This window comes from Haliotis cracherodii, unplaced genomic scaffold (assembly GCF_022045235.1).
Source record: "Haliotis cracherodii isolate W230 unplaced genomic scaffold, xgHalCrac1.p SCAF_2, whole genome shotgun sequence".
In the NCBI taxonomy this organism is placed as follows: Eukaryota; Metazoa; Mollusca; class Gastropoda; order Lepetellida; family Haliotidae; genus Haliotis; species Haliotis cracherodii.
The window spans coordinates 20,401,551-20,464,295 of NW_027266275.1; the positions used below are offsets into that span (position 1 = coordinate 20,401,551).

A 62,745-nucleotide genomic window follows, 5' to 3' on the forward strand; every position below is an offset into this window, starting at 1 on the left:
GCGTATCAAAGGTTTGTATGCCTTTTTACAAGTAAGTGTAAAAATGTGAATAAAACAGACTTGTGAAAACAGGGCATTACCAGGTGTAAGTAGATCAAGGTGAATGTCCATGACCTATGACACCTTGACGACAGGTGAGAACAGGTGCATAATGCCTATAGTCTGTCTCTGCTATGTCAATTTGGACTTGGTTTTATTTTTGAATGTTGAAAGTGAGGACAAATTACCTCCTGTAAAGTACATTTTGTATTGTTCACAGATCAAACTAGCAAATCCAGACTAGTACTTTTCGAGTTTTGTTATTTTGTATTGACAGCGACGTAACACTTTGTATCAATTTTTAAATTGAGAAAAACGGTTTTTCATTTCCGTGAGTACTTAAGTATAACAAGACAAATACACATACGGTATGCTACCAGGACTGGTCCTTCTCTTCATCTGTCCGGCCCTACAAAAGTAGTTAGAATCTTGACCATAACATGCGAACTAATATGCGCGCTCCTCCCACACCCCCTATAATAGATACATTGTATACATTTGTTTGTTATGAAGAGAATAATACATTTATGCCAATAGGATTCGGCCTAGGGTCCAGCCTTGCCTCTGAAAAACTTAGATCATGGATCATAAAATGGAAGCGGTTCAGATCTTTTATGCAACATTTGTATCTAGAGAAGTACACTTTCATATGCCAGATTTGCCATCCACCCCTAAAAAGGCCCGTTTAAAAGCTGACAGTCAAAATTACGAACTATTTGCAGTGTTATATACATTTACAATGCAAATGTAAATTTTGTCATGATTGCGTAAGTATCAAGGTGAGCGATACAGGTCCTATGGGCCTCTTGTTAGAGTTATGGCCCTTGCCTCGTGTTTTTCAACTTAGTGCATGTGTATGCAATGGGGACAAGTTTTCTCAAACTACTGAAGTTACACGCCGCTTTTAACGTTATTACAGTTATATCACGGCTTAATGTGGGAGGAAAGCCCGAAGTGATGCAGGTCTCAGACGTTGACCACTTCGGTGAAACTATCGTAGTGATCAATATGTTAGAAATATGAATCAATTGTTGTACATTGATATAACTGCTGTATATAAATGGTGTTGACAAACTGTAAATGAAGATAAATATTGTATAGTGTAACGAAGTAGGGAGCGTAGAATCAAGAACTTAGTGCATGTGCACGGGTAGATGACATAATATATTATTAATTATGTAATTGCTATGGAGCTAGCTGGAGTCCCGGAATGACCGGCCGACGACCCGACAAAGTCAGCGGCCAGGGATATCCAGCCAGCTCAGTCCGGCGGAATAAAGTAGAGAAAATACATCCCCTGTGTTATCGTAGTTCCAACCGTACGATAAAACCCACGAGCACGGTTTTGCTGCTGACAAATCTAGAAACAATCGGGGCGAACCGGGATTCGAACACTCAATCATAGGTTTCTGGCGTGCCAAAGGGACGCAACTCTGCACAGCGAATTGCGGCACCTTAGACGACTGGGCCACCCGTGTCCCCGTAAGTAATTGGACCTGGTCCATACAGGTATATGGTTCTTGGCATACGGAACAGTCCAGTGTACAGACACGAGAGCGCAGTAGTCATAAGATGTTGATAATGAGTGGGGCCCTGTTCCACAAGGCGAGTACAGGGTTATACCTGCTGTAAGTCTGTTCAACTATGGGAGTTACGATCGTCATTTTGTATAGGTTGTTTGAACCCTTAATGCTGCTGCATCCCGAGGTAAACGCTGTGGGGATTTGTTAGAATTGTCTTCTAAACCCATGCTTGTTGTAAGAGGCGAATGGAGGCCAGACTGCCTGACTTGGTCGATGCATGTCATCATATCCCAATTGCATAGATTGATGCTCATGTCAATCACTCGATTGTTTGGTCCAGATTCAATTATTTACAGACGGCCATCATATGGCTGGGATATTGCGGAGTTCAACAAACATTGATTCACTGAAAAGCAACTTAAATTGATCAGGTGGTCAGACTATCAGTTGATAGATTGCCTGTGACTGGGATATTTCATCACATTTGTCTATTTACGGTCTAACACAAATGCGACAAACTTCAGGGGATCCGTATTTATTCTGATGCAAAATGCCCTTGAAAGATACACAACACCGATTATTGGCACTTAAAGTAGTTTATTTGAAAATTATGCAAAACAATATGGAAAAGAGTTACCGTATTCAACGTAATAAGCGCCCAGGGCGTTCTCAAAATTAGAAATAGGGGGCGCTTATTAGAATATTATTTTGAGTTGAAAGATCGTAAATTTCGTGGTTTATGCTAACAGCCTGAAATGTTTACATGCGACGGATATATTTTTCAAGAATTTAATTGCCCATAATTAAGGGTGATATAACACACGAGTGCGTATTATACACGGATTAAAAAGTCTTGTGTACATTGATCAATCGGAAGGGGTGCTGATTGGGTTTGTTCACTAGCCAATATATTAGCAAATATCGCCTTGGGCGCTTATTAGAGCGGGGCGCTTATTACGTCGAATACGGTATATGTAGATATTAGAGAAAAGGAGATTCATAAAGTGAAACATGAAATTATCAGGCAGTAACAACAAAGGTCAATTGAAATTGAACACTTCTTGAAAAGTTTCAAGATCTTTGTGCGGGTGAATGGGGCTTTATCTGTACACATGAGTCTGTGTAAGAATAAGAGTATTGAAATACTGACCTTACAGTAAGATTTACAGTGCAACAGTAAGTTGGCATTTTTATATTGATTTGAAATAAGTGAGAAAACAATACAGCGCAGCTACTACTAAGTAGATGTAAACAGTGTTTAATACAAAACCTTGTGAATATAGATAATGATCTTGGAAACATGCCAGTACACGAACATGGTGATAATATCTACATTGCCAGAAGGGAAACAAAAACTGTCAGGCAAACATACATTTTCATTTGAAAGTGTCAAGATGACCAATTGTTTTCAATTTCTTAAATTTGCAATAACTGCTCCACAGATTACTTTAATGGTGAACAAAAAATTATATATTTTTTAACAATCTTGTACAAGCATTGTGATATGAAAAGATGACGTGAAAGAGCAATGTCTGAAATGGTAAGTTATTGGGTTACTTCCCCTCCAATTCTAGCCGACTTGAATGGTTACAGAATGTTTGAAAGTTGATTTAAAGTTAGTGAAATTCCAAAATCAAGTATGAAGGAAATATACTTTAGCTGCCAAAGTTCCTATTTTTTTATAACCTCAAAGGATGTGACCGAAAAAACCCATTGATAAACCCTTAATATCGTCATGGATAAATCATTGTTTTGCGCAAGGATTCCTATGAATATCAACAAACATTTTTCGAAAATTATGTTCTTGAGGAAATTGTTTTTGAAAACAAAACAAAAAGTTAAACAGCGCCTCTTTTGACAATAAAAATCCAATGAACAAATTATTTTTGTTGTTGAGCCATAAATGCCATTACAAAACACATTTGGGTACGAAATATTAACTTTTGTATACCAATCTGGAAACCAGTATTTCCTGAGACAAGCGATGGTATTATTTCCCATATCAACAACCTTCAGCTGGAACGTTAAAACTGACGGGAAGGTAATCTTGCGACATGACCCAAAGGCAATGTAGCTGACCCCTTCATTGGTGACCTGTCTATACGGCCCCCATCTCCACCTGCACTTGTTTGGGGCTGGCCTTTTTCCCCTGCGCATAGAATCTGGAAGAGAATGGGATGAGTGAGTGAGTGAGTTTGGTTTTACGCCGCTTTTAGCAATATTCCAGCAATATCACGGCGGGGGACACCAGAAATGGGCTTCACACATTGTACCCATGTCGGGAATCGAACCCGGGTCTTCGGCGTGACGAGCGAACGCTTTAACCACTAGGCTACCCGACCGCCCCAGAGAATGGGATGAGTGATAGGAAGCAACATGGTATTAGCTCGTGCCAAGTTGTCAGTTTAAATGTCACAACCATGATTACCCAGCCTACTGTCAACCAGGTAACTCACATCCAGACCCAACTTCTCTGACTCGCACAACCAGGTAACTCACATCCAGACCCAACTTCTCTGACTCGCACAACCAGGTAATTCACATCCAGACCCAACTCCTCTGACTCGCACAACCAGGTAATTCACATCCAGACCCAACTCCACTGACTCGCACAGCCAGGTAATTCACATCCAAAACCAACTCCACTGACTCGCACAACCAGGTAATTCACATCCAGACCCAACTCCTCTGACTCGCACAACCATGCAGGTAATTCACATCCAGACCCAACTCCTCTGACTCGCACAGCCAGGTAATTCACATCCAGACCCAACTCCTCTGACTCGCAAAGCCAGGTAATTCACATCCAGACCCAACTCCTCTGACTCGCACAACAATGCAGGTAATTCACATCCAGACCCAACTCCTCTGACTCGCACAGCCAGGTAATTCACATCCAGACCCAACTCCCCTGACTCGCACAACCATGCAGGTAATTCACATCCAGACCCAACTCCTCTGACTCGCACAGCCAGGTAATTCACATCCAGACCCAACTCCACTGACTCGCACAACCAGGTAATTCACATCCAGACCCAACTCCTCTGACTCGCACAGCCAGGTAATTCACATCCAGACCCAACTCCACTGACTCGCACAACCAGGTAATTCACATCCAGACCCAACTCCTCTGACTCGCACAACCATGCAGGTAATTCACATCCAGACCCAACTCCTCTGACTCGCACAGCCAGGTAATTCACATCCAGACCCAACTCCTCTGACTCGCACAACCATGCAGGTAATTCACATCCAGACCCAACTCCTCTGACTCGCACAGCCAGGTAATTCACATCCAGACCCAACTCCCCTGACTCGCACAACAATGCAGGTAATTCACATCCAGACCCAACTCCACTGACTCGCACAACCAGGTAATTCACATCCAGACCCAACTCCTCTGACTCGCACAGCCAGGTAATTCACATCCAGACCCAACTCCACTGACTCGCACAACCAGGTATCTGACAACCAGATGATTCACATGACTGCTTTCACAACCAGGTAATTCTAGACTAAAATCTAGTCTCTGAAATGAACATATCGTACATAAAAAAAACAGTTGTTCAGTTATCTTAATAAAAATATCATAAAAAGGAGCCCAGTGACTCTATTCATTTTCAGATACTGCAGTGATCTAGACTTGCCAAACATTATAGACTTACATGGGCTGTATTTGATATATATTTGTATCAGGGTCTGTAAGACAGACTAAAAAGAGGGTAATTCACCCGACTCTCACAACCAGGAAGTTCACCTGACTCTCTTGACGTAACTCATGTGACGGGCACAACCAGGTTAGTCATCTGACTGGCACAACCAGGTAAGTCATCTGACTGGCACAACCAGGTAATTCACCCGACTCTCACAACCAGGTAACTCACCCGACTCTCACAACCAGGTAACTCACCCGACTGGCACAACCAGGTAACTCACCCGACTCTCACAACCAGGTAACTCACCCGACTCTCACAACCAGGTAACTCACCCGACTGGCACAACCAGGTAACTCACCCGACTCTCACAACCAGGTAACTCACCCGACTGGCACAACCAGGTAACTCACCCGACTCTCACAACCAGGTAACTCACCCGACTCTCACAACTATGTAACTCACCCGACTCTCACAACCAGGTAACTCACCTGCCTGGCACAACCAGGTAACTCACCCGACTGGCAAAACCAGGTAACTCACCTGACAGCCTCGGCGTTCTCGTACGCCTCCTCCTCGCTGCTGTTTTCGTGTTGTGGAGGTGGGGGTGGAGGACGCTTGGTCTTACGCCTGTTCTTTTGGAACCTCTGAGTGAAGGTCCTCTCACTTCGCATCTTGGGAGCCGGTATGTCGAACTGTAACAGGAAAATGTAAACGTGTTTCAAAATCGGTATCTGGATCCTAGCCCACACACCTATCAAACCTCATGGAGGTCTAATACCTTCCACACTGTTGACTTAATATACTACTCAAAACAGGTTAAGGACCATGTTGTAGTTGGGTCAATAGTGTACGATACCTATTAACATAAGGTCATGTATAAAATGTAAAACATGGATGTGGTAACTATACAATGACACGCATCAATAAACCTACCTAGCTGCTTCACTCCCCATCGCTCGCTGACTTGGTTGAAGCATGTCATCGTATCCCAAATGCGCGGATCGATGCTCATGATATCAATCACTGGATTGTCTGGTCCAGACTCGGTTATTTACAGACCGATGTCATATAGCTGGAATATTGCTGAGCGCGGCGTAAACAAACCAACCAACCAACCAACTAAAAGACCATGACAGATTAACTATAGTGATATGGAAGAATCGAGTGGTCCTTCAATTCCTTTGACTAGTATATACGCTGGATATTGCCAACTGCTGGGTTAAACGGCATTCGCTTAATCACCTCACTGTCTAAACTCTCTACCTGAGCAGCCAACCCACCGCATGAGCTACTGTGAAATCTTACCCGCACATCATAGATGTCGTCTTCGTTTGACGTTTCTGGTCGGGGAGCGTTGCTCGCGCCGTTATTCCTCTTCTCCACATCCTCGTCCTCGTCCTCATCATTCTCGTCCTTCACTTCAGCCGCGGCGGCATTTACCTCTGCAACACAGTGATTAAGTGTGTGGGTGAGGCGAGTTTTGACCTTCATTATGCAGTATTCCGTCTATATTACGGCTTCAAGCATTGAAACCATGTGCCGAATCGACACTGCGATGTCCAGGCGTGACGAGAGAAGGGTATATTTACACGGCTCTACCGTGTTTGGCCTGACCGGTATCCTCTCAAACTTTTATTCTGCTGTTTCGTTTCCTTCAATACGGACAAGCCTATCTAATATCACAGCTGAATCAGTAGACTAACATCTAGTCTCTGAAATGAACATATCGTACAGAAACAAAACAGTTGTTAAATTATCTTAATAAAAATATAATAAAAAAGGAGCCCAGGGACTCTTTATTTTCAGATACTGCAGGAATCTAGACTTGCCAAACATTATAGACTTGCATGGGCTGTATTTGGTATATTTGTATCAGGGTCTGTGAGACAGACTAGTTAAAAAGGTAACAGTCATGTTCTCTCGTGCATTCTCCCCATGGACGTGTACATTTTTTTCAGGCCCCTCCGAAAAGACAAAATGCAAAAGCACTTATTATATTATATTAGAAAATGTTCATTTTCTCATGCCAAATATCCTGGGACGGTATTTCATTCATTCATTCTCCCGAGCACGGGTATGAAACGAGATTCAAGCTTAATAGCATATCTATTGAAATCTACATCAAAAGTCACATAGGCGATATCAAAGCAAAGCGAAGAACATATGACAAACCACGGTGTACCAGTGTGGATGTTCGTAACCGTTAGCCAAGACTATGTAGACTTCACAAATGGGCCTCTAAGGCCGAGACACAGAGAAGAATGCTATTCAGTTATTTTGTGTTATTCAAAACGAAGTTAGGGAAACTATAGTGTTCGGTCATGACAACTCGATTATTTTCGATAGTTGCAGTACTTAGATCATGTTTTGTGCAGACGGACCCAGGACAATAATTTGTGGATTTATAGTATAGATAGATCCATTGTCTACTTGCCCTTAAACCAGTGGCATATTCCAGTACGTACATTTATGAAGGTGACACGTTTACGCCACTGCATTGTTGCGCAACTATCAGGCGCGGACACACAGACGAGAGTAGAGACAGTGTTACAATGACGAAGCTAAACACACCCTCGATTATCCAGTGTACTAGATCTCCATTCTATTGCCATTCTATATACCCTATACCTATTCGCCACAACAGCGAAATCAGTTCACTTCTTATACACAGTACGAAGTCTCCCCCTTGAGATTGAAATCAACAACCAATCAGCATGCCTGTTCTGAACGCAAGTTCGGCATAGATATACATTCGAAATGGCGGCCTCGCCCGTGCGAAACCATCGATATATTTAATCGAAACAGAAACTAATAAGTGAACCTTTAGCCGGAAATGTGTCTAAAACAAGGAAAGGGGACCCTTTTGCCACAAGACATTGCATTGTTGTATTTGAAAGGTAAGCAAAATTTGAATCGAGTACTGGCGATGTTGCCGCTACTGAAATTTGATTGGACAGCTATCTCTAGCGTCGCGCCGTTCGAACCAGATTGAAACAACGCGGTATGGTGGCGAGATGTGTCCGGGGTAGGAGATATAATAACACTAGCCAATCGAGGATGATCATACAGCATAGGGATACCTTCATCTTTAGATTCTTTTTCTGAAAAAGCGAGTTATGCAGTTAAAATAGTAGCTTCAGCCATGTTTCAGTTCTATATAGCGACGATTTGCTGGAAGAGATTACGTGTTACCTGTCTGTTGTAGACTTAATGAAGCATCATATTTTGAAGAATCCTTTTGTGTAGAGTCAGCACATACAGCACATGTATCATACAAATGTCTGTAGAAGGCCTAATAGTACATGTATCCTTTGGTTACACTAGCGTTTATAGAAGACTAAATGATAATTGTATCCTATGGTTACACTCGTGTCTGTAGGAGACTATATGATACATGTATCCCATGGTTACACTCGTGTCTGTAAGAGACTATATGATACATGTATCCCATGGTTACACTCATGTCTGTAGGAGACTAAATGATACATGTATCCCATGGTTACACTCATGTCTGTAGGAGACTAAATGATACATGTATCCCATGGTTACACGTGTCTGTAGGAGACTAAATGATACATGTATCCCATGGTTACACTCGTGTCTGTAGGAGACTATATGATACATGTATCCCATGGTTACACTCGTGTCTGTAGGAGACTAAATGATACATGTATCCCATGGTTACACTCGTGTCTGTAGGAGACTATATGATACATGTACCCCATGGTTACACTCGTGTCTGTAGGAGACTATATGATACATGTATCCCATGGTTACACTCATGTCTGTAGGAGACTAAATGAAACATGTATCCCATGGTTACACCCATGTCTGTAGGAGGCTATATGATACATGTATCCCATGGTTACACTCATGTCTGTAGGAGACTAAATGAAACAAGTATCCCATGGTTACACTCATGTCTGTAGGAGACTAAATGAAACATGTATCCCATGGTTACACTCATGTCTGTAGGAGACTAAGTGGTGCATGTATCTTACGGTCAGGTTATAACCCTCTATGTACATGTATGACTACATGGTTCAAGTGCCATGAAGTCACCCAATTTGACCAATACCTAAAGTAATCAGTTCGATAAATTACAATTACCATCTTTCTTCAAAGACTGAAAGGGATAAAAGAAGGTTGCACCTATGGACAGCCAGTGACGTCTGCTACCCACCTTCCACCTGGATCTCCTCCGAGTCCTGTAGAACATCCACGTTGAAGAACGTGGCGATCTGCCGAGGGTAGCGGAGGTCAAGGACGAATATAACTACCCCCAGGACCAGGCACAGGATGCCTGTCAACAAAATCAACAATTACTTTACACCTGGTGTCTTCTCAGACTTTCACTGATCCATTGATATAGTTTCCATCACTATTTTGCCTATTACGCCCAATGGAATTTGTTTCGCAGATAATCGAGACTATTCTCTGGCGTTGACATTTTATATATATTTTTTCAAATATTGATTCAGAGGTTTGCTAACGATGGCTTGTTCGATGCCTCTTGTTGTTGATCGTGAGTGAGTGAGTGAGTGAGTGAGTGAGTGAGTAAAGTTTAATGTTTTTAACATTATTCCAGCAACACTACCGGAAATGGGCTTCTCACTGTCGTAAATACAGATTCGAAAATAACATTGTGATAAATTCTGTTTCAGTGCAAAATTTGAATACGTTAATATAACACACGTGTCAAAGATTTTCATAGATACTGATGTAAACATGGCCTGAATACTGAGCCTTTATACAGTAGATTTAATTCACATACTACAGCACAAACAACAGAACATGGCATTATCGAAAGTACCTAAATATTTCTATAGTCTCCCTGCTTAAAGGAAATCGTTTGGTACAAATATAGCTCTTCAAAATAGGACTACGAGAGAAGGGTCGTACTCAGGAAACACAATTCGAGGAAAACCACAAGCTAGAAACCTGTTATCAAGCACAGCCAGAACGCCGAGCTGAAGGAAAACCTCATCATGTGCTCTGCTGAGAAGGGGATGACGAGTGGGTTGAAGTTCCTGACTGTTGCCCAGATGATGTTTCCCGACACCATGCAGATCCCTGTCAGCATCAGCATGTAGGCCCCATACCGCAGCAGAACGAAGAACAGGATGTTGGCTAGGACCCACAATGGAAACGCCGTCCTGTGAACACAAAGGGGAGATAACCGATTTGCGATTGTTGTTTTACGTTCACTCTTTGCGTGTTTAGAGACGATTAACCCCCCCCCCCCCCCCATTATCAAATCTATTTCAACAGCAAATGACCCCACTTACCATAGGAGTATATGGGTGTACCACCCGGCCTGTCTGTAGAACCGCCCCCAGCGAACACCCTCTCCGTCGAATGTGAAGTATTCTGCTATCCACAGAATTGGCAGAGGGAGCCCTCGGAACTGAGCCGCACGGTACTCCCTGGCGAACCTTCCCGCTGGTGACCAAACATACAGGCTCACGTTAAAGGATGATACATGTTCAAATGAGTGAGATAGGTGTTCCTAACATACACCTTTCTACTGGCATACACGTGCAAATAGGTGATCTTTCTACTGACATACACCTGCAAATAGGGGATCTTCCTACTTACATATACCTGCAAATAGGGGATCTTCCTACTTACATACACGTGCAAATAGGGGATCTTCCTACTGACATACACGTGCAAATAGGGGATCTTCCTATTGACATATACCTGCAAATAGGGGATCTTCCTACTGACATATACCTGCAAATAGGGGATCTTCCTACTGACATACACGTGCAAATAGGTGATCTTTCTACTGACATACACGTGCAAATAGGGGATCTTCCTACTGACATATACCTGCAAATAGGGGATCTTCCTACTGACATACACGTGCAAATAGGTGATCTTTCTACTGACATACACGTGCAAATAGGGGATCTTCCTACTGACATACACGTGCAAATAGGGGATCCTTCTACTGACATACACGTGCAAATCGAGAATCGGTCACCTGACATACACGTGCAAATAGGGGATCGACCTACTAACACACCTGCAAATAGGCGGTCAACCTACTTACATACACAGACACAGGAAGGTCCATCCACACAAAGGCTAACGGGGCGGTGGGGCAGCCTAGTGTTTAAAGCGTTCGCTCGTCACACTGAAGACCCGGGTTCAATTCCCCACATGGGTACGATGTGTGAAGCCCATTTCTGGTTTCCCCCGCCGTGATATTGCTGGAATAGTTTTAAAAGCAGCGTAAAACCATACTCACTCACACAGGCTGACGAACTTACCAAACGGCCCGAAGCCGAGGCGGCCCTGTCTCCACTCCCAGCTGAAGTGCTCGTTGTAGTTGATCGTCTCATTCAGCTGCATCTCCGGTTCTCCTGCATGGTAAAAGACAAGCCATGCGTGTGGGACACAACGTGATACGCGAGTCTAAATACAGTTGCACCTCCTTTTCTCGAACACCGCTATGTATTGCGCTAGGCTTTAATATCGTGACTGGTCTTGTATCTTGTAACTACATTAAACTACGGTTATAACGAACTCAAAGGGACCACAAAGTTTAGTTCGTTGTACCTGTAGTTCGTTATAAGCAAAATATATACTGCTTATAGGCAAACGACCAGGACAAAAAAATAAGTTCGTTATATCCATCAGTTCTTTATAACTGTTTTCGTCATAAACGTAGTTTACTGTATATGTGTAACTCGGAGTGCATATGATGGTCAGAGTTAACTGTCGCCAGCCTCCTCTCGCCAAACACTCCTCTCGTCTAACACTTTAATTACACGCTTAAGTAAGCGCATGCTTTGGACACTACTCGATTCCTGACTTATAACCACGATTAGAGATATGAAGATTACATAACTCTAAATTGTAAAATGTAAACAATGCTATGAATATCATTTAAGAACATGAATTTTGTAAATTCGATTGTTCAATACACGGCTTAGACTTCTTATTCTTTTGACGTATATCAAGTAAATTGAATCTATTCTTTATAAGGTTGGAAAGAAAAGAAACGAATATATCTATATCAAAATACAAGTATATGGGTTTCCTATAAGTTCTGTTTTAAATATTTTTTAATATCAAACATGAATATATGCCGGTGTAAGCATTGTTAATTAAAGTTGGTTGGTTGGTTGGTTGGTTTGTTGTTTTACGCCGCACACAGCAATATTCCAGCTGTATGACGGCGGTCTGTAAATAATCGAGTCTGGACCAGACAACCATTATCAATTAATATCATGAGCATCGATCCATGCAGTTGGGATCGATGACATGTATCAACCAAGTCAGCGAGCCTGACCACCCGATCCTGTTAGTCGCCTTTTACGACAAGCATAGTTGCCTTTTACGGCAAGCATGGGTTGCTGAAGACCTATTCAACCCCGGATCTTCACGGGTCTGTTCAATAAAGACATACAGGAGGTATAGGCTGGGTAAGAGTAGCTAAAGCAAGGTACATCATATACGGAGATCGTTATCACCGTATAATGTTTGACTACATTGTGCATCGACTTTGAACTTGACGTTAATTCCCATTTACCTCACGTCATCCTCGGTGGTTTTGACACAGTGAAGGTCGTTTGTTGGTAAACACAGCATACATAGTTTTACATCGTATTCTCAGTGTCTGGTTTCTGTCTCACTCCTACCTTTCAGAGTTATGTTCACTCCGCGGAGACCTATGTGAAGTCCTATCTCAGCTACAATGTCCTTTCCCGACCCTGCCTTGTATTTGGTTTCAGTGTCACTAATGACGGATTCCTCCCAGGACATGGCGAAGTTACTCACTGTGTAGAGAATGAGAGCGTGAGTAAATAACGCCGCTTCAGGCAGTATTTCTGTTACATCAAAGCGTGGCAATTTAGTAAAGAGGAAGGTCATGCACCCCGAATTTTGTGTTGACATGTCCGGATCATAATTAGGTTGAACCTGGGATTCGAACCCGGGACAAGCGGATCCTGACACAACTAAAGGATGCAACTCTTCAGGAATTACGAGTACAGAATGTGATATTTATTTAAATGGACATCGAAAAACAACGTGTATGTAAATATTTGTCGCCGCCATCTTATACCTCGATTACATGTGTGTATATGTGTATACTCCGTTCGCATGCACAATATTTACTAACGTAAGTAATTTTACACATGTGTAACTTTACATACGTGCGTGTATGTAAATTTACTATGCGTTCACATGAAAAGCATCTAAGGTGTGTAAATAGAGTATGTAAATTGTGTAAGGCACACATATTCAGCCTGTTCACGACTTTCAACACAAAACAGGTTGTTTTCCAATCAAAGTTGAATGAGAAGAGAGTTACTTCACCGAATGTTTTCGCGTGAAGCAACATGTGTTTGATCTAATTTGTACACAAAGTTTTGACTCCTTGAAACCCAAAGTAAAAACACCGTCCGCTCAACTATGTATGTAAATGTTGGCATCTGTTGACAATTTGTTTGGTGTTGGCAAGAGAACAGATATTACTTGGATCATCATCTTACGTTAACATAAACGTTCACATTACAACATATACACACAGGGCAAATTTACATTTACATTTGCACCTGTTCCAGACATTATGCAAATTTGCTCCTGGTGTAAATATACACACATGAGTAAACGCGTTCACATGACAAGTATGCTCACGTATGTGTTTCTACACACATATGCACATGTACACACATATGTATAGAGGCACATGTAAACGGGGTATTAGAAAATTGAACCATGAACCTTAGGTAACGCGTGTAAAATATCTGTTGCTTGCGAACGGATCTTGTAAAGGACATTCTAAAAACCAGTGAAGCTTATCAACAGCTCTGTAGCCTCGTGGTACACTCACTGGGCTACAAATATAAAGGTTGCTCGTTCGATCCTCGGGAATATAAAGAAATTATTTGTCATTTGATTTTACATTTCATTACATGTTACAATCTGAACGGAAGTTATGTTAATAAAATACCCAGGACATTATATGAAATCCCTGGGACATTACAACGTCCCTGTTTATGAGATTTAACCCGACTGGAAAGTAAAACCTCACAATAGGTGTTAATGCCTATAGAAAGAAGTCTCTTACTTGATAGCGATCCCAATGAATAGGTTTATAAATATACCTGGTAACTGTTGTAGCTGATAATGATCTTGCCTACACAAATGATTGTGTGGTTATCAAAGTTCACATGCTGTTTTGCGCGAGTAATGCGGTAATGCATGGTCTCAAATATTATGTTTTCATGTGTCACGCATGCACGCATGCACGCATGCACGCACGCACCCATGCGCAGAGTGTTATCTATACAACTATGTATACACGGGACACAGTTTACGGCAATGTAAGTTTACTTTCCAGGGACCCGTTCCCCTTAGCTATCTTAGCGCTATCGTAACTCCCATACTAAGACTTATGCTAGTATTAGGGCGGGCTTTCTTCAACGGGGCCCTGGCAGAATCAGTATCGGCACTATTGGAGAGAGAAGGGGAAAGGGGGAGAGAAACGGAGAGGGGGAGAAAGAGAGAGAGAGGGAAAAATAAATGGAGGGAGAGACAGAAACGGAGAGAGCGGTGGAAATAGAGAAAGGAAGAGAGGTAGAAGTGGAGAAGAAGAAATAGAGAGGGAGAAAAGGAGGGGGAGAAATGAATGGGGGCGATAGAAATGGAGAGGAAGAAAGAGAGAGGGAGAAATGGAGAGTGAGGGGAGAGATGGGAGAAATGGAGAGAGAGGAGGGGAGAGAAATAAAAGGGGGCGATAGAAATGAGGAAGAAAGAGAGGGAGAAATGGAGAGAGAGAAGGGAGAGAGGGAGAGATAGAAATGGAGAGGAAGAAAGAGAGATAGAAATGGAGAGGAAGAAAGAGAGGGAGAAATGGAGAGAGAGAGGGGGAGAGAAATGAAAGGAGGCGATAGAAATGGAGAGGGAGAAGTGAGAGAGAGGGGAGGGGAGAGATAGAGAGGGAGAAATTGAGAGAGAGGGGAGGGAGAAATGGAGAGAGAGGGGAGGGAGAGATAGAGAGGGAGAAATGGAGAGAGAGGGGAGGGGAGGGAGAAGTGGAGAGAGAGGGGAGGGGAGAGATAGAGAGGGAGAAATGGAGAGAGAGGAGGGGAGAGATAGAGAGGGAGAAATGGAGAGAGGGGAGGGAAGAGGGAGAAGTGGAGAGAGAGGGGAGGTGGAGAGATAGAGGGAGAAATGGAGAGAGAGAGGAGGGGAGAGATAGAGAGGGAGAAATGGAGAGAGAGGGGAGGGGAGAGGGAGAAGTAGAGAGAGAGGGGAGGGGAGAGATATAGAGAGGGAGAAATGGAGAGAGAGGGGAGGAGGAGAGAAATGGAGAGGGGAGAGATAGAGAGGGAGAGGAAGAAAAAGAGAGGAGAAAAGAAGAGAGGGGAGGTGGAGAGAGAAGGGAAGGAGAAAAGAGAGAAATGGAGCTGAAGAAAGTGAGAGGGGTTGGGGAGAGAGAGGGATTGGGGAGAGAGAGGGGGGAGATATGGAGAGCGGGAGAAATAAAGAAAGGGAGAGAGATACGAAGAGAGGGCGAGGAAGAAAGAGAGAGGGAGAATGGAGAGTGGAACAATAGAGAGAGGGAGAGAGAAATTGATGGGGCGGAGAGGGGTAATGTGGAGATTCAGAGAGAGAAATGGAGAAGGGAGGAATTCAGAGAGAAAGGGAGGGAGAAGTGAAGAGAGAGAGAGGATGAAATTGAAAGAGGGATGGCACTAGCGGGTCACTAGTTATGCAGAAGTTCAAAATCTTTTCCTATTCCTTGTGTTTGAATCGAATAGCACGTATGCATATGCATGTAGCAAATGTTAGAATGCATTGGTGATAACATCTTTGATAGTTTTTACAAACTGTATTAAACTGTCAGACCTATCGACTGTATGTACGTTTACTGAAAGAGTTCAACACGGACATCTAAACACAATGTACCCATCACGATAAGCGCCCGAGTTGGAAGTGGGTTCCGCCAGGTCACTTCCTGAATTAGTGCCGTGAAGCCTGCTGTGTCATGCAGTGCGTGACCGGGAACCACCAGACTGAAACAGCCGGCGTAGGAGGCTGAGATAACGACCCGGAGTTATTTGAGCCTAGGCTCTAGACTATCATCTAGTCTCTGAAATGAACATATCGTACAGAAAAAAACAAACCAGTTGTTAAATTATCTTTAAAAAAAAAATAATAAAAAGAGCCCTGAGACTCTCTTCATTTTTCCGGATACTGCAGAAATCTAGACTTGCCAAACATTATAGACTTGCATGGGCTGTATTTGATGTATTTGTATAAGGGTCTGTAAGACAGACTACCTAGGATCAGATGACTTCCCTTTGGCTCAGATAACTCCCCAGGCTCAAATGACTCCCCCAATTGTTTTGAAATGTTTGCAAATGTTTTGACGCTAATTGTGCAACAGTCTGCGAATGTCGTACACAAATAATATATTTTCAATGATACAGCACATTATTTTCGCTTAGGGTGGTTATTAGACTAACATGACAGTGAAGTATTTCTCAACCATTATTAAACGGGCCATCTCATTTTCATTTTCTTTGATATTTAATGCGCTAAATCTTCCAACAAAACAGAACAGAGCAGTAATTTATTTCTCTCAGGCCGAATACATCGACACGTGAGGCACAAACGGTAATTTATGTAGGACAGAGGTTAACCTGGAGGATTTACAATGATGCATGATGGTCACTCTGATATCTTATTACTGTACATGTGAGGTGAAACGGGGTTTTAACGTCGCATCCAAGATTATTGCACATTTATAGCGACGTCCAAGCACGCGTGAGTGTGTGGCTGCTTGTACTAGTCCGGACTGACGCCGATTTCTAAGTGCAAGCTCACTGATATACTATGCCAGAGTTAAACATGAATACCCCACTCAGACACAGTATACTGACTCCGACCAGTCCTTGTTTTAGCCCCTTAATGCTGAGCACCAGGCAGGTTAACAACAAGTATCATCTTTTAACGTCTTTTGGTATGAAGCGGCCGGTTATCGAACCCCCGACCTTCCGCTCTGCTGGCGGACGCTCTACCACTAGACCATGGAGGCGGTCGAATGGTAACTGTGTGTTGAACGCCGGCACATTTAACAAGGATGTAACTCCAGTGACGTCATCGTTATAATCATGCAGGAAGTGTCGTGGCTGATAAGTGATATGTACATATATACTTTAAATACATGCATTCGTTGCTTGTGTGCTGGAGGGTGGTTACCGGCTTACCTCGCCCATTAACCTTGCAGAGCAGGTTTATCCACGAATGAAGCAACTGCATGTGTAAATAGGAACCTGTTATCTCACTCGACCAGGTAAACGTGCCATTTGTCAAGTGGAAAAAATAAACCTACGTCAGTTCTATCTGAGTTCCCTTCGTTGTATGTCAAAGAGTTGGGGGGTACTTACACAATATGGAAGCACCGATAAATAAGCTGACTGTAATTCGGGTAAATGTGAAGAGTTTCTGAAAAGAAAAATATTTTAAGAGAACCATTTTGATGTCGTTGAGGAATGTGGGAAATAAACATATGTTTTAACTTTCTGTAGTGAGTGGGTATGGTTTTACGCCGCTTTTAGCAATATTCTAGCAGCATCGGGGCGAGAACACCAGGAATGGGCTTCACATCCATGTGAAAGGTACAGGGGTACAGGGATAAGCTCTACGCTACCCCACCAAACTATCTGAAGTGAGGTATTTCACAAGGGGAGTAATTAAACAAGTGTCACCAACAGCCTCCTTCTCACAGACAGTACAACAGACAGCCTACCACCTTGTCACAGACAGTACAACAGACAGCCTACCTCCTTGTCACAGACAGTACAACAAACAGCCTACCTCCTTGTCACAGACAGTACAACAGACAGTCTACCTCCTTGTCACAGACCGTACAACAGACAGCCTACCACCTTGTCACAGACAGTACAACAAACAGCCTACCTCCTTGTCACAGACAGTACAACAAACAGCCTACCTCCTTGTCACAGACAGTACAACAGACAGTCTACCTCCTTGTCACAGACCGTACAACAGACAGCCTACCTCCTTGTCACAGACAGTACAACAGACAGTCTACCTCCTTGTCACAGACCGTACAACAGACAGCCTACCACCTTGTCACAGACAGTACAACAAACAGCCTACCTCCTTGTCACAGACAGTACAACAAACAGCCTACCTCCTTGTCACAGACAGTACAACAGACAGTCTACCTCCTTGTCACAGACCGTACAACAGACAGCCTACCTCCTTGTCACAGACCGTACAACAGACAGCCTACCACCTTGTCACAGACAGTACAACAGACAGCCTACCTCCTTGTCACAGACAGTACAACAGACAGTCTACCTCCTTGTCACAGACAGTACAACAGACAGCCTACCTCCTTGTCACAGACAGTACAACAGACAGTCTACCTCCTTGTCACAGACAGTACAACAGACAGTCTACCTCCTTGTCACAGACAGTACAACAGACAGCCTACCACCTTGTCACAGACAGTACAACAGACAGTCTACCTCCTTGTCACAGACAGTACAACAGACAGCCTACCTCCTTGTCACAGACAGTACAACAGACAGTCTACCACCTTGTCACAGACAGTACAACAGACAGCCTACCTCCTTGTCACAGACAGTACAACAGACAGTCTACCTCCTTGTCACAGACAGTACAACAGACAGCCTACCTCCTTGTCACAGACAGTACAACAGACAGTCTACCTCCTTGTCACAGACAGTACAACAGACAGTCTACCTCCTTGTCACAGACAGTACAACAGACAGCCTACCTCCTTGCCACAGACAGTACAACAAACAGTCTACCTCCTTGTCACAGACAGTACAACAGACAGCCTACCTCCTTGTCACAGACAGTACAACAGACAGTCTACCTCCTTGTCACAGACAGTACAACAGACAGTCTACCTCCTTGTCACAGACAGTACAACAGACAGTCTACCTCCTTGTCACAGACAGTACAACAGACAGCCTACCTCCTTGTCACAGAGAGTACAACAGACAGCCTACCTCCTTGCAACAGATAGTACAACAGACAGTCTACCTCCTTGTCACAGTACAACAGACACCCTACCTCCTCGTCACAGACAGTACAACAGACAACCTACCTCCTTGTCACAGACAGTACAACAGACAACCTACCTCCTTGTCACAGACAGTACAACAGACAGTCTACCTCCTTGTCACAGACCGTACAACAGACAGCCTACCTCCTTGTCACAGAGAGTACAACAGACAGCCTACCTCCTTGTCACAGACAGTACAACAGACAGCCTACCTCCTTGTCACAGACAGTACAACAGACAGCCTACCTCCTTGTCACAGAGAGTACAACAGACAGCCTACCTCCTTGTCACAGACCGTACAACAGACAGCCTACCTCCTTGTCACAGACAGTACAACAGACAGCCTACCTCCTTGTCACAGACCGTACAACAGACAACCTACCTCCTTGTCACAGACAGTACAACAGACAGCCTACCTCCTTGTCACAGACAGTACAACAGACAGCCTACCTCCTTGTCACAGACAGTACAACAGACAACCTACCTCCTTGTCACAGACAGTACAAAAGACAGCCTACCTCCTTGCAACAGACAGTACAACAGACAGTCTACCTCCTTGTCACAGACAGTACAAAAGACAGCCTACCTCCTTGTCACAGACAGTACAACAGACAGTCTACCTCCTTGCAACAGACAGCACAACAGACAGTCTACCTCCTTGTCACAGACAGTACAACAGACAGTCTACCTCCTTGTCACAGACAGTACAACAGACAACCTACCTCCTTGCAACAGACAGTACAACAGGCAGTCTACCTCCTTGTCACAGACAGTACAACAGACAGCCTACCTCCTTGCAACAGACAGTACAACAGACAGTCTACCTCCTTGTCACAGACAGTACAACAGACAACCTACCTCCTTGCAACAGACAGTACAACAGGCAGTCTACCTCCTTGTCACAGACAGTACAACAGACAGCCTACCACCTTGTCACAGACAGTACAAAAGACAGCCTACCTCCTTGCAACAGACAGTACAACAGACAGCCTACCTCCTTGTCACAGACAGTACAACAGACAGCCTACCTCCTTGTCACAGACAGTACAACAGACAGCCTACCTCCTTGTCACAGACAGTACAACAGACAACCTACCTCCTTGTCACAGACAGTACAAAAGACAGCCTACCTCCTTGCAACAGACAGTACAACAGACAGTCTACCTCCTTGTCACAGACAGTACAAAAGACAGCCTACCTCCTTGTCACAGACAGTACAACAGACAGTCTACCTCCTTGCAACAGACAGCACAACAGACAGTCTACCTCCTTGTCACAGACAGTACAACAGACAGTCTACCTCCTTGTCACAGACAGTACAAAAGACAGCCTACCTCCTTGCAACAGATAGTACAACAGACAGTCTACCTCCTTGTCACAGACAGTACAAAAGACAGCCTACCTCCTTGCAACAGACAGTACAACAGACAGTCTACCTCCTTGTCACAGACAGTACAAAAGACAGCCTACCTCCTTGCAACAGATAGTACAACAGACAGTCTACCTCCTTGTCACAGACAGTACAACAAACAGCCTACCACCTTGTCACAGACAGTACAACAGACAGTCTACCTCCTTGTCACAGACAGTACAACAGACAGCCTACCTCCTTGCAACAGATAGTACAACAGACAGTCTACCTCCTTGTCACAGACAGTACAACAAACAGCCTACCACCTTGTCACAGACAGTACAACAGACAGTCTACCACCTTGTCACAGACAGTACAACAGACAGCCTACCTCCTTGTCACAGACAGTACAACAGACAGCCTACCTCCTTGTCACAGACAGTACAACAGACAGCCTACCTCCTTGTCACAGACAGTACAACAGACAACCTACCTCCTTGTCACAGACAGTACAACAGACAGTCTACCTCCTTGTCACAGACAGCCTACCTCCTTGTCACAGACAGTACAACAGACAACCTACCTCCTTGTCACAGACAGTACAACAGACAGCCTACCTCCTTGTCACAGACAGTACAACAGACAGTCTACCTCCTTGTCACAGACAGTACAACAGACAGCCTACCTCCTTGTCACAGACAGTACAACAGACAACCTACCTCCTTGTCACAGACAGTACAACAGACAGCCTACCTCCTTGTCACAGACAGTACAACAGACAACCTACCTCCTTGTCACAGACAGTACAACAGACAGTCTACCTCCTTGTCACAGACAGTACAACAGACAGCCTACCTCCTTGTCACAGACAGTACAACAGACAGTCTACCTCCTTGTCACAGACAGTACAACAGACAGTCTACCTCCTTGTCACAGACAGTACAACAGACAGCCTACCTCCTTGTCACAGACAGTACAACAGACAACCTACCTCCTTGTCACAGACAGTACAACAGACAGCCTACCTCCTTGTCACAGACAGTACAACAGACAACCTACCTCCTTGTCACAGACAGTACAACAGACAGCCTACCTCCTTGTCACAGACAGTACAACAGACAGCCTACCTCCTTGTCACAGACAGTACAACAGACAGCCTACCTCCTTGTCACAGACAGTACAACAGACAGTCTACCTCCTTGTCACAGACAGTACAACAGACAGCCTACCTCCTTGTCACAGACAGTACAACAGACAGTCTACCACCTTGTCACAGACAGTACAACAGACAGCCTACCTCCTTGTCACAGACAGTACAACAAACAGTCTACCTCCTTGTCACAGACAGTACAACAGGCAGCCTACTTCCTTGTCACAGACAGCACAACAGACAGTCTACCTCCTTGTCACAGACAGTACAACAGACAGCCTACCTCCTTGTCACAGACAGTACAACAGACAACCTACCTCCTTGTCACAGACAGTACAACAGACAACCTACCTCCTTGTCACAGACAGTACAACAGACAGCCTACCTCCTTGCAACAGACAGTACAACAGACAGCCTACCTCCTTGTCACAGACAGTACAACAAACAGCCTACCTCCTTGTCACAGACAGTACAACAGACAGCCTACCTCCTTGCCACAGACAGTACAACAAACAGTCTACCTCCTTGTCACAGACAGTACAACAGACAGCCTACCTCCTTGTCACAGACAGTACAACAGGCAGTCTACCTCCTTGTCACAGACAGTACAACAGACAGCCTACCTCCTTGTCACAGACAGTACAACAAACAGTCTACCTCCTTGTCGCAGACAGTACAACAGGCAGTCTTCCTCCTTGTCGCAGACAGTACAACAGACAACCTACCTCCTTGTCACAGACAGTACAACAGACAGCCTACCTCCTTGTCACAGACAGTACAACAGACAGCCTACCTCTTTGCCCCGGATTCCCGGCAGTACCACATAGAAGGAGAAGGCAAGAATGACGATGCAAAAGATGAGACCGGACTCCAAGAGGTCAGCCTCGAATGGCGTCTTGTTGGCCTCGTAGAATGTTGGGGCGCCATTCTTGCGGAATGCTGTGTATAAGCCCATGATGGCGTTGCCAACGACGATGCTGAAACATAACAGATAAAGTGTTTGAGTGTAGTTATTGGAGAGGGTCATTATACTGTCCTCTTATAACAGCCTCAAAGTCTGAAAATGTGACGTTACATTACATCTTGGTGAGTGAGTGAGTGAGAATGGTTTTACGCCGCTTTTAGCAATATTCCAATAATATCACGGCGGGGGACACCAGAAATGGGCTTCACACATTGTACCCATGTCGGGAATCGAACCCGGGTCTTCAGCGTGACGAGCGAAACATCTTGGTATTTATGAGTGAGTGAGTGAGTTGGGTTTAAAGCCGCTTTGAACAGTATTCCGCGCAGTTACATGACAGCTTGTCAGCTTAGAAAAGGTAGGAAAGCCCGAAGTGATGCAGATCTCAGACGTTTACCAGCTTGGTAGAGACCCAGAAGCACGGGGTTGGTGCTGACAAACCTAGAAACATAATCGGAGCGAACCGGGATTCGAACCCACCATCTGGTGTGCCCAATGGGCACAACTCTGCACAGAGAATTGCGGCGCTTAAGAAGGCTGACCATCTGTGACCCTGGTATTTATTAACAAAATCAAAGTAAACGGATAAAACGTAAGAAAAGAAATGTAAAAACATGGGGTTTGTTTTCATTTTACGAGTTGACGTTTGTTCATCCACGATACAGAAACCACTTGTCTCCAAGATAAGTTGCTTTATTTGAAATATGTTATTTGTGCTTTATTTGAGTCTTTCAAAAAAAAGAACGAGTACCAGGTACGTTGTTTGTTATTTGTTGTTCGTTGTTGTTCGTTGTTTAACGCCGCACTCAGCAATATTCCAGCTATATGACGGCGGTCTGTAAATAATCGAGTCTGGACCAGACAGTGATTGACATCATGAGCATCGATCTACGCAATTGGGATACGATGACATGCATCAATCAAGTCAGAGTGCCTGGCCACCCGATCCTGTTAGTAGCCTCTTACGACAAGCATAGTCGCCTGTTACGGCAAGCACTGGTTGCTGAAGACCTATTCTACCCCGGGTCTTCACGGGTCGGGTACCAGGTGCGATAAGGTTGTATAAATGCCTGTGAACTCTCTAGCCTTATGTTGGCGTCTGTTGAATACTCCCCAAGGAGCTGAGAGTGTCATTCCCCTTTCGGTATACGAGGGATTTGCGGTGTGCAAATAAAATCGTATTTGATATTTTTTTCAGTAAGAACAAATTGCACTGTTTCCTCAATTCTTTTAGATTTGTAGTAGTTTCGGGATTCTGGGGTGAGCAATGAGATGGTATCGGAATTCAGTGAACATAAGGTTGGCATGCTCAGTTTTATCCCCACTGATGCACTTTAAACCTGTCTGTGTGTGAAGTCTATCGCTGCAAGGTTGGGTAAGTAACAATTAGGAGATAAACATACCATGTTGACAATTTAGAGCACGGTTTCGTACAGCGCGAACTTCGTGTGAGCAAAGCTATTGAGTAAAGCGGCGTGGATTTGTCTCTCTGTTACCCTAAAACCTGAATAACTCTATCCCTTGATTTCTTTCGAGCTTCCTGCCCAAAGGGCACTGCCGTACATACATTGAATCAATCTCGACATTGAATATTGTTGTAACATCAACTCTGCAGTTTATAACCGATAAGTGTGCATCGTTATTTCAAAATGCCTACGGACAGTTATGAGAAAGAAGCACTTTTCTATAAGTGATAGTTTCCGCGGTGATGCGGACCTCAGGTCAAATCAGTTGTTTCAACCAGCGGTAGTTAATGTGATTTGATCCTCATGATAATATATCTGCCCTTCTGTGTCTGGATACCCGTGAAGATCCGGGGTAGAATAGGTCTTCAGCAACCCATGCTTGCCGTAAAAGGCGACTATGCTTGTCGTAAGAGGCCACTAACGGGATTGGGTGGTCAGGCCCGCTGACTTGGTTCATTCATGTCATCGTATCCCAATTGCGTAGATCGATGCTCATGATGTCAATCACTGGATTGCCTGGTCCAGACTCGATTATTTACAGACCGCCGTGATATAGCTGGAATACTGCTGAGTGCGGCGTTAAACAACCAACCAACCAACCAACCAATCTGTCTGGAGGCGGATGGCCAGTTGACTAAACGTTTGGGGAGTTATGTCCCTTGCTCATGACGGTGTTCATCGTCCTCATGGCATTCCTCCAATATCAACCTGTCACACTCTATATATAGAGTAAGTATTTAAAGAATTGTTAAACTCTATTGACACGTTAGCAGGTGTCTACTTTAGTACTGAGTTATACATGTAAACGCCTTTGTATTTAGATGAGAATGAAGGGGCCAAGGTTTAATCGACGAACGAACAAACAAGTGCGGGATATGTCTCTCAACGCCAGAGAAAAGAAAAAGAAAAAACCCAACTCTACTTGAACTTCATGCATAACAAAACACAATGTTTCCGATAGGTTGGAGAGCGGGTTCGTCGTTTGGGCTGTAGATTACTGCTTGTCAGCTTTTCGTTGGAGGAAGGTGACGTGGGCGTTTACCAAGGATAATAATCGAGGCGACTCTTGGAACCTACGACCAGCGGATCCTGGTACGACTAGAGGCGCAACTCTACACAGCCGTTTTAAAGGTGCCCTAGTCGTTAACAGTAATAGGGACCGGTTATAGATATACTGAAAGGATTATCCTCATCAACGATTCGTTAAACCGGGATTTTGCTAATCCGGACGATTTCACTGGATCAGCAGTGTTCGGATTAACGAGATTTCACTTCGTCTTGACAAAATACAACTTTGAAAGGACCTATGAGCATTTGACAATAAATAACAACAACCTGGAAAACAATAGTAGAAAGCTGGATGTTTCTGGAGACCATCAGGAAGTCCTACTGATGCCACTGACACAGTGTTCCCCAAGTCTCCAGAATCCCACGGCCATAATAAAAACAACAAACTTGATAATCAACACTTCATATCATACAGCTTCCGGGTTCGTGGATTCTGCTTACGGAATCAACATATTCTCATGATTTCTCCATTACAGAATTAATACACCGGAGCATATTAGTATCTTTGAGTCAATTGAAATGACATTATATTAGGAATCGCGTTCAGAAAACAGTATTTTACGCATCATTGTCCTTTAAACAAATATAGGTTTGTTTTGATACATTTCATCACGAAATACGGTAAGTCTATCGTGGCACGAAGTATCTCCATACAGCGAATCATGTGTAAATTGCAACACCCCATAAAAATATTAAAAAATGGATTAATTCAATGAGTAAATAGAAAAACAAGAGACATTACAAAATATGAGTGAGTGAATAAAACGTGACCAAAGAGGAATTTGGAAACAGTCTAGAAGAGAGAGACATATTCAGTGCAAGATTGTCATCTCATCCGTGTGACCATAGAGTCCCATGTAGCTCCCTGGTACAGCATTTGCACACCTCGGTCGCGTTGCCTGACTTACTTCCTTGTTCATGGCAAGACCCGGGGGTGTTACTGGATACCATCATATAACTATAACAACATTCTAAACCACGTTTCATTGGTTCTAGAATGTTGTATAATCGTTTTGCATTGTGATTGTCACTGTGTGATTAATTAATAATGTCGGCGTGCGTAAAGAGAATGTCGCGAATGCAGATGCATGTTGGGAGATTAAGGTTGAAATAAACACGATACATGAATATTTATTATGATATTTACCTATCGTTACCGTCAATCGTAGGATTGATGATCATGAAATCATGTAACAATGAACTTTGGATTAATAATGCAATACTTAATTTGGCTTATCTCTTCATCTACATATTGCCATTGATCAGGAAGTTCGTCGTTTTGTTTACTGTTGAAACATACAGTAAACTACGGTTATAACGAACTCAAAGGGACCACTAATTTTAGTTCGTTATAACCGTAGTTCGTTATAAGCATATATACAGCATATATACAACAAATAGCCGGGACTAAAAATTCAGTTCGTTATATCGGTCAGTTCGTTATAAGCGTGTTCGTTATAACCGTAGTTTACTGTACATCCATCACGTGCCGCTTGTGCAGTCACGGACTTATACATATAGGTCATTTACAACTGTCATTTACCTGTGAATAAAGGATAACGTTTCTTCTTTGAGCGTGTTGAAAGTCTGCCCATGTTGCCTTTTCACCCTCAACCTATAAGGCGGTACTCGATTCTAATTCAAACAGTGTTTAAAAAAGCCATAGTTTATAATGCTTAACTTACATGTATTAACTCATTTCAACGCTAGACTTTACATTTGTATATGCTAATGTCTTCAGTGATCTATTGTAACCCAACGGATCGACCAGCTAAATCGGGTTATTTTCCTGTGGCTCCTGTTCACATCATTCTACAATCTAACCGCCGTGGCTTCCCAACGGTAGACAATACGAGTAGGCCATGGCCCGTTGTTATCTGATTTCACGTGTTCCCCTTCACCTGCTTTCATAATGTTAAAGTAAATATGAGACAAGCCTAATCGGGGTGGATATATTGCAGGGATATATGATACATAAACCACGAGTCGGAATAGTGGACTCTTTTAGAGTGTCTATCTAAAAAAAATGCAATGAAATGTTAATATAAATAAATTATTGGCAAAATTAGCTTAATTATTTAAAAATACGTTTTGTCTTTACATAAAAGATGTAATAAATTTAATTGATCATTTCTGACTTCTGACTCGATCCCCTACCGCGTCATACCAAAATACTTAAATGATGATACGTGTTGTTACCCTGCATGGCGCTAGGTATAAGGGTCTAAACAAGGACTAGCCGGGTCGGAGTCAGTTTACCGTGTCTGAGTGGGGTATTTATGTTAAACTGCAATGGTTTCGTAGTGGGCTGGGACTATAAATCGGCATATATGTGCATATATAAGTGCAATAATCTTCAAGGAGACGTCAAATCCCATGTCACTTCAACCTCAATACGTATTCAAGTGTGGCAGCACCGGGGTTTGAACTTCAAGGCACAGGACAAACACCGGAAAGGGGTGATGGGCACCGCGGTATACTGTCCCAGCGCAATGCAGTGTCCTAGCGGAGATGTGGGTTGAGCAACAAATATACACATCAATAGAGGTTATCACGCGAGTGTGTTTGGGGATGGTTAATATCCTGCATTAGGAATAAACATTGTATTTAGCGAGCCTTTGTGAGCTACATACATGGTGTTTTTTCCTAATACAGGATATTTACCATCCCCAAACACACTCGCGTGATAACCTCTTTATCATATAATGTCATTCTTTAATTCTGTGCTTGAAAGTCGCTTTCCCTCTCTCACAAACATTACCGAAACATTGCGAGCTGTCCTGGAATGCGCGCATTAATATTTATTACGCCACAGGGTAAGTGATGTGTCAGTCGGACAGTGACAGTAGCCAATTTAGTTCCAACTGAAGCGAAGCAACATATACGCAAAACAACTATTGTTTTCTCTTGCTTTTCGCGTCAATCCATCGGTCTGTCCACTAAAGAAACGGCCCATTCAAGCTTCTCACAGCGATAGTACGTTCCCGGAGCTCTCTATACTACCGAGAGTGTAACGAAGGCGCTGGGAAGGAGCTTGCGGCCCTTTGTCAAACGGGAGGCTACTCTAACGCTAGTCTATGAGACGTCACGGCCACGGTCAGACGTTGTTGACAGTCGGCCTGTCCTGTCATAACATTAAGAAGTGCAGTCAGATGTACACACAGCGACAAAAAGAAACAAGGTAACAATTCAAACATATTTCGACAGAAATCCAACTATTTTAATTTGAGGAAAAGGTTTCAAGCCGCAGAGGTCTACAAGCACAGATCCCGTACTGATCCCGCTTGGCTAGGGCTAGTGCCCTCGCTAAATTGTTTCAAAATATATACCTCCAATGTTGCCAAAACTTGGAAATGCCAAGTTTAACGCCACACCAAGCAATATTCCAGCTATATGACGGCGGTCTGTAAAAAATCGAGTTTGGACCAGACAATCCAGTGATTGATATCATGAGCATCGATCCACGCAATTGGGATCAATGACATGCATCAACCAAGTCAGCGAGCTGACCACCCGATCCCGTTAGTCGCCTTTTACGACAAGCGTAGTCACCTTTTACGGCAAGCATGGGTTGCTGAAGACACATTCTACCAAACTAACAAGACCGGGATATGTCTCTCAACGCCAGAGAAAAGAAAAAGAAAAGACCCAACACATTCACATTGCATTTCGTGTTTGCTGACAGTGAAGATATGGCTGCCAAAGGAATAGAAAATGTGTGTACACATACTGTGCATAATGTGTTTTGCTAGATACTCTTCAATGCCTTCTTTCATTGAACCTAAGAATGACATGTACATGTATGTCCATTTTCAGACCGACAACGTAGTGACTGAAGTATAAAGCTGGACAATAAACAAAGTCGATGCTTGCGTCTCTAATTGTTATGTCACTCTACTTGAATTTCATGCATAACAAAACACAATGTTTCCGACAGGTTTAAGAGCGGGTTCGTCGTTTGGGCTGTAGATTACTGCTTGTCAGCTTTTTGTTGGAGGTAGGTGACGTGGGCGTTTACCAAGGATAATAAACGAGGCGACTCTTGGAATTGAACCTACGACCAGCGGACCTTGGTACGACTAGGGACGAAACTCTACACAGCCGTTTCAACGGTGTCCTAGTCGTTAATCCGGAAACCCTGTTTAACGGTAGTTAACAGTAATAGGGACCGGTTATGGATACACTGAAAGGATTACCCTCAACAACGATTCGTTAAACCGGGATTTTGCTAATCCGGACAATTTCACTGGATTCAGCAGTGTTCGGATTAACGAGATTTCACTGGGTAGACGTGACACACTGTTATTATACTGTTATTCATTTAACCTCTCCATTCGTCTTGACAAAATACAACCTTGAAAGGACGTATGAGCATTTGACAAAAAATAACAACAACCTGGAAAACAATAGTAGAAAGCTGGATGTTTCTGGAGTCCTACTGATGCCACTGACACAGTGTTCCCCAAGTCTCCAGAACCCCAAGGCCATAATAAAAACAACAAACTTGATAGTCAACACTTCATATCATACAGCTTCCGGGTTCGTGGAATCTGCTTACGGAATCAACATATTTTCATGATTTCTCCGTTACAGAATTAATACACCGAAGCATTTTAGTATCTTTGAGTCAATTGAAATTATATAATATTAGCAATCGCGTTCAGAAAACAGTATTTACGCATCATTGTCCTTTAGGTTTGTATAGATACACAACATCAGGAAATTCGGTAAGGTTATCGTGGCACGAAGTATCTCCATACAGCGAATCTTGTGTAAATCGCAACCCCCTTTGTGAATATTAAAACATGGATTAATTCAATGAGTAAATAGAAAAAAACAATAGACATTACAAAATATGAGCGAATTAATAAAACGTGACCAAAGAAGAGACTGGAAACGGTCGAGAAGAGATTGTTATCTCATCCGTGTGACCATAGAGTATGCTGTTATGTGAACTGAATTGGGACTTTTTTAAACAGTGTTTTCTTACCACTCCTATACATGCGCATTAAGCCTATCAACTGAGCTTGTGAATCATATCTGTATGCCACCTACCTCAAGGTCGCAGTACAAATAAGGAAACAATTTCGGAGCTCTACGGTTAAATATTTCTGTTTTAACTCGTCCTCATATATTAACGACGGAATTTCGAGAATTTTGTCTTAAATGTCGTTGCATTATGGCTTACGGCAACAAAATATCACCGAGTTGTCCACCATCTAGTGAGCGCGGCGTAATGGCTGTGTCGAGTGTATGATGCACAGCACACGCGAAAACTTCTGGGTTTTTTTTTATATAGCGATAGGATAACGGTGTAAGAATCTTCATCGAAACGTCGCTAAATTTAATAAACAAAAAGTTAATATTCATAAAGTTGTACATTTTCCTGTACATTTAATGAGTTTAATCTTCGTATTTACCTTCCTGGTTTGTTGTTCAAACCTTTCGACTAATAAAATCTAGCCTACCTTCAAGTGAAAGACTCCGATTCCAGACCTGTTTGGTTTACACAGGTTCCTGGAATTGGCAGCTTGTCCACAGACGTGAGTGAACTCTGAAACTTGGTAGCTGTGCTCCTATTCTGCTTTAGACATTCGTCTCCCACACCCACTGGTGTTGTTCAAAGTCACGTGATATCCACATTCAGTAATTTTCTTCCTTGTTAGCTTAACGTAAATTTATATATCTCTCTCTCTTTATATATATATATATATATATATATATATATATATATATATATATATATATATATATATATATATATATATATATATATATATACATACATACACGAACACTATAGTTGCCCGTTAAGTAGGAAGTCATATAGCAACCGTAATCTGTACATTGATCACTGTTGATATTTTGATAATTACTTTTGTTGTGATACTATGAACATTTTAGTAGGGCTTTATTGGTCGGCTGTTCGCGCCGCTTCACAGGGTATTTGGGACATAGATGTTCCAGTGTTCTCAAGGCGCATAATCTCACAGTGTAGAGTTACGTACCTTTGCAGAATGGGAATCGCTGCACAGCTGCAGTTGTCGCCGTTCGTTCGTATTTGGGGGCACGGGTGGCCCAGTCTGAATTCGCTGCACAGAGTACTATAGTACAGATTCTCGTACTTTTTTGGGTTGTCTTACCTTTCTTATGATTTAATGGAGGTATAATGGTACCACATATAGGATTCAGATCGGTTCATTTCTTGGAGCAGTGTCACACTGACACATAGTCATCCAGAATATCCTAAAGGTGTTTTAACATTTGATCATTATGTAGTATAATGCCTTATGAAAAATTGAAAAAAAGCTCTTTAATGTCCTAAAGTTTTTTAATCTCCAGCAAAATGTAAGAAAATGGATAATACATATCAGTGACTGTGTAGTGGCACGCAATCCGTTATTAGAATAGAGTTATGCCCCTTTGATATCGGACACTTCAGAGAATGATAAGAACGTGCATCGGTGCTGAGTGTGTGTTAATACTGTTATGTTTGGGTAATACGTTGATGTCAGCTCATTTACGCTGTAAATTTCAAAATGAAATGTCAGATAAAAGTATTCGATTTGGGTTAGAAACACATTTTTAGAGATTTTTTCAGACTCTGGAGGCAAGGATGCATGGTTTGGTACATGAATATGAATGCTAAAACGTCGGGTGCTCTGATGGACTATGTTCTACTTTGCTGTTAACATGGAACATTTATGGTGGTCTCTGGTAGTAGTACCTGAGCAATAGAGCTCAATGAGGCAACGGCTCTTCCATTCAGTCAAAAACCGCGCTATAGTGCTACCGCTGTCTCGCTATACCGTTACAGTGCCTCACGCTCCGGTGATTCTCGCTTTATGATCCAACACTGATTTTCGGTCTTAGGGAAACTTACACGTCTCTACGTTTAGAATTGTCCTTCAGGTCAGAAACTCACGCTTGTAACGGGATCAGGTGGTCAGGCTCGCTGACTTGGTTGATGCATGCAAAGATGTACATCTCTATACCTCTTGGATGTATGTCATGGTATCCTAATTTGCCTATAGATCGATGTTCATGATGTCAATTACTGCATGGTTTTTCTGATTGTGGGTTCGAATCCCGTTTCACCCTGATTAAGTTTCTAGGTTTGTCAGCACCATACCCGTGCTCGTGGGTTTCACCGAAGTGGTAAACGTCTGAGACCTGCATCACTTCGGGCTTTCCTCCCACATTAAGCTGACACGCCGTGATATAACTGGAATAATGTTAAAAGCGGCGTTAAACCCAACACACTCACTCACTCACAAATGAAAACTCAAAGATCATTGTGGCATAATTGGTCTTATCCCAGTATGCACCCAATCTGATAAAATCTAGTTTCCTGAATAACTAGTGTCATCTGGAATATAATGAACACTGTCCTAGTGTTCAAATTAATGATTTCATTAATTTTCACAATTGAATATGAAACCACACTAAACAGCTATACTAGGCAATATGCAGATACAGTAGCTGGGCACCACGGTGACAACCAACTCACTTTCATCTCATGGGAGTGCCAATCTGAGTATGTTATTAGTGGTATTCACTGTTTATGACTAAACAAAATGCACAGATGAAAACATATACATGGTACCAAGTAATCACATTGCTAGTGAAGATGCATCTTCCCGAGGCAAGAGAGTTAACTGACTTTAAAAGTGCAGTTTCCACCCTTGCCAAACTAGGCTGGAATTCCTGGGCTCGATCGTAGAGCCACCAGTGGCTATCACGAGTTATGTCCTTTCTATGCCTCTCCTATTGACCAGTCAGATTCAACCTCTCGTATCACTTGCATTTGCTTCAAACAAAACGGTGGCGCCCAGTCATGACGATCTGATTGATAATCAAGATCTATATTGTAATAAAATGAGTCTTACATCGCAAAGTGCATCAAATCACGTGAGCACCTTGATTAAAGGCATGAAAAGATTTAGAAAACATCTGTTGACAACGAGTTAGCGATACACATGCTTTGCAAATCCTGCAGTCGACCGAAATCTGCATGACACTTTACGAACCGGATTTCGATTTCGGTGCGCGATTTTGATTGGACTATGCATAGACTCGTTTGTCCAGCCAAAATGTAACTCCATAATACCAGCCTAGTTCGGAAAGGGTGGAAACTGGACTTTTATAGTCAGTTAACTCACTTGCCTTTGGGAAGATGGTGAAGATGTTGATCTTCTATACTATCATAAGATGCATATCAAACTTCAAAACCACTCAAGCATGTTCACAGGAAATTTATGCTTGGTTCTTTATTACAGGATGAGAGCTGAATTGGCAGTTTTGTTGAACAAAAAATAGTAAAACAATGAGATCAAAACACCTGTCCGTCATTCACCGGTGTAGGAGGAGTCTCTGCAGTGTCTCGGCCAATGACAGTCAGTCGTTAAAACTGTCACATCTCGAAAAAGTAAATGTGGAAAAAAAGGAACGAAAATATGAAAGGAGTGCAGCATTGTATGTCCATGTAAGTATTGTTACGTGTCGATTCCCATATTGAAACAATAAGTTAACCCAGAAATCTGTGCATAAAAGATTTAGTTTGAAAGTAACAAGCAACCAACAAATGGTATACAATTAACTAGGTTTAAAAGTCAATACAAATTACTGCACAGCAATTGCTATGGCAGTATGCAATAGAGTTGTAGTACAATATTCTTTGGCAGTATCAAATACAAAGTATGATGGCAGTGGTGATAGCAAAAAGTGATATTAATATTCATCTATCTGCAACAGTGGTCAAGCTCCCAAGATAAGACTAGGATGGGAATCAGGGGTGATAAGTGATCTTCACACGAAAGCTGGTCTTGATGTATTGTCAGATGAAATGTGAGATGACAGGCACACGCTGCCCAATGTACATAGTCTAACAAGCTTCCAGCAATTTCCACACAGTGCCAAACCAGTCCAGTGTCACTTGAACATCACATGATATTTCCACATGTTTCTATAATGCTTGACATCCTTCCATGCTATTTAAGAAGTTTACAGATAATACAGGCATCTAAATATCATAGTTTTCTCACCACTGTTTACAGTAAATAGTACTACAATTGTGGCAACTAATCATTGTCCAAATACACATGCATTGAACTTCTTCTAAATCTCAACAGAAACAATGTACCGGTAATACTATTATGTCTAGGTCAGACTAGGTACAGACTGTTTGTTGTGAAGAGAGTCTCTTGAAACGTCTGCACATGTTGCCCTTGTATATACATGCATTGTTTAGTATAGAAAAGTGATTTGTCAATACGAAACTTTGGCACTGTGAATCATTACACCCACTGCTGAAATCTATTGTGTTTTCAGTGGCCTTACTGCAAGAGAAGATGTACGTACTGCAACTTCAACAAGTATATCGAGTAAGTATTGAGTGGACATTGAAGAGAAGCAGAGGTTTCAGTCACTGCTGCAGAAATGGTAAACATGCAACAGAAATAATAAATTCGGGAATGTTCATGGGTCGCTGTTTGTACTGTTCAAAGCAGTGTACAAAAGCATTCCCTCCCTGTTTTCCTCGAACTGCCTCATGAAGGCCCAGTGGATTGAGTGTCTTCCCACAGAGCGGAAGGTGGGTGGCTTGATCCTAGGCGGCGTCATTCCAAAAGTCATTATAAGATGGTACTTGTTGTTTCCCTGCCTGGTGTCCACATTAAGGGGTTAAAACAAGGACTGGTCACCATGGAGTCAGCTTCCTGTGTCTGGGGTATTCATGTTAAACTGTAGCATGGTCTCAGTGATCTAGCACTTTAAATCGGCTTTAGTCAGGACTAGCACACACACACGCACGCTATTTGACCTAACCCAACCACACACACATGCATGTCTCTATATAAGTGCAATAATCTTGAAAGCGATGTTAAACTCAATTTCACCTCATCTCACCCCTGTATTCCTCGCCACTTTGCCAAGCAGGAAGGTGTCATTAGACTTATTGTTTTGTTCCAGTCGCAATGTCAACGAGGAGAGAATGAGAGATAACCTTGTGAGGGAGACTGAAACTCTCATCAGGCTCAGTGGCGTGTCCAGCATAGCATCAATCTTCTTTGGAGGAGGTAGGAACATAGATTCTGTTCAAGTCATATTAGCTAATTATGCATAGAGTTTCTGGAAATTTTAGTTTTAAACCCTGATGTGATGCTCTAAGTTGAAACACATTAACAGAATGGATGTAACCATACGCCTACCTCACATTTCGATGCAAATCATTATACGAACCGACCTGTGAGGATTCAGGGTAGAATAGGTCTTATGCAACCCATGCTTGCCGTAAAAAGCGACTTTGCTTGTCGTAAGAGCCGACTAACAGCATCAGGTGGTCAAGCTCGCTGACTTGGTTGATGCATGTCATTGTATCCCAATTGTGTGGATCTATGCTCATGATGTCAATCACTGGATTTTCTGGTCCAAACTCGATTATTTACAGACCGCCGTCATATAGCTGTAATATTGCTGAGTGCAGCATTAAACAACAAAGAAACAAATATTAAATGGACCACAATATGATACATATCACAATGCTTCATTTTTTTGGTATGAAATGTTCCGTGTTCCTTGAAGCCCAGCTGACAAATTATTGTTGCTATCAACCAGTTTGTGTTTTTCTTGCATCATGGGTTAAATTCAGACTTGTTGTAATAGTATCATGCAATCATATGGGAATGAAAGATATTCTGAGTATCTGTCAGGCCCGATTATTGCAAACCTTCATAAATATTACTTTATGAAAATCCGTACAAAATAGAATATTAATTGATACATGAGTGGGCATGTTGTGTGTTGTATTGCCAGGTGTAAGGTCACTATGTATTGATACATTGGTGATTTGTAACACCCCTGGTGTACAGGCTGTTATGATCTAGGGGGGTGCACAGGTGGCCCAGTCGTCTAAGGCGCTGTGATTCGCTGTGCAGAGTTGCGTCCCTTGGGCACGCCAGAAACCTATGATTCTTGGTTCGAATCCCGGTTCGCCCCGATTATGTTTCTAGGTTTGTCAGCACCATACCCATGCTCGTGGGTTTCACCGAAGTGGTAAACGTCTGAGACCTGCATCACTTCGGGCTTTCCTCCCACATTAAGCTGACACGCTGTGATATAACTGGAATAATGTTAAAAGCGGCGTTAAACCCAACTCACTCACTCACTCACTCGAATCCCGGTTCGCCCCGATTATGTTTCTAGGTTTGTCAGCACCATACCCATGCTCGTGGGTTTCACCGAAGTGGTAAACGTCTGAGACCTGCATCACTTCGGGCTTTCCTCCCACATTAAGCTGACACCGTGATATAACTGGAATATTGTTAAAAGCGGCGTTAAACCCAACTCACTCACTCACTCACTGTTATGATCTAGCTGTTGCCTTGCCCACAATAACAAGATGAGCAAAGTCATTAATGAATATTTATTTGAAGTTTTAATAAGCAAGTCTTATTTTTAGAGGGGTGGAATTCACCAGCCTGCCTGTTTTCTTAACGTTAAAGGTATCCTCAGGGTTGGTAAAATTTCAAACATTTTTGGGGGTATGGCTTTTTGTTATCATTATTCTGGCTAGTAGATGTTTTGGGTTAATTTCTATCTTTATTTGGGTAGTTAAAGCATTTGCTGTTCACGCAATCCAGGGTTGAATCCTGCTCCTGGGTAGAATCAATCTCATTAAAATCAGATCTTAGTTCTCCCTGCGGCTAAACAAAGATCTGAGGACATCCCATTACGGGTTACGTCAGACCAACCTTGCGCAAAGTTTGACCAACCAATGGAAGGACTGACAAGAAGTCAACATTAGTCAATCAGAAGGCAGCATTCTCGTGCTTTACGGCACTAATTTCAAATTGGTGACTACGCTTCGAAACATATTTTGACAAATATTTTATTAAAAAATTGAAACCTGAACAAAAGAACGTTCTGACATGGCTAATAAATAGCCTAGATTGTATGAATTCTGTTGTTCAACCTGTAACTATCGTTCAGAATACCCCGTGTTAAAATTTTCAAGGTTGCATGATTAGAAATCACATTCCGACTGTCACTTTCATGATCTGGTAAACCACTCTCTGAATGGTCGGATGAAAGGTTGTTCTGACGTGACCCCTAATGGGATGTCCTCAGATCTTTGTTTAGCAGTAGCGAGAACTCAGATCTGATTTCAATGAGATTGGGGTAGAATATGACTATTCTGAGTGTCCGGAGCCATGATGCTGATGGGATATACTCCCTCTCTCTGTGTTTGCCCCAGGGACCCCAAGTTTAGCAAGTGCAGACACGATTGCAAGTATCATTAGTCAAGTCAAAGCACAGGTAACACTGCCTGACTCAGGGGAGATCACTCTTGAGGCCAATCCAACATCTCTGGAGACAAATCGCTTGAGGTTAGTTTTGTCCAATTATTTGATAATGAACAATGTCTACTTTAACCGTTTTATAAAGCCTTTTGAAGAATACAGTCAAAATATTTAAAGTATGACTTCAATTTGACAAGTGTTGGCAAGAAGTGTAGGGATATATTAAAAGTCTCAAATACCATTTTGGCAGAGTCTCTTGTTATCCACTTGAATGCAGGGAGCATACGTGACCCAGTTGTCTGGTGTTACAATTTGATGTGAAGAGTTGCCTCCCTTATCCATACAAGGATCTCCTGATCTGGAGTTAAGATCCCAGATTCTCTTTGAAATAGCTGTTGCCACAAATAGCTGCAATCTTGCTGATGCAGCAATAAGTCTTACTCACTTATTCACTCATTGATATAACTAAAATACAATTAGAAGCGGCATAGTACTTTTTGGAAATGTGTATGTGTAATTTGTCATGCTTTCTTGGGCTTGACATCATCCAACTGACATCTGAGATATTATTTTTCAGACTAGTTTATGCATCTATCATGTGTATGCGTCAACTTTGATCAATTTATATGGCCAGGGTGCAGCCTATTTGTCTGGTGCAAATCAAGTTCCTGAATTTGAGCCCTGATATTGCCTTACTGTTGAACATAACACATTACTGTTGAATATATTGCAGTACTGTTGAACACATCACATTACTGTTGAATATATTGCAGTTCTGTTGAACGCATCACATTGCTGTTGAATATATTGCATTACCATTGAACACATCACATTACTATGGAATATATTGCATTACTGTTGAACTGATCACATTACTGTTGAATACATTGCAGTACTGATGAACTGATCACATTACTGTTGAACATATTGCATTACATTTGTACACATCATATTACTGTTGAATATATTGCATTGCCTTTGAACATGTCACATTACTGTTGAATATATTGCATTACCGTTGAACTAATCACATTACTGTTGAATATATTGCATTACCGTTGAACTGATCACATTACAGTTGAATATATTGCAGTACTGTTGAACACATCACATTACTGTTGAATATATTGCATTACTGTTGAACAAATCACATTTCAGTTGAATATATTGCATTACCGTTGAACACATCACATTACTGTTGAATATACTGCATTACTGTTGAACACATCACATTACTGTTGAATATATTGCATTACTGTTGAACACATCACATTACTGTTGAATATATTGCATTACTGTTGAACATCACATTACTGTTGAATATATTGCATTACTGTTGAACACATCACATTACTGTTGAATATATTGCAGTACTGTTGAACACATCACATTACTGTTGAATATATTGCAGTACTGTTGAACACATCACATTACTGTTGAATATATTGCAGTACTGTTGAACAAATCACATTACTGTTGAATATATTGCATTACCATTGAACTGATCACATTACTTTTGAATAAATTGCATTACCGTTGAACTGATCACATTACTTTTGAATATATTGCATTACCGTTGAACACATCACATTACTGTTGAATATATTGCATTACCGTTGAACTGATCACATTTCTGTTGAATATATTGCATTACTGTTGAACACATCACATTACTGTTGAATACACCACATTACTGTTGAATATGTTGCATTACTGTTGAACACATCACATTACTGTTGAATATATTGCATTACTGTTGAACAGATCACATTAAAGGTGAATATATTGCATTACCGTTGAACACACCACATTACTGTTGAATATGTTGCATTACTGTTGAACACATCACATTACTGTTGAATATATTGCATTACTGTTGAACACATCACATTACTGTTGAATATATTGCAGTACTGTTGAACACATCACATTACTGTTGAATATATTGCATTACTGTTGAACACATCACATTACTGTTGAATATATTGCATTACTGTTGAACACATCACATTACTGTTGAATATATTGCATTACTGTTGAATACACCACATTACTGTTGAATATGTTGCATTACTGTTGAACAAATCACATTACTGTTGAATATATTGCATTACTGTTGAACAGATCACATTAAAGTTGAATATATTGCTATACCGTTGAACACATCACATTACTGTTGAATATATTGCATTACTGTTGAACAGATCACATTAAAGTTGAATATATTGCATTACTGTTGAACACATCACATTACTGTTGAATATATTGCATTACTGTTGAATACACCACATTACTGTTGAATATATTGCATTACTGTTGAACAAATCACATTACTGTTGAATATATTGCATTACTGTTGAACAGATCACATTAAAGTTGAATATATTGCTATACCGTTGAACACATCACATTACTGTTGAACACATCACATTACTTTCTACAATTATTTTGAACATGTCACATTTCTGTTTAACATACAGTTACACATCAACAAGTTGCTGTTTTTACTACACAACCCTAATCGCGAATAACTTGTTTTTTCAGAGAATTCTGTGATGCAGGTGTAAATCGACTTTCTATTGGAGTACAGGTAATGAGCTTTGATTCTACTTTCCACCAAACCTGTGTGTGTCATAGGACACAATTGGTCTCCAGTATCATGCTGTACATAGAACACAACAGGTCTCCAGTATCATGCTGTACATGGGACTCAATTGGTTTCCAGTATCAAGCTGTACATAGGACACAACAAGTCTCCAGTATCATGCTGTACATGGGACACAATTGGTCTCCAGTATCAGGTTGTACATAGGACACAACAGGTCTCCAGTATCATGCTGTACATGGGACACAATTGGTCTCCAGTATCAGGTTGTACATAGAACACAACAGGTCTCCAGTATCATGCTGTACATGGGACACAATTGGTCTCCAGTATCAAGCTGTACATAGGACACAACAAGTCTCCAGTATCATGCTGTACATGGGACACAATTGGTCTCCAGTATCAAGCTGTACAAAGGACACAACAAGTCTCCAGTATCATGCTGTACATAGGACACAATTGGTCTCCAGTATCAGTCTGTACATAGGACACAATTGGTCTCCAGTATCAGGTTGTACATAGAACACAACGGGTCTCCAGCATCAGGCTGTACATAGGACACAACAGGTCTCCAGTATCAGGCTGTACATAGGACACAATGGGTCTCCAGTATCAGGCTGTACATGGGACATAATGGGTCTGCAGTATCAAGCTGTACATAGGACACAATGGGTCTCCAGTATCATGCTGTACATAGGACACAACAGGTCTCCAGTATCAGGCTGTACATAGGACACAACAGGTCTCCAGTATCAGGCTGTACATAGCACACAATGGGTCTCCAGTATCAGGCTGTACATAGGACACAATGGGTCTCCAGTATCAGGCTGTACATAGGACACAATGGGTCTCCAGTATCAGGCTGTACATAGGACACAATGGGTCTCCAGTATCAGGCTGTACATAGGACACAACAGGTCTCCAGTATCAGGCTGTACATAGGACACAATGGGTCTCCAGTATCAGGCTGTACATAGGACACAATGGGTCTCCAGTATCATGCTGTACATAGGACACAACAGGTCTCCAGTATCAGGCTGTACATGGGACACAATGGGTCTCCAGTATCAGGCTGTACATAGGACACAATGGGTCTCCAGTATCAGGCTGTACATAGGACACAATGGGTCTCCAGTATCAGGCTGTACATGGGACACAATGGGTCTCCAGTATCAGGCTGTACATAGGACACAACAGGTCTCCAGTATCATTCTGTACATAGGACACAACAGGTCTCCAGTATCATGCTGTACATAGGACACAATGGGTCTGCAGTATCATGCTGTACATAGAACACAATGGGTCTGCAGTATCATGCTGTACATAGAACACAATGGGTCTGCAGTATCAGGCTGTACATAGAACACAATGGGTCTGCAGTATCAGGCTGTACATAGGACACAACAGGTCTCCAGTATCAGGCTGTACATAGAACACAATGGGTCTGCAGTATCAGGCTGTACATAGAACACAATGGGTCTGCAGTATCAGGCTGTACATAGGACACAACAGGTCTCCAGTATCAGGCTGTACATAGAACACAATGGGTCTGCAGTATCATGCTGTACATAGGACACAACAGGTCTCCAGTATCAGGCTGTACATAGAACACAACAGGTCTCCAGTATCAGGCTGTACATAGGACACAATGGGTCTGCAGTATCAAGCTGTACATAGGACACAACAGGTCTCCAGTATCATGCTGTACATAGAACACAATTGGTCTCCAGTATCATGCTGTACATAGGACACAATTGATCTCCAGTATCATGCTGTACATAGAACACAACAGGTCTCCAGTATCAGGCTGTACATAGGACACAATGGGTCTCCAGTATCATGCTGTACATAGGACACAATTGGTCTCCAGTATCATGCTGTACATAGAACACAACAGGTCTCCAGTATCAGGCTGTACATAGGACACAACAGGTCTCCAGTATCATGCTGTACATAGAACACAATTGGTCTCCAGTATCAGGCTGTACATAGGACACAACAGGTCTCCAGTATCATGCTGTACATGGGACACAACAGGTCTCCAGTATCAGGCTGTACATAGAACACAATGGGTCTCCAGTATCAGGCTGTACATAGAACACAATGGGTCTCCAGTATCAGGCTGTACATAGGACACAATGGGTCTCCAGTATCAAGCTGTACATAGGACACAACAGGTCTCCAGTATCAGGCTGTACATAGAACACAACAGGTCTCCAGTATCAGGCTGTACATAGAACACAATGGGTCTCCAGTATCAGGCTGTACATAGAACACAATGGGTCTCCAGTATCAGGCTGTACATAGAACACAATGGGTCTCCAGTATCAGGCTGTACATAGGACACAACAGGTCTCCAGTATCAGGCTGTACATAGAACACAATGGGTCTCCAGTATCAAGCTGTACATAGGACACAATGGGTCTCCAGTATCAGGCTGTACATGGGACACAATGGGTCTCCAGTATCATGCTGTACATAGGACACAATGGGTCTCCAGTATCAGGCTGTACATAGGACACAACAGGTCTCCAGTATCATGCTGTACATAGGACACAATGGGTCTCCAGTATCAGGCTGTACATAGCACACAATGGGTCTCCAGTATCATGCTGTACATAGAACACAACAGGTCTCCAGTATCAGGCTGTACATAGGACACAATGGGTCTCCAGTATCAGGCTGTACATAGGACACAATGGGTCTCCAGTATCAGGCTGTACATAGGACACAATGGGTCTCCAGTATCAAGCTGTACATAGAACACAATGGGTCTGCAGTATCATGCTGTACATAGGACACAACAGGTCTCCAGTATCAGGCTGTACATAGAACACAATGGGTCTGCAGTATCATGCTGTACATAGAACACAATGGGTCTGCAGTATCAGGCTGTACATAGAACACAATGGGTCTGCAGTATCAGGCTGTACATAGAACACAACAGGTCTCCAGTATCAGGCTGTACATAGAACACAATGGGTCTGCAGTATCATGCTGTACATAGAACACAATGGGTCTGCAGTATCAGGCTGTACATAGGACACAATGAGTCTCCAGTATCAGGCTGTACATAGAACACAATGGGTCTGCAGTATCATGCTGTACATAGGACACAACAGGTCTCCAGTATCAGGCTGTACATAGAACACAATGGGTCTGCAGTATCATGCTGTACATAGAACACAACAGGTCTCCAGTATCAGTCTGTACATAGAACACAATGGGTCTCCGGTATCAGTCTGTACATAGAACACAATGGGTCTGCAGTATCATGCTGTACATAGGACACAACAGGTCTCCAGTATCAGGCTGTACATAGAACACAATGGGTCTCCAGTATCATGCTGTACATAGAACACAATGGGTCTGCAGTATCAGGCTGTACATAGAACACAATGGGTCTGCAGTATCATGCTGTACATAGAACACAATGGGTCTCCAGTATCATGCTGTACATAGAACACAATGGGTCTCCAGTATCATGCTGTACATAGAACACAATGGGTCTGCAGTATCAGGCTGTACATAGAACACAATGGGTCTGCAGTATCATGCTGTACATAGCATGTGGAAATGCACATACAAGTTTTCACACTAACTGTTGAGTGGGGGGAGGGGGCACAGGTGTTCACACTGACTGAGTGGGAGAGGGGGCACAGGTGTTCACACTGACTGATTGGGAGAGGGGGCACAGGTGTTCACACTGACTGAGTGGGAGAGGGGGCACAGGTGTTCACACTGACTCAGGGGTCCGGAAACCGTCATATGCGCCGGACATGTCCGATTGGGAATCTCAAATGTCCGGTCTAAAATATTGCTTACCGGACATTTAAATTTTTCTGTCCGGACATTCTTAAATTTTGACCGGACATGATCAACAGTTAGGACTGAGCAATTTCTGTCTGCAGTTGTAACACAATGAAGATTATCTACACTGACAAGCTTTGTTTGTTTTGATTGCTGTAAATACATCGTACCTAGAATGATAGTCCAATCGGTCAATCACTGTAATAGGCAATAAACTGAGTTGACACTGATTAATCGAGGATTTATTACTGAGAACATCTTGTTGATTTGAGTAAAATGTGTTCACAACTGTACATAAATACCTTGCATCATCGATGTACCTCATTATCCTCACAATGCTACGATACGTAACCTCAGTCAAGCAGCGAAAGCATGACGACAGCCAGTCGACCGATGCAGATCAGTCGAGCGGATCTGCCAAACCCTCAAAGTCTGAATGATCATTTTGTAAGTCGTGGCTAATGACTTTCACTTTGTTGACATACAACGAGGATTTGTAGATTTTATTGTTTTCAGTAGCTAGTCGTATATTGAATCTTGATTGACCGCCATTTTGCTTTCTCGGATAATCGATATCAAATTTTTTTATGGTCAATAATTAAGTACAGATGAAAAAGTATTCAAATAACTACTGCTATCAACGATAGTTTATGATTTATGATTATATTATCTGTCTTGTTTTTAAATAATCTTTAGTTTAAAAAAAACAATTTTCCCGTGAGGTCACGTGATAACCAAATATGGGATAATAGTCTCGATCCAAATGTTACAACGCATACACTTGAGCAGACTCATGAATATTAATTAGACCGTTCACAACGTTGACAGATCGTTATTATAACAGAAACAAACGTATGTTTTCCATATATATCTAAAATGATATTATTTGTTTTTAATTGTCCGGTGAATTAAACAATTTAAATTGAAACAATTCATAATTCATCATATTATGAATACGTAACAACTTGTAATTTGTGTGTAAAAATGTCGTACTAAAACACGCTGTTTGAAGGGGGCGTGGCATAAATGTAAATGTCCGATTGGGATTTTAAATTTTCCGGACCCCTGCACTGACTGATTGGGAGAGGGGGCACAGGTGTTCACACTGACTGATTGGGAAAGGGGGCACAGGTGTTCACACTGACTGAGTAGGAGAGGATGCACAGGTGTTCACACTTACTGTTTAGTAGGGGGAGAGGGCAGAGGTGTTCACACTGACTTGAGTGGGAGGAGGAGGCACAGGTGTTCACACTGGCAGTTGATTTGGGGGAGAGGGCACAGGTGTTCACACTGGCTGTTGAGTGGGGGAGAGGACACAGGTGTTCACACTGGCTGTTGAGTGGGGGGAGAGGGCACAGGTGTTCACACTGGCTGTTGAGTGGGAGGAGGAGGCACAGGTGTTCACACTGACTGAGTGGGGGAGGGGGCACAGGTGTTCACAATGGCTGTTGAGTGGGGGGAGAGGACACAGGTGTTCACACTGACTGAGTGGGGGAGGGGGCACAGGTGTTCACACTGACTGAGTGGGGGAGGGGGAACAGGTGTTCACACTGACTGAGTGGGGGAGGGGGCACAGGTGTTCACAATGGCTGTTGAGTGGGGGGAGAGGACACAGGTGTTCACACTGACTGAGTGGGGGAGGGGGCACAGGTGTTCACACTGACTGAGTGGGGGAGGGGGAACAGGTGTTCACACTGACTGAGTGGGGGAGGGGGAACAGGTGTTCACACTGGCTGTTGAGTGGGGGGAGAGGGCACAGGTGTTCACACTGGCTGTAGAGTGGGGGAGGGGGAACAGGTGTTCACACTGGCTGTTGAGTAGGGGGAGAGGGCACAGGTGTTCACACTGGCTGTAGAGTGGGGGAGGGGGAACTGGTGTTCACAATGGCTGTTGAGTAGGGGGAGAGGGCACAGGTGTTCACACTGGCTGTAGAGTGGGGGAGGGGGAACAGGTGTTCACACTGGCTGTTGAGTGGGGGGAGAGGACACAGGTGTTCACACTGACTGAGTGGGGGAGGGGGCACAGGTGTTCACACTGACTGAGTGGGGGAGGGGGCACAGGTGTTCACACTGACTGAGTGGGGGAGAGGACACAGGTGTTCACACTGACTGAGTGGGGGAGGGGGCACAGGTGTTCACACTGACTGAGTGGGGGAGAGGACACAGGTGTTCACACTGACTGAGTGGGGGAGGGGGCACAGGTGTTCACACTGACTGAGTGGGGGAGGGGGCACAGGTGTTCACACTGGCTGTTGAGTGGGGGAGAGGGTACAGGTGTTCACACTGGCTGTTGAGTGGGGGAGAGGGTACAGGTGTTCACACTGGCTGTTGAGTGGGGGGAGGGGGCACAGGTGTTCACACTGGCTGTTGAGTGGGGGAGAGGGTACAGGTGTTCACACTGGCTGTTGAGTGGGGGGAGAGGGTACAGGTGTTCACACTGGCTGTTGAGTGGGGGGAGAGGGTACAGGTGTTCACACTGGCTGTTGAGTGGGGGGAGAGGACACAGGTGTTCACACTGGCTGTTGAGTGGGGGGAGAGGACACAGGTGTTCACACTGACTGTTGAGTGGTAGGAGGGGTCACAGGTGGTCCAAATGTTTGAGGCGCTTGTGTGTTTGAATCTTAGATTTTCTCAGATAATGATATTATATATGTCTCTCAGCTCTATACCTGTGCATGAGGATTGCACGAAAGTGGTCATGTTGGTCTTTCCCTCCACATTAAGCTTACGAAACTGTAATTATATTCACTATTTCACCTCGCATCATTGTAAAAAATGTCATTGTTGATTGTTTGTATCTCAGCATTGCCAAATATTGCATAAAATCAGATGAAACTAAACAGTAAAGTTTGTCATGGTATGAATATTGACATTTATTCATGGGAGCAAGTTTGATGTTATTATATATATTCTTTGCAGCAAACTACATGTGCCAGAAGTATTTGGAACACATTATTAATTATTGCACTACTCACAACGTGTAGTTATGTAATATTTTGTGAATATTGCTGTTGAACCCTGCATCATCCCCATTACAGTTACCTGTCCAAGGGCTATGAGGGAAATGAAGGTCGGTTCTTTAACATAGCCTTGCTCTGTGAACAGTTACCCTTTCATTATTTACCTTAGAAATGCTATTCTTTTGTTGAAGTCATTGAGACAAGACAACCTCTCCGTCCTGGGCAGGGACCACACTGTGGAGGAGGCTGAAAGGTGAGCTGGTGGTTTGACCTGGCAGAGTGGTAGAGGTTTAAATTATGAGAGGTATGACGTTATCCATGCTGCTGACAGTGCACACACATTCATGACCAACTCGTTATTCCGGGACAAGCCAAATAGCAACTCGTGCCCCTCTCGTGGCCATTTTTGCGACCGGATTCCGTCTTAGCGCAAACGGGCATATCTAAAACTATTGTCAACTCGTTGCGTAAGGGTTCACATGTATTTCCCCATATATTATATATATTTCAGATGCAATATAAAGCACACCTGGACATGCGGAATTATACTGTATGATTGAACACATTTAACTGTGTCTTAGTATATTTTTAGATGCAAGACATATGTAAAATCACAATTATTTCTGAGTGATTCTTTGATGAACAACTTGAAATCGTACGCGCATTCTGATTGGTTTGTCATATTTTCGCACATGACACTCATCGATAGGGGGACGAGTCATCTTACAGGTTATGGAAAGGGGTGAGTGACGACGAATGAGTGCACACATTCGGCCTGTCAACATTTGATTTATGTGAAGCACTCTACACCTATCAGAACAGTCTGTCGGCATTCAAATTTTTGGTGCTTGTGCACAAAGAGTGAAATAGTGTGGACACTATAATTTGACAACATTTCTGTTCATTTATGGAGAGACCGCCCCCGTGGCATAGTGTTAGAGTGTCTGGAAGGTAAGAGTTCAATCCCCGTCCGCATCATACTTTACGACTTTTAAAGATGGTACTTGTTGGTACCCTGCCTGGTGCTCGGCATTAAGGTGTTAAAACAAGGAGTTGTCGGCTCGGAGTCAGTTTACTGTGACTGAGTGGGGTATTTATGTTAAAACTGCAGCTTGGTATTTCCTCTCAACACCCAGTATATGTGCGAAGTCATAAGTTATTAATCCTTTAAAACTATAGTTGTGTTCATAGTCAAGCTAGTGTTATCTAAACCCCATGGAAGCTAGTGAGCAGTTCCAGCTAGAACTAGACTGAACAAGAATAAGAGGAACTCCAAAATTAGTAGGAGATTATAATAAACTATATATATGGGTAATAAGATTATCTGGTGATCAAATCTTGGATTTTACATTGTGAGAAGTATCAAATATTTATTATCCAATTTTTACTATGTTCATATATATAAAATAAACTGCAAGCCTACTACACGTCTAAAATTATTCATTCTTTGTTGACAATGTTATTGCTTGGATAAGTTCATTACGGTAGAGGGATGAAGGTTTTGCTATTGTGTGCCTTTATTGTTTGTTCATCATGCTGAAGTCCTTGGTTTGATTCCCCACGGATACAATGTGTGAACCACTTCTGGTGTACTCCTGCCATGACAAGGCTGGAACATTGCTTAAAGTGGCATGAAACCATATTCGCTCTGTTTCTGCCTGGGGATTTCAAGTTTGAATAAGTCCCTAGAATACTATGCTTGGCGTACAAGGCAACTTAATAGTGACATGGATTGTTGGTCATAAATTCAAACTCCGGTCCAAACTCTATTAGGGGCGGTCGGGTAGCCAAGTTGTTAAAGAGTTCACTTGTCATGCCGAAGACCCGGGTTCGAATCCTGACATGGGTACAATGTGTGAAGCCCATTTCTGGTATCCCCTGCAGTGATATTGCTAGATTATTGCTAAAAGCGGAGTAAAACCAAACTCACTCACTCACCAGACTCTATTATGTACAGGCCACCATCCTACAGCTGGAATGGTGTTGAGTGCAGCATTTAACAACAAACAACAACCCTTGGTACGCTAACGTCTCACCACCCACCTCACCATCTCACCCATCTCACCATCTCACCCATCCATTTTGCAGGTGTATCTGGGAGGGTAAGGCCTTGTTTCCCGGCCGTGTGTCTGTGGATCTGATGTTTGGTCTTCCAGGACAGACTGTTCGTGCCTGGCTAGCTGAGCTCCGACAAGTATGTGTACAATCTCATTAAAATCAGATCTTACTTCTTGCTACTGCTAAACAAAGATCTGAGGACATCCCATTACGGGTCACGTCAGACCGACCTTGCGCGAACTTTGATCGACCAATGGAATGAGCAATCAGAAGACAGCTTTCTCGAGCTTTACGGCACTAATTTCAAATTGGCGACTACGTTTGAAACATATTTTGACAAATTCTCGATTACAAATTTGAAACCGGAACAAAAAAATATTCTGGAATGGCTAATAGATGGTCTAGATTGTAAGGATTCAGTCTTTAAACCCGTAACTATCGTTCGAAATACCCCATGTTAAAGTTTTCGAGGTTGCATGATTACAAATCACATTCTGACTGTCACTTTCATGATCCGGTAAGCGACGCTCTGATTGGTCGGATGAAACTTCGTTCTGATGTGACCCCTAATGGGATGTCTTCAGATCTTTGTTTAGCGGTAGCGAGAACTAAGATCTGATTTTAATGAGATTGGTATGTGTATAGCAGACTGGTTTGTTGGAGACAGAATATGTGTTTAGTCATCTGCTGCTTCAGCTCATACAATTCTTTCCTGTTATAGTAGACATTATATTCTGGACATCCAGCATGTCCAACCTATTTTTGTAACATCAAAATCTTTTTTATTTTTTTCCAATATTATCCTGGAACAAATTATGTATTTAGGATAAATTCCAGATTCCCTCCCAACTGAAGAATATCAAATCCTTGTTATTTATGAAATATGGCATACATGGGCAAGTGATTTAAAATAGTGGTATCTGAACTGAATTATTGAGTAACTGCCTACTAGTAATAATTTCCGGTATGAATGAAGAATGTGATCATGTGGCCAAACTGTTTTAGGAATTATGTAATGTAACTTGATCTACTGATAGATGGAGGACTAAACAAATGATGCAGAGAGAAATCCTTTAGAAACTTGTAATGACTTGTTGTTTTCTCGATATGCAGATGATAGACATATGTGACAAGCACCTGTCACTTTATCAGCTGACCTTGGAGAGAGGAACCCAGCTGTTTAAGGATGTCGGTAAACACACAGTGGTCAGTATAGCTGTTTAAGGATGTCGGTAAACACACAGTGGTCAGTATAGCTGTTTAAGGATGTCAGTAAACACACAGTGGTCAGTATAGCTGTTTAAGGATGTCGGTAAACACACAGTGGTCAGTATAGCTGTTTAAGGAAGTCGGTAAACACACAGTGGTCAGTATAGCTGTTTAAGGATGTCGGTAAACACACAGTGGTCAGTATAGCTGTTTAAGGATGTCGGTAAACACACAGTGGTCAGTATAGCTGTTTAAGGATGTCGGTAAACACACAGTGGTCAGTATAGCTGTTTAAGGAAGTCGGTAAACACACAGTGGTCAGTATAGCTGTTTAAGGATGTCGGTAAACACACAGTGGTCAGTATAGCTGTTTAAGGATGTCGGTAAACACACAGTGGTCAGTATAGCTGTTTAAGGATGTCAGTAAACACACAGTGGTCAGTATAGCTGTTTAAGGATGTAAGTAAACACACAGTGGTCAGTATAGCTGTTTAAGGATGTCGGTAAACACACAGTGGTCAGTATAGCTGTTCAAGGATGTCGGTAAACACACAGTGGTCAGTATAGCTGTTTAAAGATGTCGGTAAACACACAGTGGTCAGTATAGCTGTTCAAGGATGTCGGTAAACACTCAGTGGTCAGTATAGCTGTTCAAGGATGTCGGAAAACACACAGTGGTCAGTATAGCTGTTTAAGGATGTCGGTAAACACACAGTGGTCAGTATAGCTGTTTAAGGAAGTCGGTAAACACACAGTGGTCAGTATAGCTGTTTAAGGAAGTCGGTAAACACACAGTGGTCAGTATAGCTGTTTAAGGAAGTCGGTAAACACACAGTGGTCAGTATAGCTGTTTAAGGATGTCGGTAAACACACAGTGGTCAGTATAGCTGTTTAAGGATGTCAGTAAACACACAGTGGTCAGTATAGCTGTTTTAAGGATGTAAGTAAACACACAGTGGTCAGTATAGCTGTTTAAGGATGTTGGTAAACACACAGTGGTCAGTATAGCTGTTCAAGGATGTCGGTAAACACACAGTGGTCAGTATAGCTGTTTAAGGATGTCGGTAAACACACAGTGGTCAGTATAGCTGTTCAAGGATGTCGGTAAACACACAGTGGTCAGTATAGCTGTTCAAGGATGTCGGAAAACACACAGTGGTCAGTATAGCTGTTCAAGGATGTCGGTAAACACACAGTGGTCAGTATAGCTGTTTAAGGATGTCGGTAAACAGACAGTGGTCAATATAGCTGTTCAAGGATGTCGGTAAACACACAGTGGTCAGTATAGCTGTTCAAGGATGTCGGTAAACACACAGTGGTCAGTATAGCTGTTTAAGGATGTCGGTAAACACACAGTGGTCAGTATAGCTGTTTAAGGATGTCGGTAAACACACAGTGATCAGTATAGCTGTTCAAGGATGTCGGTAAACACACAGTGGTCAGTATAGCTGTTTAAGGAAGTCGGTAAACACACAGTGGTCAGTATAGCTGTTTAAGTATGTCGGAAAACACACAGTGGTCAGTATAGCTGTTTAAGGATGTTGGTAAACACACAGTGGTCAGTATAGCTGTTCAAGGATGTCGGTAAACACACAGTGGTCAGTATAGCTGTTTAAGGATGTCAGTAAACACACAGTGGTCAGTATAGCTGTTTAAGGATGTCGGTAAACACACAGTGGTCAGTATAGCTGTTTAAGGATGTCGGTAAACACACAGTGGTCAGTATAGCTGTTTAAGAATGTCAGTAAACACACAGTGGTCAGTAATAGCTGTTTAAGGATGTTGGTAAACACACAGTGGTCAATATAGCTGTTTAAGGATGTTGGTAAACACACAGTGGTCAATATAGCTGTTTAAGGATGTCGGTAAACACACAGTGGTCATGAGTACAACAGGGGAATGAGAGCTTGACCACTGCTATGATATTTTTGCAACCTTTGAAAAAAGCTCCTTTAGATAAGATGGTTGTCCATGTTGATTCCTAAGTCCTCCTTTAGAAAGTCTTCAATAAAAGAAGAAGATGTCTCTATGTAATATCAATTAGGCTGACTTGTACCAGGTACTATGTCTTGATGTGACTGTTTCTAGCGGATGCCGTCCCCCGATGATGTGGCGACCATGTACAAGGCTGCGGTCCAGGTAGGCAGATATATGTGAAAACAATAGTACTGAACTCTCCTGTAACGAGGGGACTGTACTGTGCTGTAACCATGGTACTATGCAGTGCTGTACCCAGGACACTGTCCTGTGCTGTAACCAGGGTACTGTCCCATGCTGTAACCATGGTACTGTCCTGTGCTGTACCCAGGGTACTGTACTGTGCTGTAACCAGGGTACTGTCCTGTGATGTAACCAGGGTGCTGTGCTGTTCTGTGACCAGGGTACTGCCCTGTCCTGTAACCAGGATACTGCCCTGTCCTGTAAGCAGGGTACTGTCCTGTGCTGTAACCAGGGTACTGTGCTGTGCTGTAACCAGGGTGCTGTGCTATGCTGTAACCAGGGTACTGTCCTGTGATGTAACCAGGGTACTATGCTGAGCTATAAACAGGGTACTGTCATGTCCTGTAACCAGGGTACTGTGCTGTGCTGTGACCAGGGTACTGTCATGTGATGTAACCAGGGTACTGTGCTGTTCTGTGACCAGGGTACTGCCCTGTCCTGTAACCAGGATACTGCCCTGTCCTGTAACCAGGGTACTGTCTTGTGCTGTAACCAGGGTACTGTCATGTGCTGTAACCAGGGTACTGTGCTGTTCTGTGACCAGGGTACTGCCCTGTCCTGTAACCAGGATACTGCCCTGTCCTGTAACCAGGGTACTGTCTTGTTCTGTAACCAGGGTACTGTCCTGTGCTGTAACCAGGGTACTGTGCTGTTCTGTGACCAGGGTACTGCCCTGTCCTGTAACCAGGGTACTGTGCTGTCCTGTAACCAGGGTACTGTCTTGTTCTGTAACCAGGGTACTGTGCTGTTCTGTGCTGTAACCAGGGTACTGTGCTGTGCTGTAACCAGGGTACTGTGCTGTGCTGTAACCATGGTACTGTGCTGTAACCAGGGTGCTGTGCTGACCGATAGGCTGAGAAATGAACAATATTTATAGGCTAAAAGATGAATGGTAGTCAAACTGAGAGGCCAGCTGAGACATATCAGAGAAATGATTACATAAACAAGGAAAGAAAATGATTTTCAGAAAATATATTTTACATTTCAGATTCTCTCCGATCATGAATACAAGAGATATGAAGTGTCAAACTTTGCAAAACAGGTATGAAAAACATACATATAACGAATCTTAATCAACACGAGAATAATAGTGAGTGAATTTGGTTTTACATCGCTTTTAGCAATAAGCAAGCATTATCACGGCAGGGGATACCAGAAATGGGTTTCACACATTGTACCCATGTCAGGATTCGAACTTGGGTCCTTGGCGTGACGAGCGAACGCTTTAACAACTAGGCTACCTGACCGCCCCTGAAGAATAATAGAAAAGAAAGTATAAGAAATGAAGCATATATTTATTGTCATTACCGGTATTTATTGAGTTACAAATAAATTGACCAAGGGCTACTTGCTTATTGTCTCTTAACCAATACTGGGGCTGTTGTTTAACCTGGTGGTTTTGATGTTGGCTGATCATGGTGAAGGCCCTGGCACAAGTCTATGGGTACCTGTGTGTGTTGAAGTCAGAACAGCCTCAAAACCCTAAGTCAAGACATCCACATAAAAAGTCAAAATGGCCACAAACCCATAGTCAAAACAGCCACAAAGAAAAGTCATAATGGCCTCAGGTGACAAGTCAAAATGGCCACGATAATAATAAATGAATAGCCAATGTGAGCAGGATATATACAGAGTAGATGTTAGAGGTTGTCATTATGTCAGAACGCCTTGAGACGTTTGAGGTGGCCATATACTGTTTTACTGTGACCAGAGTGAGCCCATATTTATTGTGTGACAGAGGGTCAGTGGTATGTTTTTGTCCTTTGTCCATGATAGTAAGGAGAGTGTCTGTCTGTCTGTCTGTGGACCAATTCGTCTAAGTTAGGTAGATTCTAAATACGCATGGGCAGCCATTTTGCAACAATAGTTTAGTCTAGAGATTAAAAATTAAACACAAACGTGTCTTCAAGAAGATTAATTTCTCTGTAGCCAATTATGAAGGTAACCAGTTGTGACTAGTGAGCTGCGATAAACATCTATAACTTTTCATACCTTAGACAGGATATGAAGCATGTTGATAGGATCATAATATAACACATAACGCACACGCACACGCACACGCACACGCACATCCCCAGTTCTGAAAAGTAATCTCTTTGTTGTACTTTCAGAATAGTTAAATGTTAAAGGTATTCCTTGTTTATTGTACTATGTAGTCTTAATGTGACATAATAATTGAGTTTGTTGTCTTTATTTTTTGTGTGGCCCTTTTGACATTCTTGTTGAGGCCAATTTCACTTTACCTTTTGAGGTTTTGAGGCCTTCTGACATGCGGCCATTTTGACCTCCCTTCTGTGTGAAGCTAATGCTTGGTGCCCCCCACCAGCTGTGATTATGCTAGAAGATTGCAGACAGCATCAGAGATCAAACCAAACTCATTCACTAATACTTCTGCTTAAACTAAACTCTTCGACTAAATTTGAGTTTTGGACAGACCTACTGTGTGCCTAATTCTCATTATAAAACAATTCAATGAAACTAGATAAATAACAACACTTATCTTGATTATAATGTCTTTTACCAGGAAGCATACAGCACCCACAACCTGACCTACTGGAGAGGGATGCCATATATAGGTGTTGGGCCAGGTAGGTCACAAGCACACTGAGATGTCAGGATATTAGTGAGCATATACAAGTTCAAGATGCTGTGCAGAGTTGCATCCCTATGGATCTGATATTTACCTTGATCATGATGCTTGGTTTGCCAGCATCATGCTGGAACCATCTTCCTGAGGCAAGTGAGTCAACTGACTGTAAACGTCCAGTTTCCACCCTTGCTGAACTAGCCTGGAATTATGGACTAAAAAGTCTATAATCAAGTCAAAATCGTATAATGAAATCAACATCCGCTTCATAAACAACATGGCAACTGACATGCAGATTTTGGTCGATTGCAGGATTTTCTGAGCATGTTTACCGTTAACAGATATTAATTCAAATCTGTCCATGTTCATAATCAAGGTGCTGAATTGATTTGATGCACTTTGCAAGGTAAGGTACATTTTCTTGCAATGATTATTTTGATTATCGATCAGATCATCTCGACTGGGCACCACCATTTTGTTTGAAGCAAATGCATGTGATATGAAAGGTGGAATCTGATTGGTCAATAGGAGGACATAGAAGTTACATAACTTGTAATAGCCACTGGTGGTGCTACAATCGAGCCAAGGAATTCCTGCCTAGTTCTACAAGGGTGCGAGATCATCACCTGGAGGATCCACTGTCATCACCTGGAGGATCCTCTGTCATCACCTGGGGAATCCTCGCTATCATCACCTGAAGGATCCTCTCTGTCATAACCTGGAGGATCCTCTGTCATCACCTGAAGGACCAACTGTCATCACCTGGAGGATCATCACTGGAGGATCCACTGTCATCTCCTGAAGGATCCACTGTCAACACCTGGAGGATCATCACTGTCAACACCTGAAGGATCCTCTCTGTCATCACCTGGAGGATCCACTCTGTCAACACCTGAAGTATCCTCTCTGTCATCACCTGGAGGATCCGCTCTGTCATCACCTGAAGGATCCACTCTGTCAACACCTGGAGGATCCACTCTGTCAACACCTGAAGTATCCTCTCTGTCATCACCTGGAGGATCCGCTCTGTCATCACCTGAAGGATCCACTCTGTCAACACCTGGAGGATCCTCTCTGTCAACACCTGAAGGATCCTCTCTGTCATCACCTGGAGGATCCATTCTGTCAACACCTGAAGGATCCTCTCTGTCATCACCTGAAGGATCCTCTCTGTCGTCACTGGAAGATCCACTCTGTCAACACCTGAAGGATCCACTCTGTCGTCACCTGAAGGATCCTCTCTCTCATCGCCTGGAGGATCATCACTGTCATCACCTGAAGGATCCTCTCTGTCATCACTGGAGGATCCACTGTCATCACCTGAAGGATCCACTGTCATCACCTGAAGGATCCACTCTGTCATCACCTGAAGGATCCCCTCTGTCATCACCTGAAGGATGCACTCTGCCATCACTGGAGGTCCACTCTGTCATCACCTGGATGATCCTCTCTGTCATCACCTGGAGGATCCTCTCTGTCAACGCCTGAAGGATCCTCTCTGTCAACACCTGAAGGATCCTCTCTCTCATCACCTGGAGGATCTGCTCTGTCAACACCTGAAGGATCCACTCTGTCATCACCTGAAGGATCCTCTCTCTCATCACCTGGAAGATCCTCTCTGTCATCACCTGGAGGATTCACTCTGTCATCACCTGAAGGATCCATCTGTCATTACCTGAAGGATCTGCTCTCTCATCACCTGGAATATTCTTTGTCATCGCCTGGAGGATCCCGGGGATTTAGCTATAGCTGCTCAGGGGCCGATATTTGGCCCCAAGTCGGCAGCCAATGTAATTAATTAAAAATACCCAAATAGGAAATAAATATTTTCCTATTCATGTAATAAGTATTAAATAAGGTAACCTGTATTGTTAACAAGACCAATAAATAGGTAGAGATTTTGATGCTTAGTTTAATAACATTGCATTGAATGCAATCTCAAAATACAATGTTAATTTAAGAAAAAAAGAACTATCATAAAAAAGAGATTTTTTTCCAAATTGCTTATCAGGGCAAGATGATTCTAAGACAATGCTAATTACTGCTGTGTCCATCATGTCCTAGGTGCCCATGGCAGGTTCTACGTGGCAGGTACCAGACAGGCGCGGATCCAGACCCTGGAGCCAGACATCTGGATGAGGGAGGTTGAGGCCTTCGGGCACGCTACACGCAAGATAGTTCCACAGACGCTTCTAAATCAGTAAGCTGGTGACGATGCTCTGAAAATATTGACTTGCCCAGTGTTTGAAATAAGCGTCTGCCCATAGGCCTGTGGCAGGTAGATCTTGTGTTGGGCTCATAGTTTCAAATTTGTCTGGGTCCTTATGGCTTGCAGTGAATCTATCTATGTGTTTATGTTTTTTTCTTTCACAATAAGCTGCATTGATTTGAATGAGGGCCAAAAGAGCTTAGTTGGGGTCTGCCGCTTCTAAAGAAATTTCTTTATTTCCGACACTGAACCTGAACAAGGAAAATAGAACCACTAATTTTCCAAGATGATTCAAACCAAAACAGGACCGCCTCCGTGGTCTAGTGGTAGAGCGTCCGCCCAGAGAGCGCAAGGTCCGGGGTTTCGATCCCCGAACGCGTCATACCAAAAGACGTTAAAAGCTGGTACTTGTTGTTACCCTGTCTGGCGCTTGGCATTAAGGGGCTAAAACAAGGACTGGTCGGCTCGGAGTCAGTATACTGTGTCTGAGTGGGGTATTCATGTTAAACTTTGGCATGGTATCTCAGTGGGCTAGCACTATAAATCGGCATCAGTCCGGACTAGTACAAGCAGCCACACAAACACACACACGTACATGCACGTCGCTATATAAGTGCAATAATCTTGGACGCGACGTTAAACCCCATTTCACCTCACCTCACCTCAAACCAAAACATCATTTGATAAATGACAAGGATTTGTTTGATGTGTTATGAACGTAAAATATTGAATTTTTTTCCACTTGATAAATATTGACACATCCTTGTGGAGGAAAGAAACACCAAGATAAGAAGTCCTTCGTTTAGATTCAAACTCACAGCCATAGCCCTTTCTGGGAGCTCTCTCCACTATAAAGATACTTACTGACTGTGAAGGAGTTTTGAGACAAGCAAGGGAGGTAACTCATGTTGCCTTAAAGTGGTATACTGAACAGACTGAGGAGTTTCTTGAGGTGCTTTGATTTGTTACAAAGGGATAAGAAAAAAACAGTTGCATTTGTTTTAGTTTTTATAATTTCCAAATGGACCTAATCAAAGTAATGAATTGGTAAATGAATGATTGTATGAAGAAAGATACTTTCAAGTGTGGAGGTAGTGAGAAAGGTGATGTGTTGCTCTTCTGTCCAGTTTGGAGGAGATGGTGGCGGTAGGACTAAGAACACGCTGGGGGATATCACATAACAGATGGGAGGAGGTTTCTCCTCTTGGTCTTCAGGACATCTTCCATCACTCAGACACCATCCAGTCTTACCGGGACCAGGGCTTACTGCACCTCGACACCCGGTACAGGCATTTCTTGTTAAAGAGAACTTCAGATGATTTTAGTATTAATTAGTTGGTTTATTTCTCCCAAATCATAGGCTCATGGAAATATGGTAGATATTGCATAAAAAACATGTTTTATTTAAACTAATGTGAAATCTTAAAATAATTGTTAATGAGTCTCCTTTGACAAGAGATTGTTTTTGAAATATGCTTCTGTTCAACAGCAGTGAAGGGGTACCTGGTAGGATGAGATGGTAATGGGACTGTTTATATCTTAATGACTCATCAGCCGGCTTGGGGTATATACTCAGCAAAGCCAGGTCACTAACTTTGGCATTCTTGCTGTAAAAGGCGACTATGCTTGTCGTAAAAGGTGACTAATGGGATCAGGTGGTCAGACTCGCTGACTTGGTTGATGCATGTCATCGTATCCCAGGTTGATGCATGTCATCGTTTTCCAATTGCGTGGATCGATGCTCATGATGTCAGTCACTGGATTGTCTGGTCCAGACTCGATTATTTATAGACCGCTGTCATATAGATGGAATATTGCTGAGTGTGGCATTAACCAACCAACCCAACCAACCAACCACTTTGGGCTTCTTATTGGATCAAAGTAGTACTCACTGTGTGGGCTGATTCTGAATTGTCAGTGCTCGCCTTGATTTAGTATAGTTGCTGCTGTGTATCATCTTAGCAAGTTTATGTAGGAATCAACTGTATAAGTATATATATATTCATTGTGAACATGTATCATTTCAGAGGACTTCGAGCTTCAGACACTGGGCTGGATGTTTTGGATACCTTGATACCATCATTGTTGTTACAGCTGGACTTGGCTTTCAAGCCTAGTGTGACATGACACGCCCTGAGACAATCACTGTTACAGCCGGACTTGGCCTTCAAGCCTAGTGTGACATGACACGCCATGAGACAATCACTGTTACAGCTGGACTTGGCCTTCTAGCCTAGTGTGACATGACATGCCATAAGACAATCACTGTTACAGCTGGACTTGACCTACAGATCTAACATGACATGACATGCCATGAGACAATCACTGTTACAGCTGGACTTGACCTACAGATCTAACATGACATGACACACCATGAGACAATCACTGTTACAGCTGGACTTTGCCTTCAAGCCTAGTGTGACATGACACGCCATGAGACAATCACTGTTACAGCTGGATTTGGCCTTCAAGCCTAGTGTGACATGACACGCCATGAGACAATCACTGTTACAGCTGGATTTGGCCTTCAAGCCTAGTGTGACATGACACGCCCTGAGACAATCACTGTTACAGCTGGACTTTGCCTTCAAATCAAACGTGACATGACACGCCATGAGACAATCACTGTTACGGCTGGACTTGGCCTTCAAACCTAGTGTGACATGACACGCCATGAGACAATCACTGTTACGGTTGGACTTGGCCTTCAAACCAAGTGTGACATGACACGCCATAAGACAGATGGACTTGGCCTTCAAGCCTAGTGTGACATGACACGCCATGAGACAATCACTGTTACAGCTGGACTTGGCCTACAGATCTAACGTGACATGACATGCCATGAGACAATCACTGTTGTTAGACCTGGACTTGGAACAAACCTAAAGTAAAATGGCAGCCATGAACATTTCCCCAAGAACATGTATCCTGCACACGTGGTTCATGTGCATACTCGGCCATCATTCAACCGAACATGGCCGACTTGACTGAATTGGATACTTTTTTCTGAATAAAGTTGTTCACAGGCAGGAATATAATCGACATTAGTTACTAAATACATCACTTATATTCACTGATAATGTTTGTTTGTTGTTTAATGCTGACTCAACAATATTCAAGCTATATGACGGCGGTCTGTAAATAATCAAGTCTGGGCCAGACAGTCCAGTGACTGACATCATGAGCATCGATCCACACAATTGGGAGCTGATGCTATGCATCAACCAAGTCAGCTAGCCTGACCATCCATTCCCATTAGTTGCCTCTTATGACAAGCATAGTCGCCTTTTACGGCAAGCATGGGTTGCTGAAGACCTATTCTACCCCGGATCTTCAGGGGTATCCAGACACAGAGGGGGCAGATATATTATCACGAGGATCAAATCACATTAACTACCGCTGGTTGAAACAACTGATTTGACCTGAGGTCCGCATCACCGCGGAAACTTATGACAAGCATGGTCGCCTCTTAGGGCAAGCATGGGTTGCTGAAGACCTGTAAAATTCTCAGTTGGAACCCTTACTGTGATGAAGTGAGTTCTTGATGATGCACTGTTACCACATGCCTGTGTCAGTTGTTGCAGTTTCCATATGACTGTGTTCTTGTGCTGTTTCTAAGAGACTGGGATGCTGCTTAATGCCTGAGAAGATCCAGGGTAGAAAAAGTCTTCAGCAACCCATGCTTGTTGTAAGAGGCGACAATGCTTGTCATAAGAGGTGACTAACGGATCTGGTGGTCAGGCTCGCTGACTTGGTTGATGCATGTCATCATATACCACATTGTGTGAATCGATGCTCATGATAACCATCACTGGATTGTCTGGTCCAGACTTGATTAATTACAGACAGCCGTTCACGCGTTTCTAAAACGTCTTTGTAAGTGAGTGTTGGTATTGGGGTGACGTTTATTATGACGTTTGATACCATGTCTTGACTAATAGGAATCATTTGGTTACATGTTTTCAACACAATATCAAATTGACTAATTAACCTTTGAAGATCCTGGGTAGAATAGGTCTTCAGCAACTCGTGCATGGTTTTTTTCTTGGGAAACCCAAACAGTCGAGGGCCACAGAAGAACTAGGTCACGACAGTAGTTTGACAAGCACGACAACATCAGCTACAAGTAGTGTGGTCATTTTATTACAGCGATATGATGAAGGACATTGGCGAATTAATACTGAGAGTTTGTCATTTGTTTTCAACAACAAAAACAACAATAAACTGACTAATTGTTGACAAGGAAACGTATAGTTTCCCGAATTACAGCATTGCATATTTTACTGTATTAGAATTGTGTACGTATCTGAGGTATGAGTGAGAGAGTGAGTACGCCGCTTTTAGCAACATTCCAGCAATATCACGGCAGGGGACTCCAGGAATTGGCTTCACACATTGTACCCATGTCGGGAATCGAACCCGGGTCTTCGGCGTGACGAGCGACCGCTTTAACCACTAGGCTACCCGACCGCCCCATCTGAGGTATGAATGCATCATTTGGTACACATTAAATAATGTCTGTTGGAATAACCAAGACGTGACAAAGTCTACATGCACAATCCAAACATAACCAGAAAGAACGCACCACAATATCAATACACCTCAACCTACTTCACAAGGTCCCAATGGGAATAGGCCTCATCATCCCCTGATGGTAAGAGCGGACTGACGGGATCCGGTGGTCATGTTGCATGTCATGGTATCCTACTTGTGAAATCACTGGATTATCTGGTCCTAACAGACCGCCGTCACTCGGCTCGAATTTTGCTGAGTGCGGCGTTAAACAAACATTAACATAGACGTGAACCACCATGAGAAAGGCCTATAAAAGAAGGCGGTGCTGTCGGTCGCTAAAAAGGTGTGTTAACCTTAAGGACAAGGAGAAGCGATTTGAAGCAGAGAATCGCAGTCGGTTATAGTTAGGGCATTGTGTCCCAGAGTACAATTTATATATTTTGATATCGGTACCAACAGCATGGTGTTGTACGTGGCCGACGCGATCGGTCGATCCTGTGTTACAATGGCTGCCCATGACCGCTTCATACGCCAATTTCATTTGCGACAAAGGTGTACAATTCCAGTATTTCGAAGGATATCTAAACCAGCCAGTGCGGAACCACCGTCGTGAGGTATAGTCTATAGGTCTCCGAGCACGACGGCTTGTCAGAGGTTGTGTTTTGACGCATCAACATCGTGAACTGCTATGTGTTAAGCACAAAAGTATGGACTAACCAGTGAAGGAGAACTGTTTGGTTCAGCGACGAGTCAAGATTAATGCTGCATCAAACTGACTGGAGAGCCAGGCTGTACCAAAGTCGCCATCAACATTTTGCTGTCAATTCAACTGCATACGGGAGGTCGACAGATTTAGCGATGGCAGCGTAATGATGTGGGCGGTAAAGTCCCACAGTGGTAGAACAAACATCGTAAAAGTGCAGGGCAATTTAACGATCCAACGCTTTTCTTGTGAAAACTACAGCTGC

The 62,745-nt window shown here is 42.8% G+C and overlaps 2 protein-coding genes across 6 annotated transcripts; one reads left to right on the forward strand and one right to left on the reverse strand.

The window, feature by feature from the left end:
• Positions 1–2,126: 2,126 nt before the first annotated feature.
• Positions 2,127–30,955, reverse strand: LOC139467397 (dual oxidase maturation factor 1-like). Its single transcript, XM_071248942.1, has 11 exons — positions 30,775–30,955; positions 22,602–22,785; positions 17,632–17,689; positions 12,871–13,008; positions 11,497–11,589; positions 10,507–10,660; positions 10,160–10,374; positions 9,402–9,521; positions 6,524–6,660; positions 5,759–5,910; positions 2,127–3,724 (listed from the first exon to the last, which is right to left on the reverse strand). The coding sequence occupies exons 2-11, from the start codon at positions 22,761–22,763 to the stop codon at positions 3,661–3,663; spliced, it is 1,293 nt and encodes a 430-aa protein (XP_071105043.1). The 5' UTR covers positions 22,764–22,785; positions 30,775–30,955; the 3' UTR covers positions 2,127–3,660.
• LOC139467399 (radical S-adenosyl methionine domain-containing protein 1, mitochondrial-like) lies at positions 28,056–60,300 on the forward strand. 5 transcript variants are annotated; one of them, XM_071248948.1, is made up of 15 exons: positions 28,400–28,487; positions 33,586–33,791; positions 34,637–34,689; positions 35,276–35,382; positions 37,560–37,692; positions 40,150–40,195; positions 47,171–47,232; positions 49,068–49,173; positions 50,151–50,243; positions 52,335–52,385; positions 53,455–53,508; positions 54,991–55,054; positions 57,118–57,253; positions 58,390–58,545; positions 59,290–60,300. In XM_071248948.1, exons 2-15 carry the CDS (start codon positions 33,633–33,635, stop codon positions 59,387–59,389), a joined length of 1,320 nt encoding a protein of 439 aa, XP_071105049.1. In that variant the 5' UTR covers positions 28,400–28,487; positions 33,586–33,632; the 3' UTR covers positions 59,390–60,300. The 5 variants fall into 5 exon arrangements, with proteins under 5 accessions (XP_071105047.1, XP_071105049.1, XP_071105046.1 ...); XM_071248946.1 differs by lacking the exons at positions 28,400–28,487; positions 59,290–60,300 and adding an exon at positions 28,056–28,122 and having other exon boundaries at positions 58,390–58,628; XM_071248945.1 differs by lacking the exons at positions 28,400–28,487; positions 59,290–60,300 and adding an exon at positions 31,474–31,558 and having other exon boundaries at positions 58,390–58,628.
• Positions 60,301–62,745: the final 2,445 nt, after the last annotated feature.

Excerpts from the sequence above, each read along its gene's own strand:
- LOC139467397 (XM_071248942.1), bottom strand. The coding sequence starts at position 22,763 with ATGGGCTTATACACAGCATTCCGCAAGAATGGCGCCCCAACATTCTAC. Across the intron at positions 10,661-11,496 it reads CCTCGGCTTCGGGCCGTTTG|CGGGAAGGTTCGCCAGGGAG; the intron begins GTAAGTTCGTCA and ends TTTGGTCACCAG. Across the intron at positions 9,522-10,159 it reads CTGGCTGTGCTTGATAACAG|GCATCCTGTGCCTGGTCCTG; the intron begins GTTTCTAGCTTG and ends TTTTGTTGACAG.
- LOC139467399 (XM_071248948.1), top strand. The coding sequence starts at position 33,633 with ATGAGATCAAAACACCTGTCCGTCATTCACCGGTGTAGGAGGAGTCTC. Across the intron at positions 35,383-37,559 it reads ATCAATCTTCTTTGGAGGAG|GGACCCCAAGTTTAGCAAGT; the intron begins GTAGGAACATAG and ends TGTTTGCCCCAG. Across the intron at positions 50,244-52,334 it reads ATGTCGGTAAACACACAGTG|CGGATGCCGTCCCCCGATGA; the intron begins GTCAGTATAGCT and ends GACTGTTTCTAG.